Here is a 72,089-nt window from a genome sequence, read left to right as displayed (position 1 = left end):
AAAAAAAAAAAATATATATATATATATATATATATATATATATATATATATTTATTCCACTTCCTTTTTCTTTCACCCCATATTAAGTCCATAAAAAATAATACAACGTGCACCATTGAATATTCTAAAGGAATCATCACCACAGTGCTTTTTTCACCTTCCAAACAGGCTGCTTACCTCAGATTTTGACCTATTGAAAATCAGGTCAATATATGCCTTGCCCTTTAACCCCTTCAATACTTCCCCCCTTCCTGCCCAGGACAATTTTCAGCTTTCAGCACAGTCACACTTTGAATGACAATTTTTTATCATTTTATTCCCACAAATAGAGCTTTCTTTTGGTGGTATTTGATCACCACTGTTTTTCTATTTTTTGCTAAACAAATTAAAAAAGCTTGACATTTTTGGAAAAAAAAGGTTTTCTTTGTTTCTGTTATAAAATGTAGTTTTCTCCTTCACTGATGGGTACTGATGAGGCAGCACTGATGAGCACTGATAAGGTGGCACTGATGGGCACTGATGAGCACTGATAGGTGGCACTGATAGGCAGCACTGATGGGCACTGATAGGCAGCACTGATGGGTGGCTCTGATGGGCACTAATAGATGGCATTGATAGCAGCACTGATGAGGAGGTACTGATGTCATTACTGATGGGCACTGATTGGCAACTGTGAAGGTCACTGACAGGCATTACTGATGGGCACTGATTGACACTTTGATGGGCACTGATTGGCACTTTGGTGGGCACTGACTGGAATCTAATTGGCACCAATTAGCAGTTGTGGTGGGCACCTCTGATGGGGGCTGCACTGATAATCAATGCGCTGATTATCAGCGCACACCCCCCCTGACAGGAGAGCCACCAATCGACTCTCCCTGTCAACGTGAAATGAGGAAAGCCAATTACTGGCACTTCCTGGTTACCGCTGTGATCAGCTGTGATTGGTCACAGCAGATCACATGGTTAAGAGCCTGCGTCATAGGCTCTTTACCAGGATCGGAGATGAGGTGTGTCAGAGCCACATTGCGGATATCAATCCATAATGGAAGAGCTTTGTCTCCATGCAAACTTTCATCTGTGTCTTTCTCCACATATGGACACCTTTTCTTCAAAAGTAGCTCAGAGGAAGAAAAAGTATCTCATTTTGCAATATATCAGCTTACCAGATCAATTTATTAAAACAAAGGGTTAACATCTCATTGTCAAAATTAGTGCACTTCATCCAGCTTTCTGAAGTAGTTGGATGACGAAATGCGCCAAGGGCGTGGCCAGATGATGTCATTGCTGACAGGAACCAGAAGTTGGTATCTGAAGCCAAATGCTTGTTTAACCACTTGCCTGCTGCCCCCCCCCCCCCCTTCCTGCCCTGGCCAATTTTCAGCTTTCTGCGCTGTCACACTTTGAATGACAATTTCCCAGGCTCTGAATCTCTGGTGAACTCCATGCCCAAGAGGGTTTAGACAATGCTGGAAAATAATGGTGGCCACACAAAATATTGACACTTTTGGCCCAATTTGGACATTTTCACTTGGGGGGTGTACTCACTTTTGTTGCCAGCGGTTTAGACATTAATGGCTGTGTGTTGAGTTATTTTGAGTTATACAAGCTGTACACTCACTATTTTGTGTTGTCACATAACAATATAATAAAATATTTACAAAAATGTGAGGGGTGTACTCACTTTTGTGAGATACTGTATATGTATTTTTCACTATATTTTTTGTTTTACTATTCATTATCATTTGCATATAAGTGTATGTTACACTGCATTTTGGACTTGACACTTTATATTTTGAGATGAAAGATATTCAGATAATATTTTTTTAGTCACACTAATTAATAATTCATGCATTTGAAAGCGATTTATAGGCCATTTATATGGTTTAGTTTTGATGATTGCGCAGAGTTTTATTTATTTTTATTGCCCTTTTTGGTATGGGAACACATGACAACAGCTGTAGCAATCATTTATATTATTTATTGAATTTTAGTTCACAATTTGGTAGCTCTAGAGACACTATATCGTAAAATAACTATATATATTGCATCAAACAAACATAATAGATCCAATAGGCTTGCTTTCTAGAAGGTGGAGGAGTTGTATATATTCAAAAATATGTTCCCAGGACCCAACATGTGTCACAGTCCAATGCTTCATCAGGAGACACTTGTATACTGAAAGATAGACATATATTAATGTACAATACTATAATACAAACCAAAAGACATTAACAATACCAGCCATGGTAGGGTGCGGTTGTGTACTCACATATTCACATATTAACAGGCATGGAAACAGCACTGCATCAAAGTTGGGGAACCCCAAGGCCCCCTCTGGGGACCAACTAGCCTAGTACCAAAGAATATATCTTATTATTATTGTAAAATAATCCAAGACTATACTGTAAATATCTGATATTATAAGTATTAATAGTTGAGGGTGATTTTATCCTGAGTACACGACCTCTACTTACCTGCACCAGTTAAGCCCCATACACACTATCAGTTTTTCTGCTGAGTTTTTGCTTCAGATTTACCAAAACCATATAATATGAGGTCAAACCTTAGGAGTTTCAATTTGTATGCAATCTGGCAGGCCCTTGCACTACATGGTTTTGGTAAATCTGAAGGAAAAAAATCAGCAGAAAACCTAGTGTGTATGGGGCTTTAACATCCCTTTTTGCTTCTTTTCCTTTGTGTTGACTTTTATAATTTTGGTATGTGGTGCTAATTTTATCAGGCTGTATTTCCAGTTTATAGATACATATGTCTAGTGAACCAAGCATCTACTGAGGGTTTCATTACTAAAAAATAAGTGATTACATATTTTCATGTCAGCCACATTTACTGCTTCTTCAAGACCTTGTGACCAAAGCTGAGGACTTGACTTGAGGATGTAAATAGCTTATTCTTCAAACCCATGAAACTACTTCTGTGGTTATAGATTTAGCACCAGCACAATGAAATAAAAGCCTTGGCTATTGTTGATACAGCTTTAAGCCCCTTTAAGAACATTTGAAAATTGGAAACAGAGATAATTTCCGTTCAAAAACCTGACAGTCAGCCATCAAAAACAGTTGCTTTTCATTAGTTATAAACACATGAACGTTTTTTTTAAGATCCAAACAGGAAATGCCAAAACAAAGTAAAAAACACAAAGATTGGTTTAGTTAGTATTCTCTTTTAGACGAGTCCATGGTTGGGCATGCAAATATATCCTTGAGGTATCATCATGGTATACATATTTTAACCTTAACCTCAACATGTTTTTTTTTTTCCTAATTGTTCTGACAACTATACCATTTCTTTAGAGACTAAAGTGGAGAAATATGTTTAATAATTCTAGCATTAAATAAATATACTAATAATGATTATTTAGATAATCTATTTAACTAGCTATCTCTGTCATGTTTTAATGTCATTGTACGTTTAGTTTTGCACATTGCAGATTAAGCTGTTTCCTTTTAACTTTTTTTTTTTTTTTTCAAATCTACTAAAATCAAAGTGACAATATCCCATTGACTCATTGACAAAAAAAAAATAAAAATCTGTTTTTCCTGAAAAAGAAGAAGCATTATACTTACTTCTGTGGTGGCCTGCATATAAGTTTTCTGTTGGATGTGTGTGTTCCCTGCTGAGTTCTGTGGGTCCATCCACTGACCACTAAGTTATCATTGAGAAGTAGGGATCAGAGGATGAAGGCGCATAAGACAGGCATTCTGTACTCCCGAAAGTGTTGAATGCTGAAGATTCTGGCAATGGAGCAAATATCAAAGGCATGGGCCACCAGAGAGGTAAGTCTAATAACTTTACTTTTGCTTGTATTTTTTATTTTTTTTGGAAACAACATATTATACTTACCAAGACTGATTCATAAAGTCTGTTGGAGCTGATATGTATGAAGTTCCCATAGCAAGAAAAAACTGAACTCCAAGCAGATTGCTGTTAGGTAATGAAGATAGGACAACAAACATAATCACCTACAGCTTGACTTTCAGTAGATTTGAGACTTTTTAACTTTTCAAAGTTAAATAGGTTTTTCAGCATATGCTAAAATTTGACCCAAGCTGGTGCCATCTGCCTAGTGTAGCATGGAGATGGCCCCATATTATAGCTCCTTATATTTGCCAAGATTACATAATAATGGAATCACCTTTTAGGGAGTAGGTACACTGACCAAGCGGTAATAGTTAATACAGCTGTAATTTTTAAGCCATAACTCTAAAGCCCCATACACACTATCAGTTTTTTCTGCTGAGTTTTTCCTTCAGGTTTACCAAAACCATGTAGTGCAAGGGCCTGCCTGGTTGCATACAAATTGAAACTCCTAAGGTTTGACCTCATATTATATGGTTTTGGTAAATCTGAAGGAAAAACTCAGCAGAAAAACTGATAGTGTGTATGGAGCATAAGCCATACCTAAATCTTACTAGACAGCGTCATCTTTAATATATACATCATACAGTATAATTACACCATAGTCATGTTACTAAATCTAATAAGTGAATTGAAGCATTCTCAAGAAAAAAAAAAAAAAACCCTTTTCAATTATCAGATATTTACTATTAAAAAGGGAATCCTTTCCATTGACTCAATAGATGAATAGACTTGGGATTAGACATTGAGGAACATATAGTGATTTGAAATGTATCTACGTTAATAAAGGTGGATGTAAATGACTCTTTTGTTTAGCATAGTGTGTCTAGTGTTATTGCACTGTGTTTATATTATTGACTAGATCCGTTTTCTGTTTTTGTTTCACTGTAATGAATAAACCTCATCTCCGAACTGTCAAAAGCGAATGCTAAACACGTTAAGGATAAAAACCCTAAACATGAAAGACTATTTATCTTTTGATTTTATGTTGATGGTCTGTTGGTAGCTGATGTCATTCCCGAATCTCTTTTTCATTTCTGAAATATTAACATTTATGAAACTTTATACCACATACACGAGATGAAACACACCAGCCTCCCAGCTCCAGAAATATCTTTGCAGAAATAAAGCAGATACAGTTGTCACTGATTTTTCGTGGCACCTAATCCAAGTAGTGAGTCAGTCGCTATCAGAACATATACCCTTGTGTCCCTCTGCAAAGAATTCCCACAAAATCATCTCAAGTTTATTTAATGTTAACACAAGGAGCAAAGCTGATACAAAATGCACTATCCCTATAGCAACCAATCAGAATTTATCTTTCACTGATCTGACTCCAGCAAATTGAAGTTTTTATTGGTTGCTGATGTTGGTTACTAGGGGGTCACAGGGAGATGTAGAAGCAGATTTTTGGACACGTGTATAACAAATGTAAAATTCCCCCAATACCAAAAATAATTATTTTTTATTATTATTTAGAAAAAGGAGAGGTAGAATGAAAATGAATGATACAAGAAACACAGATACGTTCCAGCTGTAAGCTTTCATAAACCTGACATGGATGGCTCAATGTGTGTAAGTGCCAGTTACTTACCAATCACACCTTCTCAGTGCAGCTCTATATACAATCCCAGCATCTACAGGGTTGATTAAACTGCCAATTAAAGATGACCAAAGATGCTAAACTTGGAAGAAGCCAGGGAGGAGATGTCAGCACCAATGGAGAGTAGGTGGATATTGTTCTGCTTTAACTGGTTGTTGAACTGTAACATTGTAATTGGATACTATCTTTGTAAATATAAAGCTCTTGGGATTCCATTGTTTTGTGTTTTCTTTGCCTTCTGTGCTACAAATTTGCAACATCGAACCACAATAGAGATTCTGTATTTTAGTTTTTCTCTTGTGTGAAGCCCATATATGGCACTACTCACTGAGTAGTGTTGCATCTCTTTTGGACTTTTTTTTATGTGGAATCATTCTGGGTACTGTCAGAAGTGGTACGCCTACAAGTGCAATTTAATTATAAATACTTTCTTTTTATACAGTTATGAAATGTAATATATACGTTTTTTTTTAAGATTCAGGCTTTAGGCCTAGAGCAAAGAGTTTTCTGAAAGTGCATTTTGTCTGCGGTGATATGCTTCTTAATGGATTTAAAATAGCAAGTTACTGAAGAATGAATCCTCATTTTGGATGTGCTGATGGTCTTTGTTCTTTTCAATACTTTCCATCCTTTAAATTTGACAAATTAGGTCCGACATGGATGATTCAGTAAGCACCAATCTACAACTTTACCCACTCACTGTATCTTCTCCTGGCTCATTTCCAGGAAGAATGACTGACTATTCAAGTAAACTATGAATTGAGCCATGGCGATGACAAGAAGTGACAAAACACATTTAGGAACAAATTTCAGTACGTTTATTCAACAAGTACAGGGCAATGGGGTCAATTCACTAAAGATTACAGTCACGTGACTTATTTGCATGAGTTATCACATGTGGTAAAAAAATAATTAAGTTTACAAAAATAAAAGCATAAGAACCATTATGCAGTATTTAACAAGAAATTAAAAACGTGCCAGTAAATATCGCAAAAAAACATGTGGTAAGCTGTTAAGTCAAATTCACAAATGGAATAGCGAAGTAAAGTAAAACAAGATATAATTTTTATCACCAGGGTTTTGCTAGTGGTATCACATATGGTATTGCTCAGATGCAGCACGGGGGTCTCTCCTCCAATAGCTGGTTTTTAAGGAGCAGGCCGGGAAGCCAGCCACCGTGTCCTTAACTTGACTCAACTTGACAATGACAGCTGATTGTAAAAATAAAAAAAAACATTAAGGCAATTAAAAATACTAAAAAAAAACAAAGAATAAAAAAGAGGTATAAATACCACAGCGCAAACAAGCCTAAGTGGATATAGTGAAGTGCAAGTGCTGTGCATAAAATACAAGTGCAAAAAACAATCAAATTGTGCAAATACCCAAAATTATATCAAGCATGTAGCCAGTGCAAATTCAGAATATTGTACAAAAAAAAACATATATGAAATTCCAGTTGAAAAGTTAATTTCACAAGTGCTGCTGTGATGAAAAAATATTAGGTGCTGCAAACAGGATCCACCCTCTACTATGGAACATTGTAAGCTTGACTTTTATTGAATAAACAAGACGTACTTTGCTATGCGGGCTCTTTCTCCTTATATCCAAGCCTGAAACACCCCTGGAAGCATTACACCCTGGAGTTGGCGGCTCATCACCCTGCTCACCATACTAAGCTTGTTTGACCCGCAACACAGTACTGCTTGAGGGTCCATTGGATCTGGTGAGTTCAACCATAAGGGGGGGTGGATCCTGTTTACACCTGTTTGCAGCACCTTATGTTTTTTCAGCACAGTATTTATACCTCTTTTTTAATTTTCTGATCAATGTCATGTACAGATGCAGCAAGTCCAAACATTAATTATCACATATAGCGCGGGTGATTTATTTTACACAAAAAAAGCAGCATGGGGGTCCCCCAATACATGCCAGACCCTTATTCGTGTATGCAGCCTGGCAGGACAGAAAAGGGGGGGTGAAAACCCCACCTCCTGAACCATACCAGGCCACATATCCTCCTCAACATAGGGGGGTGCTTTGGGTAGGGGCTTGTGGGTCCGTGATAGGGGCTTATTGGAATCTGGAATAGCCTTTAACAAGGGGGCCCGCAGATCCCAGCCACCCTATGTGTACATAGTACCCCTACTCATGCTCAAAAAAAGTGTAAAAAGTAAATGAAAACACAATAAAAACACAAGTTTTTGAGAAATCCCTTATTAAAAAATCAAAAATAGCAAAAAATTCCCCCCTAGTGTAGATCCATCATCAATCACGATGCCCGTCACCACCGCCTACACAAAAAAAAAACCCTCCGGTCCCGACAAAGGCTCTTTGGCTCTAAAGGGTGTGGGCACTTTTTAATGTCACCAGGTGACCCCGCCCCTTTGTGACGTCAGTGACCAGAGGCATGCTGGGTTGTATTACTGTTATTTTACTGCATGAGCTATTTACTAGCAAACTTAGTGAATTGAACATTTGTACAATTGTCTCTGCTTGTGTTATTTTACCATTTTTTTTCAGTCGATATTTGCCTTAGTGAATTGACCCCAATAATTAAGTTCATAGGGACCCTTAACTTTCTTTTCTATTCTGGGTAAATGGGCTTACTACAATTTATTTATGGAGTTATGTTGTTCCTTCCCCCATCAACTTGTTAATGAAAACTTGAAATAAAATCTTTCTCATTTCATTATGTACCTTGTTTAAACCCAGCAACATAATCACAAATCCAATTCATGTATGGCCGGGGAGGAAAGGGCTTGATTATTATTGTTCAGGATTTATACAGCACCAACAGTTTACACAGTGCTTCACAATATAAAGGGAGATATTACTATTACAACACAGTTCAATACATAATGATATAGAGGGCCCCGCTCATGGAGCTCAGCTTACCATACAAATAAATCACCACTGCCCCCACCTATAACTGGCCTTCACAGAAAGGAGCACATTGAAGTGGGATGCATGTCAAACAAAACCATGCAGGGTGCACATTTGCTGCTGGGGCTCTTCCTGAAAGTGGGGGGTATTTTTATAAGTAGGGGCACATCCGACTCTGCACTCATCATCTGAATGTCATCTGAATGTCTCATCTGAAAATGTCTTCTCTGAACATCCACAGGTATGTCTTGCTGCTACAATTCCACCCAAAACTGAAACACTGCTATCTGCTTTACTTATGTTTGTGTATAATGCTGGTATGTCTTGCTGCTACAATTCCACCCAAAACAGAAACATTTCAATCTGCGTTGCTTATGTTTGTGTATAATGCTGGTATGTTATTTTTGTTTAACCATCTGTAGACCAGTCCGCATTGCAATGCTTTATTTTCTCCCTTGTCTCACTCCAAAATGATGGCCTGTTATCTTTAGTGCCCACTTGTGAGTGTGTTTCTGAAGTGAGAATTTTGCTCTGTTTAGCCAGCTATCCTTTATTAATTACTGATTATATAATTGTAATGCACCCACCCCCATCCCTATCAGTTTAAATCTAAGATTCTTTGAGGGGAAGGCACATACGCAGGGGGCACATTTGCAGCCGGGGCTCTTTCTCAAAGTGGGGGTATTTCTATAAGTGGGAGCACTTCCAACTCTGAACTTCAGGGAATGCACAAAGCGAACATACACAGGAAAATACTTTGAAAAACACCACACAGACTGCAGGTGACCTTGTTTACCCATTCATCTCTCCTTTCCCTTAAAAAGTGCTCTCTACCACTCCTTCTGACAGTTAAGTCTTCTCTCCTTAAACTCTTTCTCCTTTACCCCTCTTTTCCATCACACGGCTTATATATAACTCCCTCACTTCTGTCCTCTCCTTATTACTGTACTCACCAACTCCTGCTAATTCTAAATCCACACATTAATAAAATCTCCAGGACGATGGGGCATGTCCCTTCATATAAATCACACTCCCACATTACCTCCCTCACCTTTCTGCTCCTCCTTACCTCTGGAGATATATCCCCAAACCCTGGGCCTCCATCATTTAACTGTTCCCAACTCACTCATCACCCTCTGACAGCAGCCACAATCCACACAACTTAGTTCCCATTCCTCTATTCCCAAGATTAGATTCCCTTTCTCTTGTGTCCTCTGGAATGCCCCCCTCTGTCTGTAACAAACTCACCTCTCTCCATGACCTCTTTATCGCTAACTCATTTAATCTACTTGCTATTACTGAAGCGTGGCTTCATGAATGAACTGCATCTTCTGCTGCCCTATCTCATGGTGGTCTTCTCTGAACTCACTCTCCTAGACCCAGTGGATGCAAGTGAGTGGGAATCCTTTTATCCCCGCATAGCAGCTTTCAGGTACTTCACCCACCTCCCTCTCTGTCACTCTCCTCATTTGAGACACACTGTATTTGTCTTTTCTTTCTCCAGTTTCTCTAAGGTTAGCTGTAATCTACTGGTCCCCTGGACCGGTATCAACCTTCCTTGATGATTTCTCTGCCTGGCTACCCTACTACCTCTCTTCTGAAATCCCCACAAGCATTCTCTGTGATTCCAACATCCCTTTTAATACTAACACTCCTGTTACTTTCAAACTTCTCAGTCTAACCTGAAGCAATGGATACATACTTCTACCCACTCTGACTGCAACACCCTTGACTAGGGATGAGCTTCGAGTTATAGTCGAACTCATGTTCAACTCGAACATTGCCTGTTCGCCTATACGGCGAACAGTGAACAATTTGGGGTGTTCGCAGCAAATTCCAAAAGCCGGTACAAGTCTATGGGAGAAATCTAAAGTGCTAATTTTAAAGGCTAATATGCAAGTTATTGTCCTAAAAAGTGTTTGGGGACCTGGGTCCTGCCCCAGGGGACATGGATCAATGCAAAAAAAAGTTTTAAAAACGGCCGGTTTTTTCGGGAGCAGTGATTTTAATAATGGTTAAAGTGAAACAATAAAAGTGTAATATTCCTTTAAATTTCGTACCTGGGGGTGTCTATAGTATGCCTGTGAAGGGGCGCATGTTTCGCGTGCTTAGAACTGTCCCTACACAAAGTGTCATTTTTGCAGGAAAAAAAGTCTTTTAAAATCACTCGCGGCTATAATGAATTGTCGGCTCCCATAATACAGAGAACACTCATTGAAAGTCATTGATAAAAAAAAAAAGCGTGGGGGGGGGGGCCCTTCAGGTCTGGTATGGATATTAAGGGGAACCCAGCGTCAAATAAAAAAAAAAAGCACCATGTCCCCATGTTGATGGGGACAAGGGCCTCATCCCCACAACCCTGGCCGGTGGTTGTGGGGCTCTCTGTGCGGGGGGCTTATCAGAATCTGGAAGCCCCCTTTAACAAGGGGACCCCAAGATCCTGCAGGTTTCCGTTACATCAGAGGGGGCGGGGTCACCCATACGTCATTGGGGAAACCGTGGCTTCCCTCACTAGCGTCAGAGGGGGCGTGGTCAGGTGACGGGTGGCCCCGCCCTCCTAATATAAGAAACGTCAGGCGCTGGGATTCCGCAGTGTCTCCGACAGTGGAGACAGAAGATGGATGGATGGATGGACTGCGCTGGACTGAAAATCACCCGTCGCTGGATCAGATCAGCCATCGCTGGACCCCGGAGAGATGATCATCCATCGCTGTATAGCAAGCGTGGATTACCACCGTTGGAATCTTTTTTTTATTTTTAATAAAGGAATTTTTCAAAAAGTGCGTTTGGTCTTATTTAGCTATTTTTTACACTTTCCTTTTGAAATGGTAGGGGTACTTTTGTACTCCCTTACCATTTCAAACAGGGGGGCCAGGATCTGGGGGACCCCACGTCAATTTTTTTTTAATTTGACGCTGGGTTCCCCTTAATATCCATACCAGACCTGAAGGGCCTGGTAATTGAGTAGAAACAGAACGAAACTCTGGATAGCCGCACTCCGAATTGTGTAAAAATTAGATGCCTTTATTTCTTCAAAATGCAAGTGCAAAACTCAGTTGAACAAAACATCACAGCAAAAAGGGAACAAAAAAGGATTTTTGAATAAAATTGCTAACGCGTTTCACGCTACAAACAGCGGTTACTCATAGCTTGACAGGGGGTTCCCCTTAATATCCATACCAGACCTGAAGGGCCTGGTAATTGAATTTGGGGAAACCCCCACGCTTTTTTTTTTTATCAATGACTTTCAATGAGTGTTCTCTGTATTACGGGAGCCGACAATTCATTATAGCCATGAGTGATTTTAAAAGACTTTTTTTCCTGCAGAAATGACACTTTGTGCAGGCACAGTTCTAAGCACGGGAAACATGCGCCCCTTAACAGGCATACTATAGACACCCCCCAGGTACGAAATTTAAAGGAATATTACACTTCTCCCGATAAAACTGGCATTTTTAAAACTTTTTTTTGCATTGATCTATGTCCCCTGGGGCAGGACCCAGGTCCCCAAACACTTTTTAGGACAGTAACTTGCATATCAGCCTTTAAAATAAGCACTTTAGATTTTGAACGTTCGAGTCCCATAGACTTTAATAGGGTTCTAAAGTTCACACAAAGTTTAGGTCTGTTCGCAGGTTCTGGTGTGAACCAAACAAGGGGGTGTTCGGCTCATCCTTACCCTTGACCTTGTATTCTACCACCTATGCACTCCATGCAACCTCTCCAACTATCCGTTTACTCTCTCTCTGATCACTACCTTATTAGTTTCACTCTCCCTCTCCTCCACCTCTTCTCTCTCCAACCGCCTGTTACCTGTAGAAACCTTCGCCATCTCAACCCTTCTCTTCTCTACTTTGCTACTGACCACCTCACCCCTGACTGCCCCAACCTAGTCACTTCTGTCTACAATGCTCTACAACGCTTTGCTAAACTGTTATCCTCCCTGGACACACTGGTCCCCCTCACTACACAAAGAATCAGGCTCAGACCTCTACAACCTTGGCAAACATATGACACCAGGAGTCTGAAAAAATGTCTGTGGCATAAGATGGAGTCTCGGAAAGATTTCAACCAATATAAACCTGCCCTACAAAAATACAATTCCTGCCTCCTCACTGCCAAGCAGACCTGCTTGATCATTCTCATTAACAAGGTATCATCCTATCCCTGTCAACACTTCTCTACCTTCAACTCTCTACTTCATCCTCCACTGCCTCCACCCACTAACTCACTCATTGCCCAGGAGATCGCTAATTGCTTTAAACATAAGATTGACACAATTCGTGAGGTGATCTCCTCTGCACAGATACCTTCTCCACATAACACTCCATGCCCAGTGGTACAATCATGGCTTTCCTTACTCAACCCTACCACTATAGACAAAGTTGCTAAACTTCTTGCTAACATCCTGCTAACCACCTGTTCCCTGGATCCTGTTCCTTCGCAAATGCTACGGACACCCTCTGGCTCTATTCTACACTCTAACTCACATCAATCTCTCCCTCTCTTCTGGCATCTTTCCCAATTCTCTAAAAAATGCTCTAGTCACCACTATACTTAAAAAGTCCTCACTGGACCTCATCAATCTTAACAACCTATGCCCCATCTCCCTGTTACCCTTTTTATCCAAACTCCTTGAACATCTGGTCTACGACCGACTGAATGGTCACCTCGCCAAGAATAACCTTCTTGATCCCCTTCAGTCTGGATTTTGCCCTCAACACTACATAGAAACTGCCCTCCAAACAATCAATCTACTAATGGCCAAAACCAATGGACATTATTCTGTACTCCTACTCCTGGACCTCTCTGCTGCCTTCGATACGGTTGACCACCCCCTCCTCCTCAAAAAACTACATGCCTTTCGTTTCCATGACTGTACTCTTTGCTGGCTCTCTTTTAACCACACCTTTAGCATTACTTATAATTTTACTTCCTCCTCTCCTCTTCCTTACCCTGTTGGGATCCCCCTGGGGCAGCCTCCCATGGCTTCCAATGCTAACTCTACACAGACGACACCTAAATTTATCTCTCCATCCCTCATCTCACTCCTTTAGTCTCCTCACAGATCACAAATTTGCTAACAGACATATCAGCCTGGATGTCATACCACTTCCTCAAACTCAATCTATCAAAATTTTAAAAGATTAGGACATTTTGAGTGGACTTTACCGCTACCAGAAAAGGAACAGCAAAGTATTACAAAATCCTTTTATTACATATGCATTACAAAAAATGAATTCAAAAAATTATTGGCGCACAATAAAAACAAGAAAATTGAAGCTCTCATTGGTACAACCACATAGTATATATTGGATCCCTGTTACGACTGAGTCAAAGAGGTCAACATTTCAATTTATGCTTCCTCAGGACCTTATTTCCTTGACTGTAAGAGGGGATCCTGTATAAGAAAAGAGAGGAGGGAAACATATTTCAATTGAATTAAAAAAGAAGCATAGCACTTAAATAGTATAATCCCCATATAATATGGAGATCAATGTATTGGGCGTGCTAATCACAAATCAAAGAAAGCCCTCCTATGTGTAATATGCCAGGTGCTATCCAGAATCAGTTATGTCAGCAGTATCATCTCTAGATCAATCGGACAATAGACCAAAATGCCCCATTGTAAAAATGACAAGAGGAAAATAAGCTTCCAAAAAATGCACAAGGTGCTGACTTCCAACCATAGCCATAATATTATCATACTTACTGGGCAAAGAAACTTCCAAAGTAAATACACTGGGATACAAGTCAGCCACCAGTTTACAATATAGTTTAGTCTGGCTACTTTGTCAAAATAGCTCCTAAAAAAGCATGAGATACATGGCATGGTCATTGCAAATGGTAAAAACCCTTCAGCCTAACATTCACAGTAAGTAGAATATAATAAGACAGAACCATAAATACCTTGATGGCATTTATGTTTGAGTCAATTCAAATACAACATGGTAATCACCCAACACATAATTGGATATTGAAAAACAGTCTATGTTAGGAGCGGCAACAGATTGCAAACTTGCCAGCAGGTCAGTATTAGAGGTCAATATCAGTTACCATGCATTGTATAGCCACTGAGGTTCTCCACATCCAATAGCGACAGCTTCAGCCAGACAGTCTAAAGAATGTAAATATAGATGCAGATAGGCTTCAGTGAGAACCCCTCATCGGCGCTGATAGATACCACGGACAAATCACACAGACTCATCTAACTGCTTTCCCTGAACACCGACACCAGCGTCAATTGCTGCCAGCATTTAATAGGGGGAGATAGTGGCACCAAAACCGGCCAATTAATTAATTTAGATCTAATTTAGATTAATTTAGATCAATGGTGAAAGGGAGGTGATGAAAAAGGCGTCACCCTGCGTGATGTGTCCAGGAAACCCATACAGCACCAGTGAATCCTATCTGCATCTATATTTACATTCTTTAGACTGTCTGGCTTAAGCTGTCGCTATTGGATGTGGAGAACATCAGTGGCTATACAATGCATGGTCTATGGGGATTATACTATTTAAGTGCTATGCTGCATTTCTCTTTCAATTGAAATATGTTGTTTCCTTCCTCTCTTTTCTTATATAGAATTCCCTGACTCAGTAGTAACAGGGATCCAATATGATATATTCTATGTGGTAGTATCAATGAGAGCTTAAATTTTCTTGTTTTTATCTTGTGCTAATAATTTTTAGAATTAATTTTTTGTAATGCATATTTAATAAAAGGATTTTGTAGTACTCTGTAATGCTGTTCCTTTTCTGGTACTGGTAAAGTCCGCTCAAAATGGCATAATCTTTTAAAACAATCTATATATGGATGTGGTACCCCATTAGCCATTTATCTCTTTAAATTCAATCTATCAATAACCAAAATCATTATATTCCCTCCCCCACGTGCCCCTTCCCCTGAACTCTCTGCCAAGCTTGATGGCACAACTATCAACCCGTCCCTGCATGCCAAGGTTCTAGGTGTAATCATGGACTCTGATCTATCCTTTAGGCCCCACATCCAATCACTGTCCAAATCTTGCAGCCTCAACCTCCTCAACATCTCCAAAATACGTCCCTTTCTAACCAATGACACCAGCAAGCACCTAATTCACTTCCGCAACTCCCTCCTTGTTGGCTTACCTTTACATAGAATATGCCCCCTTCAGTCCATCATGAAAGCTGCTGCCAGGCTAATCCACCTTACCAACCGGTCCTCCTGTTACTCCTATCTGTCATTCCCACCACTGGCTCCCACTCACCCAACAAATTAAATTAAAAATACTAACAAGAACTTACAAAGCAATCCACAATTCAGCCCACAGCTACCTCATTAATCTAGTCTCAAAAGTCCAACCTAATTGTTCTCTTCATTCCTCCCAAGACCTCCTGCTCTCTAACTCCCTCATCACCATCTCCCATGCTCACCTCCAGGACTTTTACAGACCTTCTCCCATCCTATGAAACTCCCTAACCCAATCTGTCCGATTATCTCCTACACTGTTTGCTTTTATACCATCCCTAAAAACCCTCCTCTTCAGAGAAGTCTATCCTGCCTCCACCTCCCCAACTGTACTTTGATTTTCTCCATCATTTCACCCCCCACAGTTGATATCTTTTGTATCCCTCCCTTCTAGATTGTAAGCTCTAATGAGCAGGGCCCTCTGATTCCTTCTGTATTGAATTGCATTGTAACTGTACTGTCCGCCCTCATGTTGTAAAGTGTTGCGCAAACTGTAGGTGCTATATAAATCTTGTATTATAATAATAATAATAATAATAGTAGTAGAAAATTCCCAGCTCAAATTACCAACCAGCCTGCAAACAACTGAATTTTCCTGTATAACAGTTTGTGTTTAAAACAGGGGTTTAGTGAGTTGAGCTGGGAATTTTCTATGGTTTGTGATGGAAACTACAATCTAAAGAAAGGGGAGTTGGTACAAATGGTAATAGCTGTAAAGGATGATCTAATGGATTTCGCTGAAGTACTGTACAGTTCTTAGGTGGAGGAAGGTAGGCTTCCCTGAATAAATTTGTTTAGTGTTTAGTGAGTTGAGCTGGGAATTTTCTATGGTTTGTGATGGAAACTACAATCTAAAGAAAGGGGAGTTGGTACAAATGGTAATAGCTGTAAAGGATGATCTAATGGATTTCGCTGAAGTACTGTACAGTTCTTAGGTGGAGGAAGGTAGGCTTCCCTGAATAAATTTGTTTTCAGGGATGATGCTGGACTTCCTTTAGCCAGGCAAGAAGGTAGGTTATATGACTTGCTGCAGCTTCTAATGCACATAGTGACAAGTTCACACGGTGCAGTGAAATCAGAGTAATTTCAGTTAAGAAAGGAGCCTGTGCAACTACGCAAGATTGAAGGGAAAGCTTTATGGAATTGTAGCTTGCAATATTCTAAAGGGCTGAAGAAATCTGCAAGATATCTCACTAATTCGAAATAAGCAATTTTACTTATTTTTAGCTGATTGCTTTGCCAATAAAAGAACTGATGGATAATTATGTATTCTACAAAAGGATGTACTTTTTAAAAATAGTCATTATTAAAAAAAAGAGAGACATTTCCTAATCTTCAGGCTGCACTTGGTTTATACTAAAAATGCCCATTAGTTTGGAAAGGCCTTCTGTCCTACTCATTGGAGTCCTAGATATAATGGAGTTTTTGGGACTAGTTTATTAAAGCAGAGCTTATGCTGCATGTGAGGCTGTCTATGAGTGGAAAAATAAAGCTCATGTGCTAGAGCATCTGTGCACACAAGCATGGGCAATCATGGCCAAGCTTAATGGTTCATCCCTGGGATATGGCTTAACATATGTAATCAGTTAAAGTGGAACTTTAGTCAGAAAATGAAGTCCTGCTAGATAACTTCAGCATTTTTAGGCACTGCTGAGTTTGTAGAGGACGATCTGCTGTCAGCCTTAAAGATGAATTAAACCCTCCTATCCTTTACAGTCAAGGAAGCTGCTTCTGTTTGATCTGCAACTGCCATGGCGTTGCACATATGATCAGTGATCCATTACACCAGCCATTTGATGGTTTGATAGATTGGTTGAGTATACAAGCAAATGTGACATTTAGCAATCCCGGCATTCCAGGAATGTAACTGTTTTTTTTTAAAACTGTTAATTCGATAGGTTTAGTTCCGCTTCATGATTTACTGCTGTTCAGGGATTCTGGGCTTCAGCAAAATGACTGCCTCCAGCAAAAAGAAACAAGAGAATTTCTGGAGGTAATTTACAGCACATTCTAATTTTGGTAATATAATTATTAATGTGGAATGTATGTTCCTTGCTTAAGAACTTTATTTTTTATCAAGCTGTTATGTGTAAAGTTCCGCTTTAACAAAACTGTCAATATTTCCCCACATATATCATTTAGTTAACCTTGATTAAATTGTTCCACATGGAATAAAAAATCAATAAACAAAAATCAAGTAGGTGACTAAATTTAAAATAATAGCAACGTGAACAGGTGCATGTACAATAAAATTCAGTAAATTTTAAATTATTCTTGCTTAATTGATTTGATTGCTGGCTTTTCATGTTTAATTGAGGTGGTTTCTGGCTTCTCAGGATTCATTTCAGTGAAGCACAAGAACACTCTTCCACCATTCACCCAAACCAACAGTAAACACAGATTCATCCAGAAAGCTGGGACATGAAGTACTGTATGACTTTACTAGGTAAATGGTTAAGTAGATTATATCAATGGTTAATTAAACAGAGACACTTATATATCTATTTATTTATTTGTAACTCTTTTAAATGTAATGCACGTTGGTCTGCGAGTATATGTGGGTCTGCGGGTGCACGTTGGTCTGTGGGTGCACATTGGTCTGTGAGTGCATGTGGGTCTGAGAGTACCTGTGTATTGTCTTGTTGAGTACCTGTTTATGAAGCCACGTGACGTGGTGTAACGCACAGGGAGTGGCTGAAATCAGACGCATACCGGAAGTGACATAAGAGGGCGCTGAACAACGCCATTTTCTGTTCTCTGCTTTATTTTCATATTTTTTGTGTAAGAGTTCACCTATTTGACACCTAATAAACAGTTTTTAGCCCTTAACTACACTATTGGAGGCATTCTCTTTCTCTCTTCTCCCCTTACCTATTTTGTGGTATTACCGGAGTGGATTAGGACGGCTTAGTGGGAGAACAATAGAGTTGGAGTGGTACCTATGGCCTCATCAGCAGTGTGCAAATAAGAAAAGGTTCCAATAGAAGGTCGTGGAGAGCCCAAATTACTGATTTTCTTCATAATATTAAGGTGAGACTTCTGTGAGACTAGAATTTGAAGAGACAGTCCGTGGAGTTATTTATGGACATTATTACATCATTCCTTTGCCCACCTTACAATTTATGTATCGGATGCACCATTTTTGAACATTTTGTGTACTCTTTTTCTTCTATAGGACAATATTGGTCCTTCTTTTTGCTGTTGTTACACCACCACCTGGTTCAGGATTTTTATTATATTTGGACATTTATTGCACATATTTAGGATTTTATTTTTGCAAAACATTTTTGCAATCACTCCTAGTGGAGACAACATTTTTGTGCACTTTATTTCTGCACTTACTTTCTGCACTTTATTTTTACTTCAAGTGGCAATACTATTTTTTGTGCACTTTATTTTTGCACTTTATTAATTCTTCAGTGGAAAAGTTACAGTGTTTTATAGTGTTTTTTTATTTTCTCCTTGCACAAGATCACTTTATATGTATTTATAGTACCTGCGTATTGTCTTGAGTACCTGTGTACCTTGCAAAAAGAGATAAACAAATGAATGGGGTGGGCAACTACATGTTAATTAGGTTTAATGTAGAAAAAATTTAAATAATGCATTTGGGTGGCAAAAATATGAATGCAATCTATACACTGGGGGGAGAACCTCTGGGGGAATCTAGGATGGAGGTCCTAGTAGATGGCATGCAATGCCAAGCTGCTGCTGACAAAGCAAACAGAATATTGGCATGCATTAAAAAGGGATCAACTCCAGAGGTAAAACAATAATCCTCCCGCTCTACAAGACTCTAGTCTAGCTGTACATGGAGTATGCTGTCCAGTTTTGGGCACCAGTCCTCAGGAAGGATGTACTGGAAATGGAGCAAGTACAAAGAAGGACAACAAAGCTAATAAAGGGTCCCGAGGATGTTAGTTATGAGCAAAGGTTGCGAGCACTGTACTTATTCTCTCTGGAGAAGAGACACTTGAGAGGGGATATGATTTCAATTTACAAATACCATACTGGTGACCCCCACAATAGGGATAAAACTTTTTTGCAGAAAGGAGTTTAACAAAACACGTGGCCACTCATTAAAATTAGAAGAAAAGAGTTTTAACCTTAAACTACGTAGAGGGTTCTTTGCTGTAAGTGCAGCAAGGATGTGGAATTCCCTTCCACAGGTGGTGGTACCAGCGGGGAGCATCGAAAATTTCAAAAAACTATTAGATAAGCACCTGAACGACCACAACATACATTGATATACAATGTAATACTGACATATAATCACACACATAGGTTAAACTTGATGGACTTGTGTCATTTTTCAACCTCACCTACTAAGTAACTATATGTAACTATGTAATGCTCTAATTATAAAATAGTCCCCCCAAACATTTCTGCTCTCTAAAATAAGGGAGAGGTGTTTTGTATTGCAGCATAGAAAACCATGGCTGATAACACTGCTCAGAAGTTTAGTGGAGCAGAGGCAAACTTGTCAGGTCAAACACAAAGTTAGGAGCTTAATGGATTTCTTGTAGGACTAACAAGTATTTTTCTGTTCTTGCAGAATTTTTTTTAATGACTCTGTCGAATCGCAACAAAAATGTAAACAATGGCTACACACAATAGACTGAATAGTTACCAATTTACCTCTAATGCAACCAATTAACCCCCCTGGCGGTATTCCCGAGTCTGGCTCTGGGTGAAAATTTTGTACCATTAGAGGTAACCCCGAGCTAGACTCAGGACCACATCGCTGGATCCAGGAAGATGTTACTTACCTTGTCTCCTGGATCCAGCGATGTCCCCCCCCCCCCCCCTGCGCTGTACAAGCGAGCCGCCTTCCGCTCGATGTATCAGATCGCCAAGCTCCGTTCCCTGCGAGTGATGCGACGCACGAGGACGGAGAACGGCACCAAATTCAAAAAAGAAAACACACACATTACATACAGGATAATGTAATCTTATAGATTACATTGCTGTATGTAATTATTTCACATCACCTTTGTCCCTAGTGGTCTGTCCAGTGCACTGCATGCAGTTTTATAATATAAAAAAACTGTTCTTTCTGCCTGGAAACTGGAGATTGTCCATAGCAACCAAAACTGTCCCTTTACATCAAAAATGGTTTTAGACCAGCTAGAAAACAGTGATAATAAATTAGAATCACTCGCAGAATTGAGCGATAGCGATTTGTGGGGAGATCCGTCATCAAATACTGAAAAGTAATGACAGTGACAATTCTGCAGCTGAGCAAATTTCAGTGTTTTTGATTTCATTACATTATTGAATATTCTTTATTATTGTTATATTATTATTTGGTATAATTATTTATAGTTATTTATTGTATTATAATTTATGATTTCATTTTTCAAACTTTATCATACCCTGGATGTCTGCTAGACTCTGGTTTGGACAGATTTAAGTGAGTTATTCCTAAGAATTACAGGACTACAATATAACGCCAAATTTTCATGCAAAATAATTGTACCGCTTTCAGCACCTAAATTCTGAAATAATCATACCGCCAGGGAGGTTAAATCATAAAGTGCTTAGTGTTGAACATGAAAAAAAAAAAACAGAGGAAACTTAGAGGAAATGTACTTACAATAACGGATGATAACGTGGATAAATTAATCTCACAGTCAAACAATTACACATTCTAGACAAACTTTATATATTTTTATTTGAACTCTCTCAAGGTATATATTCTGTCTGCTGATAACTCATTTTTATTCCAGCATTCATGTTTAGTGTCTGGCTGCAACAAATGATAAATTCTTACACTGCAGTTATATATATATTTTTTTGTAAACATAACAAAAACATCAAGAAACAGAAATATATATCACAACAGTTAAACAAATATGGGAAAACAGTTGCAGGGCAGAGCTTTACACAAAGGAAAATATATATTTGCTTATGTGGATGATTTAAAATGACATTTGTACTTTAAAATAATCTTACTTCCCTATGTATTCCATTTGTGACATAATGCAGTTTATTCAATAAACTCCCATAACACAAAATGGAAAGTGACCTTCCCCTAGCTGAGCTCCCATTGAACTTCCGCTGGCTAAAACATTTCTCAAAAGAATAAGCTCTGCTCAAACTCTCTGGCTGCACTTTTTAAATCAATAGACTCTGCTTATTATTTCTGCCCAGTCCCAGGGCAAGAGAAGTGGGCTGTGATTGCACAGATCTATCAGTTCACAGCCGTGACGTAACATATTTTACTTTCAGCGTCCTCTGTTTGTTTTTGTTAGACCTAAGCAATTTTTAATTTGCTATATGCTTCCCCTTCAATCCTCACCCTTTATTACATAATTGTAATTTCAAAGTGCCTATCTAATTCAAGTCATGTTTGTATGTCGCTGGACTTCAAAGGCAGCGAATGTCTTTTGGAGCATTATTCTCAGGTGATGTCATAATTTGTCTGCAATATTTCAAATAAACGCATTATGGGAACGATGCTAAACACAACTGAAAGCATATAAATGAGCTGATTGGCAGTGCAGGTCGCTCACGCAGCCATAGTAGTGTTCGCTGGTTTAATGCACGTCCATGCTCCCATGCAGTGTAAATTATAAGATAATGGGGTGCAGGCAGTGGTTAGCTATGTTTATCTAATCCATTTCTATACGCCAGTTCCCATTGCTTTTCTTTCCTTGTGTTGTCTGTGGTGGTTCTGTGATCCTCCTGACCTCAGCCATGTGTTTTCACTTTTTCTTCTGATCTCAATTCCATGACCAGCGGGAATAAAATACAAATTGAATAGTAACTATTCACAGGCCACTCTTTTCAAATGCTTGTTAAGCTCCCTTTGTCTTGTCTGATGGTAGAGAGATAAATCGTGTTGTAGTTTGTGTGTTACTCTTTAGAGAAGCTTTTTCATGCCCCAAATGACTCCATCACTCCTTAATGTCTAAAAAGGCAATGTGATTACCAGTTTAGGATGAGTGTGCATGTATATGTGTATGTATATATATATATATATATATATATATATATATATATATATATATATATATTTGTATATATATATATATATATATATATATATATATATATATATATATATATATATATATATATATATATATATTACACATACACAAATGGGCATCAAATGGACATCAGTTATTTATATACAGATAAATACATACAAATAAAATAGGAAATTAAGTACAAAAATTATAATTTATATATTAATATACAGTACTGTGCAAATGTGAATAAATACTGTAAAGTAAAAATGCTTTCAAGAGTATATATTTTAATTGTTTATTTTTATCAATTTATAAAATGCAAAGTGAGTGAACAGCTGCCCTTTGGCTTCAAACCAGCATCAATTCTTACACTTGCATACTTGGTGCACTTGCACAAAGTCAGGGATTTTGTTGGATTAAAGTCAGGTGTATGATAAATTAATTTTTCCAAACAGGTGCTAATGATCATTAATTTCATTTGTGGGTTGAAATACAGTCATTACCTGAAACAGAAACAGCTGTGTAGGATTTTTAAAACTGGGTGAGAAACAGCCAAACTCTGCTACTAATGTGAGGTTGTGGAAGACAATGTCATGTCATACAGCCTGGCAAGACTGAGCACAGCAACAAGACACAAGATAGTTATACTGTGTCAGCAAGGTCTCTACCAGTAAAAGATTCCAATGGGATTTCAAGATGTTCTGTTCAAACTCTTTTGAAGAAGCACAAATAAAGTGGCAACACTGAGGACCATAGACGGAGCAGTTGCTGAGGAAACTTAATGCAGCAGATGAAAGACACGTCATGGTTACTTCCCTTTGACATTGGAAGATGTCCGGTAGTGCCATTACCACAGAACTGGCAGAAACCAGTGGGACCCAGGTAAACCCATTAACTGTCAGGGAAGTCTGGTCAGTAGTGGTCTTCATTAAGAATTACAGAAAAAAAAGCCATATCTCTGACGTGGAAACAAGGCTAAGTGACTTAAATAAGCATGAAATCATAGGAACTGGGGGTTCAGAAAAATGGCTGCAGGTACTCTGGGCTGATGAGTTAAAATGTGAGATAATTGGCTGTAGCAGGAAACAGTTTGTTTGCTGAAGGACTGAAGAGTTATACGATAATGAGTGTCTGCAGGCAACAGTGAAGCATGGTGGAGGTTCCTTGCAAGTCTGGGGCTACAGTTCTGCAAATGGAGTTGAAGATTTGGTCAGGATCAATAGTGCTCTCAATGCTGAGAAATACAGGCAGATACTTATCCATTATGCCATAGTACAAGGTGTGATTGGCCCTGAATTCATTCTGCAGCTGGACAATGACCCCAAACATACAGCCAATGTCATTAAGAACTATTTTCAATGTAAAGAACAACAAGGAGTCCGGGAAGTAATAGTTTGGCCCTCACAGAGGTTAGTTCTCCAAGATTTTTGGAACAACCTACCTGCCAAGTTCCTTCAAAACTGTGTGCAAGTGTACCTAGAAGAATTGATGCTGTTTTGAAGGCAAAGGGTGGTCACAGCAAATATTGATTTGATTTGGATCTTTCTCTTGTTCATTTACTTTATCTTGTTAATTGAGCAAAATAATCTATTAACACTTCTTTTTCTGAAAGCATTTTTTCACACCTGCCTAAAACATTTGCACAGTAGTTTATATATAAAAGAGGTAAAAAATATATATGTATTATATATTGATTTACTTTTCCATAATCTGTTTATTTAATTATCTGTTTAGTTTCCTCTCTCATCATTTTTTGTAAGGAATTTCAAATTTTTCACATCAAAAAGGCAATAATAATAACAATAATAATGACATTTCCTGAACCAAACCTAGAACTAAAACTATATATATATATATATATATATATATATATATATATATATATGTATATATATATATATATATATATATATATATATATATGTAAATTGTATAATACAGAATATATTTACACAGATAGATGGACAAACAGTATACTGTACATTATACAGTATGTATAATGTTTTTCGAAAATAATATTTTTTTTATTAAGTAATTACAAAGAGGTCAATACCAAATGACTGATTTAATAATGGGAAGGAAGTGAGACAGCATTTGGAAAGCTTCAGGTAAAATTACTTTCTTGGAAAACTAAAAAGAGGTAAAACATCAAAGGTTAAACTTAATCAACATATTTTTCTTTTGCAATTCTTTTCATCATTGGCAGCTAATTAGAAATCACATGGACATGCTTCTTTATATCAAAATACTAACATTTAATGGTAATAGGAAATATGCCACCCTGTACCTGGGGGCTGTAGGTTATCATACCACAATTTTCAGCTTCTTGAAAGCTGGAAGAACATTGTAGGATACCCTTGCTGGCAGAAAGTGACCAAAAGTGACTTTTTGGCAACCATGTGGAATTTGCTCTTTGGACTGTAGATAGAAAATTAGTGGAAAAATAAGTGTTAGCTGTCTTTAAGCCAGGCCCCCACCACCTCTGTTTAACTCATCCATCCTATTTGCATGTCACAAGAGGCCAGTGCTGTTTATTCAGCTTCTCTGGAAAATGAAAAGCAATTTTGAGAAGTTAAAACAATCTTTTATTATTTTTTGAATTGTTTACCTAAGACTCTCCTTTCTGTTCCAATTGTCTTGAGATATAAAAAAGCGAAAGAAGATGATTTTGGAAAGCAAGAATTAACAGAATACATAATTAAATTGTAACTGCACTTTCATGAAAAATTATACTTTGGTACTTGACAGCATTTGGAAAAAATGCCAATATATTGGGTTACCTTTTTGAAAAGTACTGTGCAACAGTATTGCCTACCACCTCCTGGCTCCTAGTACTTCCTGCTATGCTATAAAAAAAAATCTACTGCTGGAAGAGGGTTTATTTGGACAGTGTAGGTCTTCAGTCTTAAAGCTAGATTTATATTTAGAACAGGTAATCTATCATGCTGCCATTTTTTAAGACTAGGTCTACATAGCCGAGGTTCTCATTATCAAACCATAGGACATCAAATATGGTTTAATTCATAATCAATGCTCTGAAACTCTTGAAAAATATATTCCTGGATGATCTACACTTGGGATCCTTCACATATATATCAATCACCCATGTGGTGTTGCAGTCTCATTACTATATTATTATTGTTATACAGGATTTATATAACGCTGACAGTTTCACAGCGCTTTACAACTTGAGGGTAGACAGTACAACTACAATAAACTTTAAAACAGCAGGAACCAGAGAGCCCTGCTCATTAGAGCTTACAATCTAAGAGGGAGGGTCAAGAGATACAAGAGGTAATAACTGTGGGGGGATATGCTAATGGAGAAAATAAATGTACAGTTGTTAGGTGAGAGCCAGATAGGCTTCTCTGAAGAGATGTGTTTTCAGGGATCGTCTGAAAGTGAACAAAGTAGGAGATAGTCAAACAGACTGGGGTAGAGCATTCCAGAGGTTGGGAGAGGCTTGGGAGAAGTCTTGGAGGCGAGCATGCGATGAGGTGACAAGGGATCTAGAGAGCAGGAGGTCCTGGAAGGAGCAAAGAGAACAAATTAGTTGGTATTTTTAGACCAGGTTAGTGATGTAGATGGGGGCAAAGTTATGCATGGCTTTATAAGTTATGGTTAGTATCTTGAATTTAATGTGTTGGTTGAGTGGCAGCCAATGGAGGGGTTGGCAAAGAGGAGTAGCAGACACTGAGCAGTTTGTAAGGTGGATGAGTCTGGTAGCAGAATTCATGATGAACCGAAGGGGGGATAGCCTATTTATAGTTAAGCCAATGAAGAGGAAGTTGCAGTAATCGAGACAAGAGGTGACCAGTGAGTGGATTAGAAGCTTTGTGGTGTCGTTGGTTAGGAAGGGGTGTATCTTGAAGATGTTGCAGGGGTTAAGGCGGCAAGCTTTGGACAGCGACTGAATGTGTAGCCGAAAGGTTAGTTCAGAGTCCAGGATTACACCTAGGACCTTGGTATGAGGGGAAGGATTGATAGTTGAGATGTTGATTTTGACAGAGAAAGCAGGGGAAGAGGAACGTGACAGGGGAAATTTCATGAGCTCAGTTTTGGGTAGGTTGAGTTGAGGAAGTGATGTGACATCCAGGCTGGTATGTCTGTTAGTAAGTTGGTGATGGAAACTGATGGGGTGAGCTGAGGGGTGGTACTTTTATATAGGTCTGTAACTTAAAGAGTAACTCCACTTTCGTGGAAAAAAAAATAGAAAGTAAAGAAATAATAATATAGCGCATACAATTGCGACACAAGTCATATTGTAATTGAATGTTATTAAAAATGACCTTACCATTTCAATCTGCAGTTCTGTAATTTTCTGAAAATGCAATGCAATATGGCTACATGGAGGTGTTCTGTACATGAATGTGTACAGAATGCTAGCAAAAGCATAATTTTCTGCTTGGCTAGCCAATTTTTCCAGAAGTCTACACTAAGATACAAGTTGGATTTCTGGCACCCCCTGCCTGAAAATTTCGTTTTTATGAAATACATTCAATAGGAAATCACCATTAAATGCAGGTCTAGCAGCTTCCCTTATTAGTGCCCTGCAGGTGCATAGATGGTTGATAATTATGGAATCACTCCCATTAGACTCAATCAGCACAGGGGCACAGAGGAACAAACAGTGATTTCTTCAGAATAACAAAAGGTAGAAATTTGCAACAAAGGTTGTTATAATCCTTGCAATGTACATAGATCAACCAGAGGGGGATGTTGTTTTCTCAATAAAAGTGAAGTTATGCTTTAAAGTGAAGTCACTACTGCCAATGTGTAAGCCTCTGTTTTCCATAACATGTTATATATACCATTTTCAAGAATCCAATATTGTTTTCAATCTACATGTTAGGTTACCATTGACTAAAGACTATGGTGCTATGGTGGTGAGTAGGGATGAGTGGAGTGACTTTGGCAAAACTACAGATTACCTGGTTTCATGCACTGAACTGCTTAGATGAACTGAAAAATACTATTTTCCTATTCATTTAGAGGGTGTGGGTTCTGTGGGGGTGAAGTTGTGTGTTTTGTATCTTTTATTTTCAGTTTTGATCATTATTCGTGTTCTATTGCTTTATTTTTTTTTCTATGACAAAAAAATTAAAAATAAAATGATAAAACAGATGGACTTTTTAGCAAAAATGAAGGTCCTGTTGAAAGTTAAAAGAAGCCTGACACTACTAGGGTCCTGATGCATTTTTCCAAGATAGCTGGATTGTACAGAAATCTCTTGATTTTCACTGAAATTTCAAATAAATGGAAACTGATCATTTTGCACATGCCCAGTGTTAAGCAGACAAACAGGCAACCAATCTGTATTATCACAGTGTGCCGTGTGCAGACATGCAAATTTACAAATGCCTTATGTTGGGGAATTATCAGCCAAGAACGTCCAAACCCAATGGGGGTGTTGGCTCTGGTATGAAGGATCATTGTTTGGGCCAAGCATCATTGGTAAGCAGGGTTTGGTGACAATCATTGGGAAATAGGTGTTACCTTGAGCTTGTTTATCTAAAATGCATGTACCTGCAAATCACCTCCCATCCTTATCCGCACATAGCCATCTTCTCCACCTGCTTTATATTAGCTATTTTTTTTTTCAGGCAGGATTCCCCTCTCATTCCTCATGGAGAAATCTTATAAACGTTTCTTCGTTTATTCAGCCTGGTTTTCATTGCTCCAGTTTTGCATGGTTTGTCTTTGTTTAGTTTATTAACCCACAGGGTTACTTAAACTAAATATTTGGGTGGAATACTTTAGGATTGGATTTCAACATTTTCTAACAGAATTATTGAGTTTTTTGAAGACACACAGAGCGTCCTGTGTCTGCTTTATTAGGTAATTTTACAGACTGAAAGAGATAGGAAAATCAGAAACATGCATAAGAGATTCGCATGGGTTTAAAGGTTGCTAATGTAGCATTTAACATACAATTAAGATTCTAACAGCTTAAACACCATCTTAGGCTTTATTTAGCACATTTTAAATATATATAGCATTGTTCCAGCAATTAACTGTTGTCAGGCCCTTTATTTTTATTTTTTATTTGCAACATGTGGCCAAAAGCATAGAAATTACCACTGTCTACCAATGGTACCACTATAGATATGTGTTAGTGCTGGTCTATGCCCCTACCTACTTCAAACAACCTTCTAGCACAGATGAATGCAACTGGTAAAGCAATCTAAATGAATGAGATTGGCACTTCAAGTGTGGTTGGACAGATGCTGCATGGCACAGCCATGGTAATGTAGAAATACACAAACCACCTGCATGTGTGTATTGATACATTAAGCTAAAAGCAACCTATCTGTTCCCAGCATTAATCTGTGCTGCAAGTTCATGGCTTTTGCTCAAAAATATATAAAATATATTTAACAAAGTTTTAAGCAAACAAAAAATATTTAATAGATTATAAAATTGAAGTATCCTCCTCTAGTTAGGCTGCTAGGTTAAATGTAGTTTTTGGCTTCAATGTATTGAATGGAGCAGTGGTTGATTGTTTATATCTCAGGGTTTCCTGAGTTTGATTTTTCCCACCTGCCTCTGGAAGATTTTTCCATAAAATAGGGCAAGGAGATTCAAATGCGCTATGTGTGAATGTTTATCATGCTCTAGTCAATCCTTGGAAGGAGGCATCCAAAAGGTGGCTCGGGAGGTGATAAATGTCTCTGAGGCCTGAGCAGAGTGTTATTTCTTCTCCAGGGAATATCCAATCCTTCTACGTTTGTGGTTCCCAGGAGAGAGACAAGAGACCCTTTGAGAAAGTCACTTGATATGTGACGCAACGCGTCAGGGAGGAGTATAGGTGTCGATCGTCACTTCCGGACGCGGCCGAAACCGGAAACACCATTGTTTACATATGCAAATTTCTACATTGTAATGTAAGTGTGGATATTTTATTAATAAAGTGGATTAACTATACTACACATTGGCAGCCCCCTTATTCTCTTATATATAACCCGGATTGTGGATATTGGAGGAAATAAGCTGGTGTCCCGGAGGTTGTATTTGTAAGAGGGGGAAGATTACTTACCAACCACCCCTCAAGCGTGATCCGGTCCTTAGGGACCTTGATTAGAGGTGAGAGGCTGGGGGAAACAAGGGGTGCACTTGAAGCACTGAAGGTTGGAGGAATGGTGTAACCTGCACTTATTGCTCACATTGCATGATTACCATCATCTGTTGGACGGATTGCACATTTTTTGAGTGGACTGTTCGCATTTTGCACTTTGCACTGGATATTTGTTTTTGACCTACTGGATTTTTTAAGATGTTTATCTTTCTGGCATGATTATGTTATGCGATTTACACCATTTGCACTATTGCACGGATTTATTGATTGATGCAATTTGCCATATTGATATTTTTATGCACTTTATTATTGGTATTTTGTCATATTGATACTTTTATGCACTTTACCGATTTGCACTATTTTTATTTTTTTGCACATTTTTTATGCACTGTATGAATTTGTATTTATGTATTTTTTATTAATATATTTATATTGTTTTGGAGAGTACACATTTAGTAGCATTTTAGGTAGCGCCACATAAAACACCCCCCGTATCTGTATTTTGAGTGTAGAGAACACTTTTGTATGTGAGCAGCTTTCTATAATCTTATCTAGTTCTTCTGGCGAGGTTGTGCGCAACAGTATTTATCTATTTTACATATCACAGAGTTTGTCCTCCCATTATTGCCATTGATCATTTTGGAGTATCCTGTGACCCTAAAACCCTCTCCTTTTAAAGTTCTTCAGCAAGAAATACAAAAATTACATCCCCTACACGGAACCTGAATTGTCGATGTGCATGGGACTTGTATGACTGGCAGCCTCTGCACTACATTGTGAGACCTAAGTATATTTTCAGCAGACCCTTCAGGGTCAAAATATAAAATATAAAGAATATGAACAAAAGATTGCAAGCACAAGTCTCTGTTGCAGTACATAAGTAAGAAGTAATAATTACTGAGCGTGGGAATCCATGTAGTTGTTTCAAAATTAACAAAAGTGTACCTGTTTGTTTAAGAGGATAAATACAGAAGTATGTATCGTTGAGGTATCACCGACTGCAGAAGTGTGCAATGTTGCAATGTCAGTAATTTTAAAAGTATGTGTCCATGCCAAGCTGTGGGTGGGTCATGGTTCCAGGTGCCATCAGTTCTCTGCATTGTACAGGAAGTGTCGTCAGATTACTCCACTACACACATGTCCTGTGGACATATAAAAGTGCTCTCCTCCACTATTGCTGCGGTAACATTTGTGACTTTCACCTACTACAGAGAGGCCGGGAATCACAAGACCTGTTGTGCTCTCTAATAGCTCAGGAGGTGAGAGGGAGTATGGAGGTAGCTGTTCCTGTCACTTCCTCTGTTTTTTCTTTTTTTTTAACATGATAGGATAGGTTTACGACCAGAAGCTTTTTTAGTGTTAAAACATCTGTCAAGTTATTGTTGTCAGATTCACCCTTTCTATTTGTTCTATTATCTTGGAATTTAAAATAAATGGACATCCGAAAATTTTGAATGGCCACCAGAATGAAAATCAACTGGGGATAGCTGCTCTGCTGATAACTGTTTAATAGTCACTTGCAATTGTGTCCCATCTCCCAGTGGGAGACAAAAAATGGTTCTAACCATCCCTTTACTTTATCTGAAATGAATAAAAATGCTTTGGCTTGAGATATATTTTAATTATTCTTTTTGAACAGATATGAATTTGCTATCTGAAAAATGCTATTCTACCATACCCTATTATACCCTACTAAGAAAGTCTAAAATATGCTTTTCGTGGCAAGTAACGAGAACTGAACCAGAACTTGTTGCTATTAAAAATATTTTAGTTACCAGAATATTTGCATACTGATCTGACGTAACTGTGGAAAATCATGCATTTCAGGTGTTTAGGCACTTATTGTAGGTATTCATGAGTTGCATGACTCCTCAGATTGAACAAAACTGATTTTTATTTATTCACATAAGTCAAACCATTTGAAGTCCACCAATTCATCTAGTTTGCAAATCAATTTGCTTATCACTGGCACAATATTTGTATTCTGTCAAAGTGTGTGTAAAGACACCTAATGAGTTTCTGTGACACTCCGTAGCCACTTGCCAAATGTGTCAAAATAATTAGGAAAAGACAATGCCCACCTAATGGCTATGGGAACTATAAATTATGGGCTTTGAAATATTTCAGAAATGAAGACCCCTCAAATTTGATAAAGCATAACTGCAGGTTATATATTCATTTATGATTTACTGCTCCCACTCCTGTGAACAAAGACAAATGTTAGTGAAGCATTAATCACCCTCTCCATGCTTTAAGGTTGCACTCAGTGTCCCCATCCAACTCTTTTGATCCTCTTTCTGTGAGCTGTTGTCAATGGGAGGTGTATCTTCATGCAGCCTGAGCTCAAAATGGAATGCTGCTCAGATGGTGGAAGAGAGAACTGCCCAGTGCACTGAACAGGATGAAGGGGAACCCTGGTTTGCCATTTGATTGAATTAAAGACAACTGAAATGTTGTTTACATTTTTTAACACTTATTGTAGGGGGAAAGGATCGCGGGCATTTACGGGGACAGTAATAATGATTTGAGCACAATCATGCAACAGCCTTCACTTGTATGGCATACAAAAGTGTTCAGTAGACAGTTTTGGAAGGTTGTAGAGACAGGAGATCTGACCAGTTTTAACATTTTACCAGCAGAATTATAAAACAATCTCCAATAGAAACACATATCGCTCAACTCAAGAAACACAGAAAATCTATGAAAAGTAAATGCAGTGCACAGAATACTTTAAACCACTAACAATGATCAATGTTGTTGTCCATTATAACTTATTTATCTTATTTTACATATCTTCGGGGGTTAATAAGAGTGTTTATCCAATTTAATGTAACCTGGGCATCGCAGGCTTACTGCAGCTTATCTCTCTCTCCCTGCCAGTGATTGACAGGCTGCAGGGAAAGGGAGGGAAAGGAAAACTCTGAACTGAACCTGTCCTCTGAAACAGGAGATTGGCTGGAATTAGGTTAAGCTCCATTCACTGGATGGGAGAGGACAGAGCCCAGGAAAGGGGGATGCAAGGAGGAGCAGGGACTGCGCTCGTACACACATAGGAGAGAAGTGCAGTCTGCCACAGTGGAGAGAGATGTCTAAGGGGAAATTCTGCCAAAGAAAGTTTGGCCTGTGCCTTATCTGCCACCATCAAACTAGGACCTCCCTGCCTATTTTTTATCCACCTCCATCTGCCAGAAGGAACAGCCATCCAGGGACAGATTGTATCCAGAAGGAAATTTGTTGGATGCCAAAGTGGTGAATGGCCTTTATGTTAATTTGTCACCAACTTTTGTGTTAATATTTACCTACACCTATTTAGTGGTGCTACATACAACTGCTGGCAGAGCTTTACTTTAAATGGGGGCACACCATCCCTTCATCATCACTTGCTTGGTAGCTTTGCAAAGATACTTTTACCCTATGGATTAAACATTTCCTTAATTTGAATGCCAAGTGCTCAACCATAAATGTTAAAGGACCCCCCCTGCTGGAAGACCTTGTAATAGATTTAGCCTCTGACCAGTGGTTAGCTATTGTCTGTTTGACTGTAGTTAGGCCCCAAATGATAACTGCACACCTCCGGCTACCTGCCTTGAATATTTGTCATATGGATTGCTGTGCAGTGTTGTTCTTCACTGGCACAGTGTGTTTCTGGTAAGGCTTTCCATTGGCAGTAAAGAGAATGAACACAGACACCATTCAGTTCATTGTATTATTATATGCATTAAATTGCCTTTACTGCTGTTCAGTTGGTTTAACCAATATGTCTCAATAGGACTTGCTTACATTTATTCCAATGAAGTCTGTTCATCTGTTATTGGGTTGTCAGTGTACCATATGTTCAAATGCAGGGTAGGTCATTCTAGACAATTACTTTAGGAGTAGTACTACACATGGAGGATCATCCTGGATCTCTGACCCATTTTACAGAATGATGACAGCGACAGGATGTACAAGCTAACTCAGCAAGATGAACCCAAACACCACTGCCAGGTGGTGTGAAGAACAGAGCGGACAATTGAAGTTAACTGAGGTCATCATGGACATTCTCCATGATGGGTAAACAGGCAGCTGCGGCTCTAGCAACTGATCACTGAGCGACATGCAAAAACACCATGATAGTGCTCACCCATGGACTCCTAGAATTGAACAAAGACTTCTCAGAGTGTTTCTGTGGCACAAATCTACAGATGGTATGTACCCATCAGTTAAGCTAATCCAACTAGCTAATTAAATCCCTGAGGCCTCATATGTCTCTGCATTGGAACCCCCAGGGTATCTCCCATCTCCTTTTTTCATGGATGGGGGAAAGTTAGTGGAAAGCTTTATGCAAAATTTCCTCTTTGCCCATTAATTAAGGGTATAGAAACCTGTGGTTTTATTAAGGGAAGATACCTGTCCTATCTGGAGAAAAGGACTTTAAAACTTGGATAGATTAGGTTGCACAGCTGTGGAAGAATTGGAGGTCTTCAATACAATTAAGAAATAGGGACTAGCAAAAATTTTGACCTGCTTGTGGAGTTTAAAAAGAGACAAGCCGAGCTGCACTACTCTATTATGCCGCGTACACACGAGCGGACTTTTCAACATCCAAAGTCCGACTGACTGATTCCGTCAGACTATTCGATCGTGTGTGGGCTGCAACGGACTTTTGATTCGCCAAAGTCTGACGGACTTTAGAATATGGAACATGCTTCAAATTTTTCCGCCGGAACTCCGCCGGACCCGGTCCCTTCGAAAAATTCGCTCGTGTGTATGCTATTCCGACGGACTAAAACCGACACTAGGGCAGCTATTGGCTACTGGCTATGAACTTCCTTATTCGAGTCCAGTCGTACGTCATCACGTTCAAATCCGTCGGAGTTTAGTGTGATTGTGTGTGGCCAAGTCCGCTCATTCGAAAAGTCCGTCAGAACTCTGTCGGAACTCCGGCAGAACTCCGGCAGAACTCCTTCAGAAGTCTGTCGGACATAAGTCCTCTCGTGTGTACGGGGCTTTAGACTTCTAGAGCTCTATGGACAGTTGGATAGCTACGCTGAGCTGATATACAGTATCTGTTTTGAAAATACTTCCCAGGAGGAGGGAAAATACTGACTGCTTATTTCCCAGGAGGAGGGAAAATACTGACTGCTTATCTGGAGAAGATTTTAAAGGGGCACAGCTTTTAGACCCCATAATGTTGAACATTCAGACAAGACATCAAAGGGATCCACTGATTATTCTAAACTTATAAAATTAATCCAAGGGGAAGAGACCATGCAAAAGGCAAGACTCAGAAATCAGTGGCTCACAATAATCCCATACAGTGCTGTAATGGTGCCGTCATGTGTTCAGTGCCAACGAATTCAGATTTAGGAAAACCAAATGTATATCACCACATTTACTGATCCAGTCAGTTTAGGTTCATTTTGAGATGCATAAGACTTCAGGCTCAAACAGGAGTGCAGCAGGCTCAAGTGGGATGTAACAATGCCCCACTGATATTCAGAAAACAGTGGTGAAAGCGATAGAAACATTTGCAGGGATGCAGCAATCACTAAGGTCCAGAGATTAACAGCCTCCAGACGGCTTTTATTGCTCTGGCCTCACAAAGGAAAGCATCAGGAGAAGCTAAGTCAGAAAATGCTGAGTAATTTGCCAACACAAAATGTTACAGCTGTTGAACATTTGACATATCAGCCATTGTGTGTTGCCAACCTTTGGGACCTATGGGACCTAAAAAAAATTCTGATTGTGGGACAGAGACAGACCTGGTGAGATGAAATGAATCTTTACTCCCATAGTTTCTTACCATGATCTACCCCTACAAGGTGTGCAGCCCATGGTGCAGCCAGTGTATAAATGCCTAGTTCAAGAACAGAATGCTCCATCAGGAGGGATAGAAAGATTATGACTGCTGGAAAAGGCAGAGAGAGTATTACATCCGGGGAAGGTGACCTGCCTTAAGCTTCAGTAAAATTACCCTGCAAACAACTGGGACCTTACAACATATTAGGGACAGACCTGGAAGAAGAGGGAGACAAAGATCATACTGAATTCAGCAGCTGGGTAGAGACACAGACTGGGTGATTTAAGTGCACCCCTCTTAGCATGTTGGAAACACTTACAACTGAAAAGAAACAACTTTGGAGTAGACAGATATTAGCAGTAATTCACGTCTACAACAGCACAAAATATGATGTGACAGGCTATTCATCCTTTATGTTTAAATGAAACTTGACTACTTGTAGATTTCACCTTTGGTATCTCTGTTAATGGAACATCAGCTGCTTCCCCACAAAAGTTATCTAAACCAACTTTGAAAGAACTTGGAGAGCACAGCCACCCAAGGGCAGCAGAACAAGAGATGATATGATCTTAAGGCTTAAAATTCATGACTTAAAATTGAGTGCTGATAAACCTGGGTGCTCACAGGAAGGACAAATCAATGGTGCAGCTCACAGCCGTACAGTATCTTTGCTCAAATACCATGCCTTCCTATCAGATTCACCCAGGGACAAACACAATGCCTTTGAAGACTTGCCATTGCAACCACCTGTTGCCACAGAGCGAAGCAGTATGGGTCCCACCAAGACTGAGCCACTCTGGATGGTTGAGAGTTGGTAAATACCTTAGTCTCCAGTTGAAAGAGAGCTGAAAGAGGTGCCCTTTGAACCTGAGAAAGAAATGGAGGCTTAGGGTCTCAGTTCCAGACTCAATGATGCCACAACAATAGTGAGTGGCACCTCCTGTCTCCTGATACTATGATGAGAAATCCCTTTGCCCTCAACCTATGATAGGGACAGTTTCTTAACCCCAAGGAAATGTGACATGCAATGGTGGGAAGTTCCATTGCCTGTACCTTATGCTAGTTTAAGTTACCTTGTTCCATGCAAATTGTGATTTCCGTTTAGGTAATCTGTAACTGAAATATTCTGTTTCCTTGGGGACTTTCAGTGAGGGGAAATGTGTAGCCCCTGGGAATCACAGCCTTACCACAGCTTATCTCTCCTTTCCTGGTGAAGATTGACAGGCCATAAGGAGAGTATTGCCTGTATTTGTGGAGAACTTTTCAAAATATTTTCATTAAAATGCTGATAGAATAGAGGTGAATAGTGATAATGCACCGTTGTGATGTACTCCCTCATATAGAACAAGAGATTACCCAACACTGAGAATTAATTATCATCTGTTGTAGTTCTTTGGAAAGCACAACTGTATGGTCACATTTAAAATGAACCTATGACTATGTGGTGCAAAGCAACAGGTTCCCCTAAATGCCATCCTCTTTTGCTCCCTGCCCCTCAATTTGCCCATGGGAAACTGAGGAACAGAAGCTGATCTGGTCGTAGCACTTTGCCCTCAACCCAGAGCTGCATTGTGGAAATAGAGAGAAGTAGATGCTCTACCTACCAAAAAGTAATGTATAATTCTCATCACATTAGGCAGCAGAACAGAGTCTTAGGGGAGGAAATAGAAGATGGATATACAATATGCAAATATTGATCATGAATGCTGCTGCCAGACCCATCCACCTTACCAACTGCTCAGTGTCTCCCACCCCTCTCTGCCAATCTCTCCACTGGCTTCCCATTGCCTACTGAATACAATTCAAAACACTACCAATAACATACAAAGCCAATCTTGTCTCCAATTAGCACCCAAACTGTCCTCTCCACTCTTACCAAAACCTCCTGCTCTCTAGATCGCTTGTCTCCTCCTCTCATACTTGTTTCCAGGACTTCTTCAGAGTCTCTCCCATCCTCTGGAGCACTCTACACCAATCAGTCTGGCTATCGCATAATCTGTCCACTTTTAGGCAATCCCTGAATACTTATCTCTTCAGGAAAGCCTAACCTGCCTTTAGCTAATAACTGAATCTCATATTTCTCCTATCAGTTCTTCCATCACTATTATTACAGATAGGCTTTTAGACTTTCAAGAACAGTTAGAACTTTGCCTAATCAGTCCAACATTGGGCTTTAGCAAGGGGACTGACAGCAGCTGCCCTATCTAGGGGACTGCACCTGATACCTCTTTGCAGCATTCTCTTATTAAAGTGACAGATTCTAATAAACTGAACCCAATGTCTTTAGGCATGGTTGGTAATTGCCCTACCTTTAACAGCCATAGCTGTTTGACCATAGTGGATAATGGCCAATCTATTAAAGATTCAGTTACCAAAATCCAAGAACAAGATTCAGCAGTTTGGCTTCAAGCTATATGGATCATTACATTTATTTTTAGTTTTAGAACAAATTAGTATTGCATCAGCCCAGAGAAAGATCTTAGATCCTAAATATTACAGAACAGTCTTTTGCATTAACACTCAGATGCAACCAATTTGTCATCGTTATAACTCAACATAAATAAAATTACACCAGATTATGATTGATTTGTGATAGTATTAGCAAAAAAAATGTCAGATGAAGTAATTAGAGAATATCTATTTGACAGATGTTCAAGTTCCTTAAAGACTTTCCAAAAAAGCTTTAAATGAAAAATTCAAAGATTAAATATATAGATTGTTATTTAAAATGGGTGATTTAGAAAAGTGAACCAGGGAACTTTCTGATCACTCAGTATGAAAGCAGTAACATGTTTTAGGTTAGGCCCATGTGGATCCAATTAGCTTAACTTAGTTTAAATCTGCAAAAGTCATGTAGACTGTTATAAAGAACTCAATATGTTATCAAGGCTAAATGCTGCAAGTACAACATAAATGACATGTAGGTAGTGGGCATGGGAAGTGTGGGTGGTCTAGCTCTTTCTTTCCAGCCTTAGACTAAGATTTTTGTTAAAGGCTCTCAAAAGAACAAACAAAAGGTAGAAAGTAATGAGCCCATTTATAGTGTGATATCCAAAATTCAGCTGAGTATAAGAAGATCACTGGGGTAACTTGGATTGATTGCATTAGGCCACACAGGACAAATCTGTAATTATATACCATTCATTGCACTTCAGCCACTAGATTCATAGATACTGGTGCTTTCTATATAATTATATTACATTCTGTTTGTTTTATTACAGCACTTCCAGGATGTTTTGTATTTTTTCTCTGACATTAGCCTTTGATCTAGGTAGTTTGTAGTGGTGTTATATGACAAGGAAAGTTGAAGTTTTTGTTAGTTCACATTGAGGCAGAACTGACATTTCCAGGCTTTGTTTAATATCAGTTCAACTTTAGAATATTATAAATGCACCAACAAGGCAATTAAAGTTTAAAAGGGATGAGAATAAGTGAGATTAGTCCACATCCAGTCATTTAGTCATTGGGTGTCCTCTCACTGATGACTAAGTCAAATCTCTGATTTCTTACAAAGAGCAAAGGGATGTAAAAGTAAACCTAAAGTCCCTAAATTAAAAAAATTTTTTTTTTGATATTTTAAAATCTGCAAAATACATATAAAATACTTGCCATTAGGATCCTTGTTTAGGCACTAATTGAGTAACTATACTCTGTCCCTGTTACCTAATTGAGTTTCTGCATCCACTGACTGTCGTCATTATCAGACCCCTGGGAAATGTTATGCATTATGCTGTTACGCTAGAGAAGAGGTAACTAAATGAAAGGATGAAATAGAGTGAAAAACAATATTTTATTTGAAAAAATCTTAGACCCCTTTCACACTGGGGCAGTTTTCACTCCCCAGTGTCCCCTTTCACTCTAGTGTGAAAGCCAGAGGGCTTTCACACTGGCTCGGTTCTATAGCAGGATGTTGAAAAAATGGGGCAGCGCGGCTATACCGCCGGCAAAGCAGCGCTTTGCAGGCGGTTTTAACCCTGGGGTTAAAACCGCTCCGCTAGTGGGCACAGACCGCCGCTAAAACGACGGTAAAGCGCCGCTAAAAATAGCGGTGCTTTACCGCCGACACTCGCACCGCCCCAGTGTGAAAGGGGCCTTATTGTATTTAAAACAATAATGTCTTCTATTTAAAGTGAAATAGGAATGTATATATTAACTGAAATTATGGCAATTGAGGGGTTAATATATGTTGCTTTTCATGCACACTAGTCACTGCACAGTAATGCGGTGGCGCGTTGTGCACAAAGGCAACTACAACTGTTCAGCAACAAGTGCCTGCTACACATCCCAGTCTTAAGGAGGCCCTAACATATATATAGATTATGAAAGAAAATCAAAAGTTTCAAAGGAGTGGCACAGGGGGAGATTTACTAAAACTGGTGCACACAGAATCTGGTGAAGCTCTACCATAGTAACCAATCAGCTTCTAACTTCAGCTTGTTCAATTAAGCTTTGACAATAAAACCTGGAAGCTGACTGGTTACTTTACACAGCTGCACCCAATTCTGTGTGCACCAGTTTTAGTAAATCTCCAACAATGAGCTTATCGAGCAAGCACACTTAAAGTGTTACTAAACCTAGGACCCTGCATTTACTATATCTGGTCTCCCACAGTACACAGAACATGGAAATGCAATTTTTTAGTAAAAATCAGTGCCTGGTTAAAGCTTGTAGGAGGAGTTTTCATTCCACTCTGACTGTCACATGAGGCTACAGGACCCCTATCCCTCTGTTTGGAAAGTGCCAATTGGCCCTGTGCTGCTCACATGCACCCTACCAAGAAAGAAAAAATTCTCTAGCAATACACGCCAAACTGTGCATGTGCAGAGTGCCTCCAAGGCTCTGTTCTATCAGCAGATGGATGGGGGCAGTAAAAGAAGGGGAGGATCAGAGAAGAAAGGGTCAAACAGCCTTTTAACACAATGCGCAGGATTAACCCCTTAGGTTCCACAGTGAGTATAACATGCATGCTTTACTACACATACAACAGCTGGTTCAACTAAAAATATGGTCGACATTTGACCTGTGTGTATGTTGGTCTGGAAAACCATCAGCTGATCGACTCCCGATCAGCACTCTCAGCTAATGGCAGAGAGCTCCGATTCGAGTGTTCAGGCAGGGGGGAACCCCCCTATCAGAACACTACAGCTAAGCGGGGGAGATTGCTGTACATTATTGGTTTTGGAGGGACTTTCCAGCTATAAATTCACTAAATCTTCTTTGAACCCAAGGTGGCTCAACCTCAATCCTTATCCCTACATAGCACAGTTTAAAAATAATTTTAATGAGTGTTTAGTAAATATGCATGTGCACTAAATTTAAGGTTGAAACTATTTCTTAATTTAGAATGTACAGTGTTCAAAAACAAAAATGTAAATGCAAATAGTTTTAGCTTCCTTTTCGCATGTTAACCCGGCTAAACTTACCGTATATACTCGAGTATAGGCCGACCCGAATATAAGCCGAGGCCCCCAATTTACCCCCAAAAAAACTGGCAAACTTATTGACTCGTGTATAAGCCGAGGGTGAGACATGCCTGTCCATCCCTGTGTGTGTGTCCGTCCATCCCTGTGTGTCCGTCCATCCCTGTGTGTCCGTCCATCCCTGTGTGTCTGTCCATCCATCCCTGTGTGTGTGTGTGTCCATCCATCCATCCATCCCTGTGTGTGTGTGTGTCCATCCATCCATCCATCCCTGTGTGTGTCCATCCATCCATCCATCCCTGTGTGTGTGTGTCTCCATCCATCCATCCATCCATCCCTGTGTGTGTGTGTCTCCATCCATCCCTGTGTGTGTGTGTATCCATCCATCCCTGTGTGTGTGTGTCTCCATCCATCCATCCCTGTGTGTGTGTGTCCATGTGTGTGTGTGTGTGTGTGTGTGTGTGTGTGTGTGTGTGTGTGTGTCCAGCCTACCTGTGTCCCGAGCCTGTGTCCCGAGCCTCCGTCCCGTGCCTTGCCTCCTTGCCTCCGTCCCGTGCCGTGCCTTGCCTCCTTGCCTCCGTCCCGTGTCGTGCCTTGCCTCCGTCCCGTCCCGTGCCGTGCCTTGCCTTGCCTCCGTCCCGTGCCTTGCCAGGATCGCCGCTCTTCGTCGGCGCCTCGGCGGCCATTCTACCCTTCAAACGCCGCGCCTCCGCCTCCGCCTTCGCCTGTGATAGGCGGAACACTGAATTTCCCAGCAGCCTGTGTTCCGCCTATCACGGACATCGTCTCATCCTCGTCCGTAGTACGAGGATGAGACGATGTCCGTGATAGGCGGAACACAGGCTGCTGGGAAATTCAGTGTTCCGCCTATCACAGGCGAAGGCGGAGGCGGAGGCGCGGCGTTTGAAGGGTAGAATGTCCGCTGTCTGTCTGCTCGACACGCTGATCGAGCAGGCAGACAGCGATGACTCGAGTATAAGCCGAGGGGGGCACTTTCAGCCTCAAAAAAGAGGCTGAAAATCTCGGCTTATACTCGAGTATATACGGTAACTGCTTTTCTCAAAAATCATATTGTTTACAGATCTAGATAGCTGAAGCTAATATTGTATATCCGGCATGAAAAATTAAAGCAGCTGATTGATTACGGCATGTCTTCCAAATGTTCACTTTCCACCTATAAGTGGAAGAACTTTTTCCATTTTCACCAAACTTCAAGCAACCTAGATCTTCACATTTATTGTGAATAATGTCTATACTTCATGTAGTTTTAACCACTTATGTTTTCACAGCAGGAAGAAAAACGACTGACTGTTTAATCTGTGACTGTTGATTATTTGATTTTATTGTTGATATTTTGATTTTTATCATTGAAAAAAATTATTTATGTTGATAATTTAAAATTATTTCATACTGGGAAACTACAGCTATTATTATTATCCATCTTTATTTATAAAGCACCAAAGCACAGAGATATATAACAGCCAAATAGTTTGAATGATAAGTTCTAGACAAAATCCAATCCCTCTGACTGCTGTAGCATGCTTGCTGCTGTGCCTCCGTGGCATAGGACAGGAAGGGCAGAGGTGCCACTCTGTTGGGCTGTGACAACTTGCCTTCACTATGCTGTGTGAGAGGTAAGATGGTCATATAAATGGTACCAGTGAAACAACTTACAGCACAATGCCCAGTAACGTCAGGGTGCTGCAGTGGACTGGAAGGATGGTTACATCTGATATTGATGTATATAGAGATTTCCAGTAGCACTCCTTTCTTACTGTCTTTAATTCTGACATCTTAAGGCAAAGTGACAGGGGAATAACTGGGTCTCTGGAAACAGACCAGAGCAAAATTATTTTCTACTGATTATGCGCCTAATTCCTCTTGCATAGGGGCCACCCATCTGCACCCAGGAAGGACAGTTGAAGCACCCGGCCCTGCTGCAGGCACCCTATCTACAGCAGACTTCATCTGGATAGGGCTGAATGCTGTACCATGTTCAAGGGGAATAAGTTGTTCCAGAGCTAAATAGTTTATATTTAGAAGCAATTCCTGTAAACAGTGGCAAAAGAAAAGCATTGTTTTAAGTGCTTCACAAAAATGCTTTGTTTTTTATTAGAATTACCAGATTTAGCATGTTCTGGGTGAAAAGTAGAATACTGTAAAGAGTGGGTGGTTGTGTCTCTGACAACCAGAGCACACAAAGTCTGTGTTAGCCAGAAGCTGAAATTAATGGTTTCAGGAATGGTTATGTGTACACTGGGAATGGAATAATAGAGGAATTTATTGAAATGGAGCATGTTCTGACTTCTTGTATGGTGGTCTCCAGAGATCGTACTAATGAGCATGAGTGAAATATAAAGTAATGGAACTGAGAACAAATTCAGGGTAAAAACTTCTAAGAATGCTGATGATTAAGTTGGTAATATTTATCCATGAATGATGCAGATTATTTATAAGCAGGTTTTTTGCAATAGTGGAGAACACCATTCCAAGACATTTTAAATTTGCAAACAATTACAAAAAAATACATTTAAAAAAATAAATACATGAAAAATATACAGTATGTAAGAACAGTCAACTTGGCTAAGGGGGATTTCTTTCTCTTGGGACCTGCCCTCCATGCTACCTATTGTGATACCTATTATAACAGAGTTATTTATACTTTCTGTCACTTGGGTCAGATTTGGGTCAGAAACCCCAGAGGGGGGAAGTACAAAAGGAGAAGTTGGGACACATGAGATAGTTGCTGCTGAACCCAGACCAATAGTAGTGATCACCTTGATGTGTTTTTAGATGAACCTGTTAATTGAAACACAGTTTATATATAACTCCTTTAATTTTAGTTATCCCTGTCCCTTCTAGTCTGGGATTCTAGAGCTAATCTTAGCTCTCGACTCAAAAACTAGTATAGTCTAGAGCTCATTAGGTGGTTAGATGTCCAGCTGCATGGCAGATTGGAAGTTACTAGGGTCTAATGCTGGCAATACATAATGCAACTTTCTTTCCTCCAACCAAAGAAAATTGCTTGATTCTCCCATCAACACAATCAGTTTTGATGAGGGAATCCCTTCCTCTGTGCTATTGTATTCTGAGAGTGGGAGGTTTCCCCAAAGTCAGAATATAATGATCTATAAGCCAGCGGCAGCGATCACGCAAAAAAAAAAAACCTGATGGTACATCGACTTTAGTACAACCAGCCTGCCCATATTAGATTAATTAGTCTACGGTCAGCTTAAGATGCACAGTCGATAGGTTGGCTCTGAGATCTAGTGTCACACCACTGTTTCTGCTAATGACAAGCTGCATTCCAGGCTGGGTGGACAATGGCTTTAGGTTTTCGCTGTCATTGCTGATCTGGTCTTCAGATCTTTGGCATCAAGATAGACACCACATTGTGATCATCCTCGGGCCCTCGCAACTGAACCTTGCTGCAACATTCATCTTTTGGTGTCTTTATGAAAAACTATATAAATCCAAAACTAGTTTAGAGGCACTGACTAGTCTTGCAGAGGAGGAAGATCAAAAACAGCAGTGTTTTTATTGTCAACATTCCTATGAAGAAGACTTCTTGGTCGTGAGAAAGATGGATTGAGCTTCATTGAATAGTTGACAATAAAAACACTGCCTTTTGAACTTCCTCCTCTGCAAGACCTGTGAGTACCTCTGAACCAGTTTTGGATTTATATGGATTTCTTTGTAGATGAGCACCTGGACGTTTACTTCAAGCATAGAGTGCCATGGCTACCCTTAGAACTGTTATATATACCCAGGTATATGTGCAGAATTCCACCAGGACACCTGTTTGGCCCTTTGTTGATATCACATGTTTGTACAATGGATGTATGTACTATTTCTAATTGTTTACTATATAAACCTTGTATTATTTGCATATGAGTGTGCATCTATATACTTATGGTTAGTATTATATGCTGGTTGCAGCAGTTCCTCTGCTTTCAATCACTTTGAATAGATTACTGGTTAATTTCCCATCGAAGGAATCCCCTCTGCTTACACTGGCCCTGTCTTGGATGGAGACACTGCCAGCTTTATTATCAAACCCACTCTTCCTCCCACTCAGGTTCTGGTTCTCCTAATTGCCTTCAGATTTAGCACACTGAGATGTCTGGGAGGGCCATTTCTTATAACCCCACCCCCCAAAAAAGAGGGCTATATCTTCCTCTTTGAAATACTTGGAAACCTTCTCAGTCTGGACATCACGTACGCTGGCAAATGTCACACCCTCCTCCTTGATCCCTTCTGTTATGACAGTTGAAACACCTCCAATCACCCTTTGACATCACTGGTTTAGATGGTGTTACAGCAAGGATGTAGGTAAAATTATGTATCAGCTTTGAAAGATAAAAAACACCCTATTATCTTTCCTAGCCCCCTCTATCCCTAAATACTTACCCGCTCCTGTCACCAACCCAGCACTGTCTCTGGCTCCAGCACTGCTTTCCTCACTTACTGCATTCACAAGAGAAACTGAGGGCAGTGAAGCGATGGGCCATAGGCTCCTGTGAGGAGGGTATGGCTTACCGGCACTACGTGTGTCTATTGACACAACTGCCCAGTTTGGAAGTACACCCACACACACAGGTGATACCTTAGAACCTGGCTTGCAAAGGGGGCACCTGGAGAAGTGAGAAGGTGACAGCTCTGGTGGGGACTGCCAAAAGAGCAGAATATGGTGCTTGCAAGAGCAAGTAAGTATGACCTCTTTTTTTTATTAAAAAATAAAATAAAATTCATTTTAGAAATTTGGAATTCAAAGTACTGCTCAACCAGTAAATCACAGTGGTTATCTTGGAGAACCATTGTATATTGTAGTTAGGGATGAGCTTCGTGTTCGAGTCGAACGTACGTTCGACTCGAACATTGGCTGTTCGTCCGTTCGGCGAAATTCGAACATTTTGGTCCGTTCGTGTCAAATTCGCGTGGCGCTCACGGCCCACAATGCACTGCGATGGCGCAGTGCATTGCTGGCTCATGATTGGCCAAGCATGCACTGTGACCCCGCATGCTTGGCCAATCACAGCGCCAGCAGCGAGGAGAGCCATGATTGGCCACAGGCAGGATGCCTGTGGCCAATCATAGCTCAGGCTGTGTAGTGCACGCCCCACACTATATAAGGCCGCCATCGCGGCGGCCTCGTGTAGTGTGTTGGCGTCTGAAGCAGTGGGTGTTCTGTGTACCTTCAACACAGTACACACCGATCGTTTTCAGCCGATTTTCTATCTTGCTGTTGTGTAGTGGTTATTGTCTGCGTGCCCTGACCGCAGTATACACCGCTATATTCACCTCACCTATATAGCTAGTGATCTATCTTTTATAATAGAGCTTGCAGTCAGTAGTGTTAGGAGATAGTGCGTGCTGTCTGCGTGTTCTGTACCCAGTACATACCGCTATATCCACCTACATAGCTGTTCTCTATTTGAGCCCACTTGCCATCTGCAGGAGTTATTGGAAGTTGTGTGTGCCTCCAGCACAGCACAGTATACATCTGTATATACCCCTTTATCTCTGGTGTTCTATAATAAATGCATCTGCAGGAGTTAGTGGGTGTTGTGTGCCTCCAGCACAATATACACTACCCAACTGCTGTTTTACCCAACTCCCTTCAGGCCATTACCATGTCTGGAAGGCCAGCAAGGAGAGGCAGACAGGCGCGAGCCGATAAAAGAGGGCAAGCAGGCTCTGTGTCTAGAGACAACAGTGCTGGTCGTGGACGCGGTGCATTGTCATCAGCACGTGGCCATGGGACATGCTTGTCCTTCTTTTCGGCAGCTGGACATGTTGAACCGCAACATGCCAACGACTTGGTAGAGTGGATGACCAAGCCCTCTTCATCCTCCTCATCCTCTCTCACCCAGTCTCAGGGTACTAGCAAAGCAGCTGCCAACGCATCGTCTTCCCTCCTCTCAATGTCATCATCAGTGACTCCTTCCCTAGACCCACCACGTCCTCCTGAGGAGTCTCCTGAACTCTTTGAGCACAGTGTTGGGTACATGCTCCAGGAGGATGCCCAGTGTTTTGTGGGCTCTGATGATGACACTCAGCTAGAGGAAGGCAGTAGCGTGAGCGCAGACAGAGGGGATGCTCAAGAAGGACAGCAATCTGGCAGTCATGTTCCACAAGCTGCAGCATACTGCCAGGTTTGCTACAGCGATGAAGAGGGAGGGGATGATGAGGGCACTGACTCCACGTGGGTGCCTGGAAGGAGGGAGGAGGAGGAGGAGGAGGAGGCACATGTCCAACGAGGCAGGATGCCCTCCGGGGGCCAGCTTAGGGGCAGCACACCGACTGAATCACACCGCAGAGCTCCGCCTGTGCAGAGCGCTGCCTCTGCGCGTTATTCTAGAAGTTCTTTGGTGTGGGCCTTTTTTGAGACGAGTGCATCAGATCGCACCGCTGCTATTTGCACCATATGTCTCAAGCGTATCTCACGTGGCCAAAACATCAGCCGCTTGGGCACCACATGCTTGACCAGACATATGTTGACCTGCCATGCAGCTCGTTGGCAAGCGTACCTCAAAGACCCACACCAAAGAACAAAGCGGACCTCTCCTTGCTCCTCATCAGCTGGCATCTCCAACCCCACTAGACCTTCAGTCCTCTCTGAAACCTGCTCTGAGAGGAATGAAGGTGTAGAATTAGGTGTGTCACAGCCAAGTGCTTCCGGGAACTCTGCTAGCGGTACCGCCTTATATGTGACATGCCCACCAGATGGAACTCAACATTGGCCATGCTGCAGTGGCTGCACACGCAGCAGAGGGCCATCAATGAGTACCTGTGCGACTACGGCACCAGGACAGGGTCAGGGGAGCTTGGTTTTTTCTCACCACGCCAGTGGGGCATGATCAGGGATGCATGCACTGTCCTGTCACCGTTTGAGGAGGCCACAAGGATGGTGAGCAGTGACAGTGCATGCATCAGTGACACTGTACCTCTTGTCCACCTCTTGGAGCATACGCTGCGTGGAATAATGGACAGGGCACTTGAGGCAGAACAGAGGCAGGAAGAGGAGGACATCCTTGCCTCTCAAGGCCCCCTTTATCCAGACAGTGTTCCTGCTGTGCCACCCATCACACAGGAAGAGGATGAGGAGGAGGAAGAGGAGGAGGAGGATGATTGTGTCAGCATGGAGGTGGAGGCTGGCACTCAGCATCAGCATCAGCAGCAGCAGTCCTGTAGGGATGATTTACAGTCCCAAGAAACACGTGGACTTGTACGTGGCTGGGAGGAGGTAGCTGCGGATCATGTTGTCCTTAGTGACCCAGAGGACTCCGGACCGAATACCTCAGCTAACCTACGCTGCATGGCCTCCCTGATCCTGCAAAGCCTGCGGAAGGATCCTCGTATTCTTCGGATCAAGGAGAGGGACCATTACTGGCTGGCTACTCTCCTTGATCCACGGTACAAGGGTAAGGTTGCCGACCTTATCTTGCCATCGCAGAGGGAGCAGAGGATGAGACATCTCCGGGAGGCCTTGCAGAAAGGTCTGTGCATCGCGTTCCCAGAGACTGGGAGGTTACAAACTCCTGGTCCTGGACAACGTGTTGCTGAGGCATCGGTCAGAAGGAGCGGTGGAGAAGGTGGCCGTCTGACTGATGCTTTCAGACAATTTTTTAGTCCGCAGCCCCAAGGTATGATCTGTTCCAGCACCCATCGCCAGCGTCTGATTTACATGGTGCAGGAATACCTAGGGGCAAGGTCAGACTTGGACACCTTTCCCACTGAAAATCCTCTGGCTTACTGGGTCTTGAGGATGGATCACTGACCAGAGCTTGCACAGTATGCAATTGAGCTACTGGCCTGTCCTGCATCCAGCGTTCTTTCGGAACGCACCTTCAGTGCTGCTGGTGGCTTTGTTACCGATCACAGGGTGCGCCTGTCCACCGAATCAGTTGATCGACTGACCTTCATCAAGATGAATCAGTCTTGGATCACCCAGAGCTACCAAGCACCTGAAGCTGATGTAACCGAATAATGTTTTTTGAAATACCACATCCCTTCAAGACTGCCTATGCTGATGCTGAGTGACTGTCCTGTTATGTTGATTGTCTATCCTCTTCCTCCTCCGCTGATATGTTGGAAGAACATTTCTGGTTCTGGTTGATGCCATCAGCCCAATTTTTTTGCCCCTGTTTAACAGGGGCGTTTAAGTACAATTTTTGATGCAATGCTTTGCAGCAGGGCTAATTCCTGCAATCAAACAAGAGTATATGGGAGAGGTTGCAGTGTGGTGGCACCAGCACCAGTGCCTAAGGCCCAATTTTTCTGCCCCTGTTTAACAGGGGCGTTTAAGTACAATTTTTGATGCAATGCTTTGCAGCAGGGCTAATTCCTGCAATAAAACTAGAGTATATGGCAGACGTTGCAGTGTGGTGGCACCAGCACCAGTGCCTAAGGCCCAATTTTTCTGCCCCTGTTTAACAGGGGCGTTTAAGTACAATTTTTGATGCAATGCTTTACAGCAGGGCTAATTCCTGCAATAAAACTAGAGTATATGGCAGAGGTTGCAGTGTGGTGGCACCAGCAGCAGTGCCTAAGGCCCAATTTTTCTGCCCCTGTTTAACAGGGGCGTTTAAGTACAATTTTTGATGCAATGCTTTGCAGCAGGGCTAATTCCTGCAATAAAACTAGAGTATATGGCAGAGGTTGCAGTGTGGTGGCACCAGCACCAGTGCCTAAGGCCCAATTTTTCTGCCCCTGTTTAACAGGGGTGTTTAAGTACAATTTTTGATGCAATGCTTTGCAGCAGGGCTAATTCCTGCAATAAAACTAGAGTATATGGCAGAGGTTGCAGTGTGGTGGCACCAGCACCAGTGCCTAAGGCCCAATTTTTCTGCCCCTGTTTAACAGGGACGTTTAAGTACAATTTTTGATGCAATGCTTTGCAGCAGGGCTAATTCCTGCAATAAAACTAGAGTATATGGCAGAGGTTGCAGTGTGGTGGCACCAGCAGCAGTGCCTAAGGCCAAATTTTTCTGCCCCTGTTTAACAGGGACATGTAATTACAATTCTTGATATAATATTTCACAGGAGGGCCCCTTCCTGTGCCCACCCAGAGTAAAGGTGAGGACTTATAGTGTTGTGGCACCAGCACCACAACCACCAAAGGTCAATTTTTCTACCACTGTTCAACAATGGCATGTAATTACAATTCTTGATATAATCGTTCACAGCAGGGCGCTCCAGCGCCCACCAAGAGTCACTTTGAGGGCTTACAATGTTGTGGCAAAACCAACACCTTGTTCCGCCATTTCTGCAGAGCATATAGGGCAGGCCCCTACTTTCAAACATCCAATTTACAAACATCTCCTACTTGCAAACGGAAGGAGACAACAGCAAGTGAGATGAAAAAAGATGGACGACAAAACAAATTATACAGGGGTGATAACCCTTCCCTATGTTTTCCAAAAAGCTTTAAAATAGTTTTTTTGACTGGAGCTACACTTTAAAAATGTACCAGTTGAAAATTACAAACAGATTCAACTTAACACAACAAACCTACACAGTCCCTGTCTTGTTTGCACCACCTGTATACTGCTGTTCTGAGTATATAGGGCCTGGGGGCCACACGCATTTCCTTTTTTTAATATGGGTACGGGGTTCCCCTTAATATGCGTACAAGACCCAAATAGGCTGGTAATGGGCAGGGAGGGCTACCCATGCCATTTTTCTCAATGATTTTCAACCATATTGCAGGAACCAGATATAACATTAAAACCGCAAGCAGTTTTAAATGGTGTTATTTCCGTTAAATGTCATTTTGTGCAGGGACTGTTCTAAACACAGGAAACACGTGGCACTTCACAGGCATACTACAGACACCCCACAGGCACCATATTTAAAGGAATATTTCACTTTTTTTCCCACTTTAATCGTCATTAAAATCAGTGCTCCCGCCAAAACGGACGTTTTTAAAACTTTTTTTTGCATTGACCCATGTCCCCTGAGGCAGGAGCCAGGTCCCCAAACCCTTTTTAGGACAGTATCTTGCATATTAGCCGTAAAAAATTAGCACTTTTCATTTCGAACGTTCGAGTCCCATAGACTTCAATGGGGTTCTAACGTTCGTTCGAATTTGGGGTCCGTTCGAAAGTTCTGGTGCGAACCGAACTGGGGGGTGTTCGGCTCATCCCTAATTGTAGTAGTATCTTAACGCAAGTAGGTGGCACACAACATACATCTGCAATAAAAAAAATCTGGGAATTGTGTGAACTGGATCCAGTCTATGCTTTTAATTTACATTAACTCATCCTAACTATACTGGAGGATTTCCAGTTTCATGGAAACCCCCTTAAATCACCATGTTTTTAGTTTTGTATGTGATACAATCACATTGTGCATTTAGTTAGAAAACTGCAGCAACATAAATGCATCTACAGCACCTGAGGGTGGTCTCCTGTAGTCTACAACTCTCCTCATTTGTCTAGGCTTTACCATTACTTAATACTGTATTTAATGCCTGTGAGGGATCAGTTCTGTAATTGAAAGCGACTTTCATGTAAACTCCTCTGTGATCTCTGTTACTGTGTAACCTGAAGGATAAAAGGGGAAAAACTTGCTGGAATACTTTTTCCAAGGTTAAATATAGCAGCAAAGTAAAGTGTGACCGAAGAGTGAGCTGCACATTTCCAAACCTTCCTAGGATTTTCCTATATTTATGTGGTCAATTCAAACACATTAAATGTTACGTTTCCTCCAATTCATGACCTACACCATAATTAAATATATACTGTATATGTACAGTGTTTTATATTTATTTATTCATGTAATATGAATGTGTTGGTGATGAGAACAAGAGAGCTGACATACTGTTTTTGGACTGTGTTATAAAAACACATATGTTATTTGCTAATGTAAACGGTTATATATATATATATATATATATATATATATATATATATATATATATATAGAAAGGAGCTCTGTTTTTTTTTCTTTTAAAGGGAACCTATTGTGGTTTTGTATTTATTTTCTTTTTTGAATTATTTTACTCCAAGCTAAAAAAAAATGGCAACTGTAAAAAATATTGTACTGTATAGCGTTTACTCTCCTTTTAGCCGGGATTTTTCTAATTTCTATTTACTTCCTGCTGAAATAGATCTGTTGTTTACTGAGCTCAACAATACAAATTGCAATTCACACATACAACTGAATGAGTCCGAAAAGTGACTTATGCCTGATCTCCCCCTTTCCCTTCATGAAAGTTTTAGACAGAGACATATAAGCAGGTACATTTTACCCTCCCCCTCTGTAGGTGGCACTCTGCTGATGACCTTTGCAGCCTTCATAGGTGTTACCAGGGTAGCAGTGTTTCGATTAGACACTGCAACACTGGGTAACTTTGGCAGCCATCTTTGGCGTGGGCAGTGCTAGTAACTAGCAGTGCTCACTCTGGTTGGTACACAGTTGTGAAGTTGTTAGAATAGGGACAGGACCCAAGATGTACTGTTCAAACTCTTTTGAAGAAGCATAAAGAAGCAGGCAGTGTTGAAGACCATGGAGGCAGTGGTCGGCCAAGGAAACTTAATGCCGCAGATGAAAGACACATCATGCTTACTTCCCTTCAACATTTTAAGATGTCCAGCATTGCCATCAGCACAAAACTGGTGGAAACCAATAGGATCCAAGTACATCCATCTATTGTCCAGAATCTACTGACCAGAAGTGGTCTTCCTGAAGAAATAGCAGCCATATATATGACTTGTAAAAAAGGCAAAGTGACTGAACTATGCATGAAATCATAGAAACTTTGATGCAGAAAAATGGCAGCAGATGCTTAGAACTGATGAGTCAGAATTCTGAATATTTGCCTGTAGCAGGAGGCAGTTTATTCGCCAAAGACCTGGAGAGCGGTTCAATAATGAGTGACTGCAGAGAACAGAGAAGCATGGTGGAAATTCCTTGCAAGTTTGGGGCTGCATTTCCACAAATGAAGTTGGAAGATTTGATCAGGATCAATGGTGTCCTCAATGCTAAGAAATACAGGCAGACACTTATCCATCATGCCTTACCATTAGGGAGGTGTGTGATTGGCCCTAAATTTATTCTGCATTAGGACAATGACCCCAAACATATAACCTATGTCATTAGGAACTGTCTTTAATGTAAAGAAGAGCAAGATGTCCTTGAAATTATGGTTTGGCCCCCACAGAGTCCTGATCTCAACATTGTTGAGTCTGTCTGGTATTACATGAAGATGCAGAAGGATTTGAGGCAGCCTACATCCACATAAGATCTGTGGTTATGTCTCCAAGATGTTTGGAACAACCTACCTACAGAGCATCTTCGAAAACTGTGTGCAAGTGTACATAGAAAAGTTGATGCAAAAGGTGATCACACCAAATATTGATTTAATTTGGGCTTCTCTTCTGTTCTTCTCTTCTGTTCATTTACTTTTTTGTTACTCATTTTGTTAATTGACAACTAAGTAAGGTGAAAAAAAACACCATCTCCAGAATGCGACGCCAGCTGGGCCACAGGCCCAACTTGTGAAAAAAGACAGGTGTATAGCCATTGGTCAGGTTCCAGAGCATACTTAATGACAGTGATGTCCATTAGACACATTATTTTATCACATACGTACATTATTATTACATAATATAGTCTATTATCATTGTAGTAATATGGTATACTAACTGGAGCTGAACTTCAGTTAGAAAAAAATGCTATGAGAGCCACAGCCTTACCTAACAAATTATTCCTTATGCCCATAGCATGGCAACTGGTTTCTCCTTCTGATAGCTCAGATAAGGGAGAGTTGCGTTGTGGGGCTTCTCTGTATCCTCCTCCCAATGTCCAGTCACAATTGAAATCTCAGTTGTGCTGAAATTATGTCACAAGGATTAAAAAGTAAGATTTCAATTAAATTAGCATTTATTAAATGAACTAAAACATTTTATGGAGTTTTGATCGTTGATTGGGAGAGGGAGCTGTTGAAGAAAGTTGGCTTGACCCTGGAGTTCAACTTTAAACTTATTCTTTTAGTTTATCCTTTAATAATTAATGACTATAATATTAGGCGTTTCAGGGCCTATACACCTTGGCACCCGAATGGCCTGGCAATGTACCAAAATGTCCAAAAAAATGATATATGCAGCATGTTTTGCAGAGTAATACACAGAATGCAGGCTAATATGTTATCATGAATTGTAATACACTATATTACATGTGCTTTCCCTTAGGGTGTTGAGTGCCAATAAAAATGAACTGCACCACAACAATCTGACACATGTAATGTGTGTTAATGCAGTAGTGTGAATTGGCTCTTATAGAAAACATCTGAAAAGACCCTGTCCAAGCAAAGTATGGAGTGTTCAATTTGCAGCCAGTCAATCCTCTATACAAATACACACACAGGTTTTATTCAAAGTCCAGTGGATCCACAGGTATTTTTGGGGCTGTTTGATGATATTGGAATGCAGGGCACATCGGGAAGACTGAACTTAGAGTTATAGTGCTGGATAAGGCACGCATGTTTTAAGAACAATTAATGAAAATGAATACTTTTTGTTTTTAATATATATCTATTGTTTTGCAGCAGTTATACTGCAACTTTTAAATATAAGATCTTCAGTGAAGTTGTGGCATAAAAAGTAGAAAAATGTGTAAAAATAATACTTATGCGCTACTCTGTGTAGATTACAAAGGTTCCAATAAATAAATAAATAAAGTGCAATAATGGATATATAGCTGCTGGACTACTATAGTGTCACCAGCACCAAGAGAGAGTAAATATATACGATGGAGCAGCGCTAAATAAATACACTCTAAATAATGAATAATCTGTGCTATATCACAATAACTAATCAATAAAGATGCAATGAAAATATCATAACAGTAAAAATATAAAAGCGTGCCAAACTTCAGGGAGACGTTATGCAACTGTGAAAATAAACATCAAAGGTGCAATGATGAATCAATATTTCATCAAAAAAAGTCCAGTGCAAAAAAAGTGTTGTTAAATAGTCTCTTTAGATGTGCAAAATGTGCAAAAAATGAGGATAAGATGAAGTGGCCCAGTGCAAAGAGATTCAAAGTGATGTGATCACACTTGTAGCCCCCTTCTTTTTTCTCTTTTCAATCCAAAAACAGTGTGCCCAGCCTCTCACCTCGATGGAAGACCCCAATGGGTCTAGTCAAGCATCTATACAATCCTTTGCACTGGACTGTTTTTTTATGAAATATTGATTCATCATTGCAACTTTGATGTTTATTTCCACAGTTGCATAATGTCTCACTGAAATTTTAACATTTTTATATTTTTACTGTTATGATATTTTTATTGCATCTTTATTGATTATGTATTGTGATATTGCACAGATTATTCATTATTTAGAGTGTATTTATATAACACTGCTCCATTGTATACATTTATAAAAAGGCTCTTAAACTATGGGTGAAAATATTTTTACTCATAGTAGCTTGTAGTCTTTTTTTCTAAAGATTTACAGGGCAGAATTTTGAATGGCAATCCTAGATAGACTGAGAGACAACAGATTGCAGAGTATTGCATAATAAAATATATAACAACATGAATTATTATAATTTAATTCATGACAAGCTAATTACCAAGAAGGTCAAAGGAATATCGCTGTATGCTTTATGAGAACCACCTGTGCAGCATAATCCTTTGTGAATGTTCCTCCATGTGACCTGCCCTAACCATCGTGAGGTGATTATGTGGTGATTGAAGGATGGGAAGGGTCAAGTCACCAAACACAAATGGGTGAAAGCAGTTGAAGACAGAGGCCTTTTGACAGGTGTTTTAGCAACCTGGTAAAACAAATACATCCCATTGAATACTTGGCTAGTAAAGATCTGTAGGTAGATTGAGAATAGGGTGATAACCCCTAGTGCAACATACAGTATCTCACAAAAGTCCATAGACGGTCGACAATAATGCAGGGATCATAGCTGAGGTCAGCGTGTTTTCTGCAACATAGAACTGTGACTGTGATGACATAGCCCCAGGGAGTAGGTAAAGCCCTGTACTCATAGTCATTTGAATGTCTTTAGATCTTGTTCAACCTGGAAGAAGACCAGAGCTGGAACATAAAGTGGTGAGTCAGTGTTGGAACAGCATCGGGGAGGCAGAAATTATTGCATTCACTGTTTATTTTTTATTTTAGCAACAAATGTAATTGCGCTTTTACAATCTATTCATATTTAGTGGTTGCATTATTGTGCAGTCCAAAAATCTAAACTTTAAGGCCCCTTTCACACACGCGGACTGTATGTGTGTATTTCATCCATTCATTTCGGATGACATACATGCATCCCTATGGGATAGCGGGTGTCAGCGGATGAACATCCGCTGACACCCAATATCATCCATCTCCGCTATGGTCCGATTCTGCAGACAGAGGAAAATCATATTTTTCTATCAATCTGCAGAGCGGATCGGATGAACACGAGGAGAGCGGAGATCTGACAGGGCAGTCCCTGCATAGTGTGCAGGGACTGCCCTGTCATCCGCCGGCTCAGCGGGGATCAACAGAGCGATCCCCGCTGAGCAAGCGGATGTTCACGGGGCGGATCATTACGGATCCGTCCTGTGTGAAAGGGGCCTTACAGAGTTACTATAATAGTTGGAGTAAATTCTATTTATATATTTAAAAGTTTTGTATCTGTTTTTTTTTTTTACAAAAATATTTTTATAATGCAGTGTGTACCTGTGGCACTTGCCAGTGTGCAGTATGTATTTTATAAATAAGGAACACGGCAGAAGCTGTTTACTTTCACTTTTCTCTCTCTGATTAAGCGTGAAGCATCCTGTGGTCTGAACAATAGCTTGAGCTACTGAGCTCTTTTCAAGAATCTGGAAAACCTGAAAAGAAGCCAGGGCTCAACCTGCTGCCTGAACAAATATATATATATAATATATTTATAAATTATGTTAAATTATATTAATGATATATTTAATCCAAATCCAAACATTTTGTTTCATTATTTTAATAAAAGTATTTTCAGAAATGCTATATATATAGTAGTTTGAAGTTTATAGTCCACAAAAAGTATATATATACTGTACATTTAATTATTATTATTTATTATTATTATTATATTGTATTTTATAGTCCATAATAAAATAAGAACACATATAAAAAACAGTGTATATAACTTTATAAAGCAAAGGCTACACAAACAAGTTTTGGTTATGGGTTGGTCAGTTGAAGTAAATTCTAGGCTACTGTACATCATACTGTACATGCCAGTCTGTCTAAGGTCTACAAGATTCCATTAGTGAGATTTCACTTCACTGCTTCTGAATTCATGTTACTCTGCCAGTCATCACAGGGGGTTATTTTTTTGCTGCTAGATTCTACACTTATTTATCTATCTGACATTATTGAATATCCAGTAAAGGGAGCAGGACACCTTCACTTGGTTTTGTACTGTGCGGTAGTAGAACCTGGGAACTCCAGCGGAATATCTGACGACTGGAGAAATAATACAAATTATTGGATGACTCTACACAACACTGGCCATTAAAAGCCAATAGTTTTGGTTGGCCCTTAATGACCAGCAATAGAGAAGTGGCTACTGCAGTAACAAGACCAGTCACTAGATACAGCTCACTCTTAATAAGGATAGGGCTGTACTCTAGCAGTACATACAGACCTCTGTATCCAAAGGTGATCAATTTTACTTTCTGATTTGCTGCCCTAGAAATCTAGATGACATAGCCTGGAGATTCAATAGCCCATTATTCTCTCACAGCCTAAATATTTTGCTTAACTAAGATGCCTTTACCCTCCTTTCCAACCATTGGCAGTTCAAATTGCACAGAAATTATCTAGCTCTGCACCTATAACCACACAGAGCATAAGTAAACTCCCTATGAAATCCCAGCTAGTCAGGCGATAATAAAATAAGGTCAAATTGTTTCATTACAAACGTTTGGAATACCATTTGCCCAGAGAAAGAATAACTTGCCTCACTGAAAGCATTCTAACCCATATATTTTCTCTTAAAACACATACATTATCCACATGCTATATTACCACACGTATTCTCCATTCTAAAAATAAATACAGCATGCATGTGTTTATTTAATATTACATTGCTGGTTTTAACGTTTTCCTGTATTTAAAATTCACAAAGGACTCTCGCTAACCCCAATGATGTAAAGCTGATATTTGAAAAAGAAAAGTAAGCCAAATAATAAAGTACATTCTTTAGAATAAAAATGGGTCCCAGGGATTTACTTAAGATCCGTATGTCATGCATGTCATGTTATGTTTAATATTTACAACATTTTAATATGTTGCAGGCTTTTACCTACTGTATCAGGACAGGATTTATAGCAGAAGTACCAGTAGGGTCAATTATTTTCATGCTGTTCTCCTGTATTCCTGGCTGCCTCCTGCTTGTTTTATGTTGGACCTGTTCCACTTTATTATCGCGGTCAAGTATGCGGCAGAGTTCATGGATTTTAGCTTGCACTTTCTAAACTTGTTAAAGTAGACCAGTAAATGAATAAGTATCGGCAGAGCAGGCCAGATCTACCTCTATTTAAGCTTAGCTGTGTGTGCTGGAAGCCAAACTTCAGCTATGATCTGACAGCTTATGTTTGTGTATAACTTGTGGTTAGCTGATAAAAATGTGTGTTCGATTACAAGTGAGCCCACAGAGTAACTGAGAAGAAGCTGAGCCTTCGTGTTCCCTTCTATATCTTTTTTAAAAAGAGACTAGTTACTTAAAGTGACTCTGCCATGTAATAAAATATATGCAGACTTAATGTGCATACAGTACCTGTAGCAGCATCCAAAAATTTGCCGTTACTACTGAATCCATTCTGACAGGCCACTTTAATAACCACAGGACATGGTTCCAGTAATCCATGTCCTTAGCCTGCTTGTCTTCATCAAACTGTGTGAGGGCTTTATTGTGCATCATCTTTAGAAGAGACTTCCTTCTTATGGTCTGAGCACTGACAGGCTGACCACCCCACCCCTTTAACCTCTGCAGCAATGCGGGCAGCACTCATACATCTATTTCCCAAAGACAACCTCTGGATATGACGCTGAGCATGTGCACTCAACTTCTTTGGTTGATCATGGAGAGGCCTGTTCTGCGCGGAACCTGTCCTGTTAAACTGCTGTATGATCTTGGCCACCGTGCTGCAGCTCAGTTTTAGGGTCTTGGCGATCCTCTTATAGTTAGTCCAAGCCATCTTTATGTAGAGCAACAATTCTTTTTTTCTGATCCTCAGAGAGTTCTTTGCCATGAGGTGCCATGTTAAACTTCCAGTGACCAGTATGAGAGAGTGAGAGTGATAATACCACATTTAACACACCTGCTCCTCATTCACACCTGAGACCTTGTAACACTATTGAGTCACATGACATCGGGGAGGGAAAATGGCTAATTGGGCCCAATTTGGACATTTTCACTTACGGGTGTATTCACTTTTGTTGCCAGCAGTTGAGGGGACAGCAAATTTACACTGTTATACAAGCTGTACACTCACTACTTTACATTGTAGCAAAGTGTGATTTCTTCAGTGTTGTCACATGAAAAGATATAATAAAATATTTACAAAAATGTGAGGGGTGTACTCACTTTTGTGAAATACTGCATGTTTCTGATGCTTGAGAAATAAGTCTCTTAAAGGACTACAATCACAAACAATATTGTATTCTGTTAACCTCCATGGCGGTATGATTAGTTCTGATTTTAGGTGCTGAAAGTGGTACAATTATTTTGCATGTAAATTTGGCGTTTTATATTGTAGGCCTGCAATTCTTAGGAATAACTCTTTTAAATCTGTTCAAACCAGAGTCTAGCAGACATCCCGGGTATGATACAATTTATAATATAATAAATAATGATAATAAATAATAATAACAATTATTCAATAATGTAATCAAATCCAAAAACACAGAAATTTGCTCATTTGCAGAATTGTCGCTGTCATTAGATTTAGCGTTTGATGATGAATTTCCCCACAAATCACTATCGCTCAATTCTGCAAGTGATTATAATTTATTATCGCTGTTTTCTAGTTGGTCTAAAATCACTTTTGACATAAAGGGACAGTTTTTGGTTGCTATAGACAATCTCCAAATTCCAGGCAGAAAAAACAGTATTTATAATATAAAAGTGCATGCAGGGCACTGGACAGACCACTAGGGACAAAAGGGGTGTGTAATTTTTTCATACAGTACTGTAATCTGTAAGATCTTCCACATTTGGTCATTTTACAACCAAAAACGGAAATGTATTTTATTGGGATTTTATGTTATAGACCAACACAGAGTGGCACATAATTGTGAAGTGGAAGGAAAATTATAAATGGTTTGCAATTATTTTTATAAATAAATATCTGAAAAGTGAGACGTGCATTTGTATCCAGCCCCCCTCAGTCAATACTTTGCAGAACAACCTTACTCTGCAAGTCTTGTTGAGGATGTCTCTACCAGCTTTGCACATCTAGAGAGTGAAATTTTTGCCCATTCTTCTTTTCAAAATAGCTCAAGCTCTGTCACATTGGATGGAGAGTGTCTGTGAACAGCAATTTTCAAGTCTTGCCACAGATCAATTGGATTAAGGTCTGGACTTTGATTTGGTCATTCTAACACATGAATATGCTTTGATCTAAACCAGGGGTAATGAATTAAAATTCAAGGAGGTCTGATCGCCAAAATTTTCTTTGGGTCCGAATCTCAAGTCTGTGCTATGCCCCAGAAAGATTGTAGTCACTGTATATCTATCAAAAACATAAGAAATGTACAATTTCCCTAGCATTTCAACAATATTTATTGTCAAGTTTCAGTTACAACATTAAACATGTGGACAGTTGGAATTAGGATAGCTTTACATTTGCTCTTGTCTTTTTATGGAAAACAAACAACTATTTTTAACAAAAACAATATGGAAACAAATCAATAACTCTTTAATAAAACAATTTTTTACCACCCAAAAACCTTTCCTGTCTAGTGAGAAAAATGGGCTTTTAATTGTCCTGCCAGTAGTTTTAATCTTGGCTTAAATTGAGTTACTGCCATTCTCATGCACATATGTAGGTGCTCATTGGTGAGCCTGGAACGATACTTTGTTTTAATAATGTTCATAGTAGAGAAAGCTGACTCACGGCTGTACGTAGATCCAAACATGGTCAAGGTGTATAGTGCTACCTTGATTAGACAAGGGAAATCAGTCTCAGGCACAGTCTGTAGCCAGAAGTTAGCCGGATCAGTTCCTCCAAAGTGCTCTCTTAGTGCGACATTTGTTTGCAGATCAATCATTTCTGTCGGTAGAGATCCCTCATGTGCCCACTGAAGGTCTGCATCACCTCCTTTGAAAACACTCTGACATCTTTAATGAGGAATGGATTGTGAATGAACAGGAGGATCTGATGTCCAAGACTGAAGCTATCAAACCTTTTACTAAAGTTTACAATGAGTTTAATTATGAAGTCAACAAAAGGATAAACATCTCTCTTTCCTTGAATCTGTTCTTTCACCTTTGTGAAATGCAGGCACTCTCCTTGCAGATCTTTCTTGAACAAATCCAGTTTTCCAGGGGTCAAGTCCTGGGGAACAAAGTGTGGGAACTCCCACCCACACCAAAAAAAAATAAAAATGATACGCTCATATGCACGAACGCTTCAAAAGTGGTATTTTTCATCCAATTTTCGTATTGTGTGTATGTACCTTAACTGTTAGTACATACAAAAAAAACTATCTTCAATAAACATAAATAGGGTAATGCTCTGAATAATCAGCATTCATTTAATTGTGCTTCCATGCAAATGTGAACATCATGTTCTGATCTTCATTGGGGAATTTTATTTTGTATATAGAGTGTTTATGTGGTGAGTTTACACTTTTCAGTGAACAGAGTTTGGATAACACAGGGTTAAACGGTCATAAATGAACTGCACATTATCTGGACAGAACACTTGGGGAGGTAGTGATGTGTTCCTGCTTAGGAGATGTGTGTTAGCTTGGGGGGCTGCAAACTCTGCAGGGCTCCAACACATTCTCACTGCTATTCCAATCCTTCACATATTTCCACATAAACTTCCCTCATGGCATTAAACTTTGCCAGGTATTGTGCTCAGCTTACCACCCCAAACTGATGTTCCTCCCTCAGCTCACCTCTCTCCCCCTGCATGTCCTGTGAGCAGAATAGCTGATCTAACCATCAGCTAGACCTGGACCTGATCTACCCATCAGCTAGCTGTGATGACAGGTAGATCGAAGCAGAAGCTGTCATGGGGCCCCCTACTGGCAAAGCCTGAATGGTCAGGTGTGCGGCACTTACTATTGTGAGCTGTGTCGGCGGCTGCTTGTGTAGCACCTGCCACACAGCTCACATACTTCAAAGTCTTGCAGGACACGGCTGCTAACGGGAACTGAATTCCTGTTGTGGAAAAAGTAGGACTTGAGCCCTGCAGTTTTCTCTGGAAGGAGCAGACAGCGGTCATCAAATCACAGATGGAATTGTTCTTGCCTTGGAGCTTTAAATTGAGTTCATTAAGGCGTGATGTTATGTCCACTAGGAAATCGATATTATCCATTGTGCTCTCATCTTGTAAAAACAGTGAAAACTGTCTTGCTTTCTGACTTTTGACTTGCACTAAGAAAGCTGCTACTTCAGTTTGAATGGACCAAAAGCGTTCCAATACATTGCCTTTACTTTGCCATCTTGCATTGTTGTGAAGTAAAAGTTAATTTGCATTTGCCTCAACTTCTTTAAGAAACTCTCTTAGTAAACGATATCGAGGGGATGAGGATACCCTGAGGAGGTTGATGAGTTTCATCACTGTGTCCATGATTTCTGCAAACTTGTCTGATAGAATGGCACACAGGACAGTCTGGTGAATAATGCAGTGGTAAGAAATAAGGTCATGGTTGTCCTCTTTCAGTCATGCCACAACTCCTTTCTCCTTTGCTACCATGGCAGGGGCACCTTCTGTGGTAACCGGGACCACTTTTTACAGATCTATCTTCCTCTTTCTCAGAATCTCCTTAATGGCCTCATATATGTCTTGTCCTCTTGCGTGTGTCTCAAGTGGTGTTACGCCTAACAGATCCTCACAAAGTTCTTTTGTTTCTTTGTGAAAAAAATCTTACATACACCAAAAGCTGGGCATTATCAGTTATATCTGTTGATTCATCAATGGCTAAAGAAATGCATTCTGCACTCTGAATCGCTGCATCAAGTTGTCCCAATACATCCTCTGTTCATATTTCAGTCTTTTTTGTTGCTGTTGACGCTGACAGTGGGATAGTTACATAGTTAGTAAGGTTGAATAAAGACACTAGTCCATCCTGAGTGAGTGTTTACAATTGTCCCTATCCCTGTACATTGCACACTCACATCGGTCCCTACCCTCAAGAAGCCCACAATCCAAGGTCCCCATTCATATACTAAGGCCTATTTTGGACAGAAGCCAATTAACCTACCTGCATATCTTTGGAGTGTGGGAGGAAACCAGAGTACCCAGAGGAAACCCACGCAGGCACAGGGAGAACATGCAAACTCCAGGCAGGTAGTGTCGTGGTTGGGATTTGAACCAGCGACCCTTTTTACTGCTAGGGGAAAGTGCTAACCACTACAACACTGTGCCGCACTTGATCTGGTTGATCTGGTTGATTTTTCCACACAGCTAATCTTTTTGTTTACCCGCAAGTAAAGTTTTAGCAACAGCATTCAAACACTCCTTTACAAATGTACCATCGGTAAATGGTCTTTTATGTTGTCCCAAAATCCATGCTACTTTAAGTGAACATTCATTTGCACGCTGCTGGGCTGTAAATGAATGTGAGAGGACTTTGGTGGATCTGTCATACTGGGCTTTCAGTTCCGTTATTTTACCTGCCCTCACCTCGGAATGCTGTGGATATGTTTGCGCAAACGAACTGTGTTTTGTTTCGTAGTGGTGCTTCACATTTTTATTAACGCCACGGTTTCGCAACAAATGAGACAAACTGGTTTTAAACTTCCCATAGGAAGAATGAACTTATATTGGTCTGTCCAATCATCTTTGAAGACTCGGTTTTCAGTGTCTACCTTCCTTTTCTTGGCACAAGCTATGCTCGCTGTTGCTTTTGCTACGGTTTCCTCCACACACTTTGGTAATATTCCATAAATGTAAATGTCCCCATTAGTTTTCCCCCTTACATCAGTTGCCCCTATTAGAGTAATTCATTACATTGGGTGCCCCATCAGACTGCCCCCAAAAATCAGTTGCCAAAGGCAGAGTACTCTCTTACATCAGGTATTCTTGTCAGAGTGCCCACTTACATCAGGTTTCTGCAATGGAAAGCCCCCTTACAGCTGGTGTCTCCCATCAGTGTGCCCCCTTATATAATTTGTTGCATTTCAGAGTGCCCCATTATATAAAGGTGCCCCCTTACATAGGGTGTCCACATCAGCGTGCCCCCTTACATTAGGTGTCACTATTATGCCCCGTACACACGAGAGGACTTATGTCCGACAGACTTCCAAAGGAGTTCCGCCGGAGTTCCGCCGGAGTTCCGCCGGAGTTCTGACAGACTTTTCGGCCGAACGGACTTGGCCACACACGATCACACTAAACTCCGACGGATTCGAACGTGATGACGTACGACCTGACTCGAATAAGGAAGTTCATAGCCAGTAGCCAATAGCTGCCCTAGTGTCGGTTTTAGTCCGTCGGAGTAGCATACACACGAGCGGAGTTTTCGAAGGGGACCGGGTCCGGCGGAGTTCCTTCGGGAAAATTTGAAGCATGCTTCATTTCTAAAGTCCGTCAGACTTTGGCGAATCAAAAGTCCGTTGCAGCCCACACACGATCGGACTCGGTCCTTCGGACTTTGGATGTTGAAAAGTCCGCTCGTGTGTACGGGGCATAAGTGTGCCTCCTTACATCAGGTGTCCCCACCAGATCAGGTGTGCCCATCAGAGTGCACTTTAAATTAGGTGTGTTTTTCAGTGCCCCTTTACATCAAATGTCCCCATCACAGTGCTCTTACATCAGGTGTCCTATCACAGTGCCCCTTTACATCAGGTGCCCCATCACAGTGCGCCTTTAAATCGGGTTTCCCTATCACAGTGCCCCTTTACATCAGGTGTCCCCATCACAGTGCCCCTTTACATCGGGTGTCTTCATCACAGTGCCCCTTTACATCAGTTGTCCCCATCACAGTGACCCTTTACATCAGGTGTCCCCATCACAGTGCCCCTTTACATCAGATGTCCCCATCACAGTGCCCCTTTACATCAGGTACCCCATCACAGTGCACCTTTAAATCGGGTGTCCCCCTCACAGTGCCCCTTTACATCAGGTGTCCCCATCACAGTGTCCCTTTACATCAGGTGTCCCCATCACAGTGCCCCTTGACATCAGGTACCCCATCACAGGGCACCTTTAAATTGGGTGTCCGCATCACAGTGCCCCTTTACATCAGGTGTCCCCATCACAGTGCCCCTTTACATCAGGCATTCCTGTCAGAGTGTCCCCTTATATCAGATGTCCCCATCAGAGTCCCCCTTAACATAAAATGTGCACATCAGGGTGCCCCTTAACGTAAAATAAGGGTCACGCTGATGGGCACATTTTATATTAAGGGGCACTCTGATGGACATAACAAAACATGCCCTTAACTTAAAATCAGAGTGCCCCTTTAATATAAAATGTACCGATCAGTGTTACTCTTAAAATTTGCCCATCAGAGTGTCCTTTAACATAAAATTTGCCCATCAGCGTGCCCCTTAACATAAAATAAGGATCACGCTGATGGGCACCTATTATGTTAGGAGACACGCTGATGGACAAATTTTATTTTAAGATGCATGCTGATGGGTATATTTTTAATGTGCACATCGATGGGCATATTTTGTAGGGCACATTTTGTTGTGCCCATCAGCATGCCCCTTGACAAAATATGCCCTTCGAGGTGCACATTAAAAATATACCCATCATCGTGCCACTTAAAATAAAATGTGTCCGTCGGAGTACCCCTTAACATAAAAGGTGCCCATCAGCATGACCGCTATTTTATGTTAAGGGGCACGCTGATGGGCAAATTTTATGTTAACCACTTTCAGACCGGACCATTTTGCTGGTAAATGACCAGAGGTCTTTTTACACTTTGGCACTGCGCTGCTTTAACTGGTAATTGCGCGGTCATGCAATGTTGTACCCAAACAAAATTTGCGTCCTTTTCTTCCCACAAATAGAGCTTTCTTTTGATGGTATTTGATTGCCTCTGCGATTTTTATTTTTTGCGATATAAACGTAAAAAGACCGCAAATTTTGAAAAAAAATGATATTTTCTACTTTTTGTTATTAGAAAAATCCAATAAACTCAATTTTAGTCATACATTTAGGCCAAAATGTATTCAGCCACATGTCTTTGGTAAAAAAAAAGTCAATAATTGTATATTTATTGGTTTACGCAAAAGTTGTCACATCTACAAACTAAGGTACGTTTTCTGGAATTTACGCAGCTTTTAGTTTACGACTGCCTATCTCATTTCTTGAGGTGCTAAAATGGCAGGGCAGTACAAAACCCCCCCAAATGACCCCATTTTGGAAATTAGACCCCCTAAGGAAATTGATAAGAGGCATGTTGAGCCCATTGAATATTTTATTTTTTTGCCTCAAGCGATTGAATAATGACAAAAAAAAATATATTTTTTTTTTTTTACACAAAGTTGTCACTAAATGATATATTGCTCACACATGCTATGGGCGTATGTGAAATGACACCCCAAAATAAATTCTGCTGCTTCTCCTGAGTATGGGGATACCACATATGTGGGACTTTTTGGGAGCCTAGCCGCGTACGGGGCCCCGAAAACCAAGCACCGCCTTCAGGCTTTCTAAGGGCGTAAATTTTTGAGTTCACTTCTCACTACCTATTACAGTTTTGAAGGCCATAAAATGCCAAGATGGCACAAAACCCCCACAAATGACCCCATTTTAGAAAGTAGACACCCCAAGCTATTTGCTGAGAGGCATGTTGAGTTCATGGAATATTTTATATTTTGCCACAAGTTGCGGGAAAATTACAAACTTTTTTTTTTTTTTTTTTTTTTAACAAAGTTGTCACTAAATGATATATTGCTCATGCATGCCATGGGCATATGTGAAATGACACCCCAAAATAAATTCTGCTGCTTCTCCTGAGTACGGGGATACCACATATGTGGGACTTTTTGGGAGCCTAGCCGCGTACGGGGCCCCGAAAACCAAGCACCGCCTTCAGGCTTTCTAAGGGCGTAAATTTTTGAGTTCACTTCTCACTACCTATTACAGTTTTGAAGGCCATAAAATGCCAAGATGGCACAAAACCCCCACAAATGACCCCATTTTAGAAAGTAGACACCCCAAGCTATTTGCTGAGAGGCATGTTGAGTCCATGGAATATTTTATATTTTGCCACAAGTTGCGGGAAAATTACAAACTTTTTTTTTTTTTTTTTCACAAAGTTGTCACTAAATGATATATTGCTCACGCATGCCATGGGCATATGTGAAATGACACCCCAAAATAAATTCTGCTGCTTCTCCTGAGTACGGGGATACCACATATGTGGGACTTTTTGGGAGCCTAGCCGCGTACGGGGCCCCGAAAACCAAGCACCGCCTTCAGGCTTTCTAAGGGCGTTACAGTTTTGAAGGCCATAAAATGCCAAGATGGCACAAACCCCCCCCCCAAATGACCCCATTTTGGAAAGTAGACACCCCTAAATTTAGGGGTACACTAGTGAGACTAGGTAATAAATGGCGGGTGCCCTGAAACTATAAAAAAATAACTAACCAACCAGCGTCACCTGTAACAGTTATATGGTGATCACTGGTGAAAGGGTTAACTAGGGGGCAATTAGGGGGCTTTATGCGGTAGTATATGGGGGTCCCTGGCGCTATAAAAAGCTGCAGCGAACCTAAATACCTACCTGCCTAACTAGCGTCACCTGTGACACTAATACAGCGATCAGAAAAACGATCGCTTATTAGGCTGGGTTCACACTGGAGCGATGCGGGAACGCCACGAATGCGCGGCGGGTTCCCGCATCGCATGCCTCCCGGCGGCAGTTCACACTGCCCTATGCGAACTGCTGGGAGTGTCAGTGAAATGTTACTGACACCCCCAGATCAGTTCGCATATCGCAGTGCGATCTGCAAACTCGGATCGCATGGTGTGAACACCCATGCGATCCGATTCTGCTGCGGGCCAAAAAAAGGGTCCCGTGCGAATTTGCGGCGGGTGCGGCGGGTGCGGCGAATGGCTGAACTCGAATCGCACAGAGATCGGATGTGATTTGCACTGCAGTGCGGTGCGAATCACATCCGTTCTCATAAACCGCTGCAATGTGAACCCAGCCTTAGTGACACTGGCGACGGGAGGTGATCACGGGGTTAAACCTTTATTGGGGGGGTTAGGGGGGTACCTTAGAACTAAAGGGGGCTAACCCTAACTGCCCTAACAGTTATTAGTCACAAATGACACCCGCCGGGTGATCAGGGGGTTAAACCTTTATTAGGTAATAAATGGCGGGTGCCCTGAAACTATAAAAAAATAACTAACCAACCAGCGTCACCTGTAACAGTTATATGGTGATCACTGGTGAAAGGGTTAACTAGGGGGCAATCAGGGGGCTTTATGCGGTAGTATATGGGGGTCCCTGGCGCTATAAAAAGCTGCGGCGAACCTAAATACCTACCTGCCTAACTAGCGTCACCTGTGACACTAATACGGCGATCAGAAAAATGATCGCTTATTAGGCTGGGTTCACACTGGAGCGATGCGGAAACGCCGCGAATCCGCGGCGGGTTCCCGCATCGCATGCCTCCCGGCGGCAGTTCACACTGCCCTATGCGAACTGCTGGGAGTGTCAGTGAAATGTTACTGACACCCCCAGATCAGTTCGCATATCGCAGTGCGATCTGCAAACTCGGATCGCATGGTGTGAACACCCATGCGATCCGATTCTGCTGCGGGGCAAAAAAAGGGTCCCGTGCGAATTTGCGGCGGGTGCGGCGGGTGTGGCGGGTGCGGCGGGTGCGGCGAATGGCTGAACTCGAATCGCACAGAGATCGGATGTGATTTGCACTGCAGTGCGGTGCGAATCACATTCGTTCTCATAAACCGCTGCAATGTGAACCCAGCCTTAGTGACACTGGCGACGGGGGGTGATCACGGGGTTAAACCTTTATTGGGGGGGTTAGGGGGGTACATTAGAACTAAAGGGGGCTAACTCTAACTGCCCTAACAGTTATTACAGTTACAAATGACACCAATGCAAAAAAAAAAAAAAAAATGACATTGGTGTCACTGTGACTGGGGGGCAGGGGTAATTGGGGGGGTGATCGGGGGGTAAAGGGGGGGTGTGAGTGTGCCTGGCATGTTCTACTGTGTGTGTAGAGTGTTGGTGCAACTCACCGATCCGCTCTCCTCCGTGTCGGAACGAAAAATACCGACACGGAGGAGAGAATACATCACTTCCTCTCCTGTGTTTACATTACAGGAGAGGAAGTGATGTCACCGGGGATTTCTATTCGTCGGGAGCGATCGCGAGGGGGTGGCCATGAATGAATGGCCGCCCCCTCGTCCCGGATCGCTCCCGGACGAAAACCGACCGCCGCAGGCACCGGGCGGGGGCCCGATCGGGCCCCCGACCCGCGGGAGGCAAGGGACGTACATGTATGTCCTTATGCCTGCCCGTGCCATTCTACCGACGTACATCGGCGTGCGGCGGTCGGCAACTGGTTAAAGGGCACTCTGATGGGCACATTTTATTTTAAGGGGCACGCTGATGGGTATATTTTTAATGTGCACACCGATTGGCATATTTTGTTAAGGGGCACCTTAACAAAACATGCCCATCAGTGTGCACATAAAAAATATACCCGTCAGCGTGCTCCTTACAAAAAAAGGCCAGCATTGTGCATATTAAAAATATACCTATCCGTGTGGCCCTTAAAATATGGCCAACAGTGTGCACAATAAAAACATTCTCATAAATGATCACTAGTTAATGTGCTCACATACCTTGAATGCAGAAGGGAGGGCACAACTGAAATGTTGAACTGACGGATGGAAGCTGCTAGATATACCTCGCAAGGAGAGCCAGGACCCAGGAATTGGGAACTGCGGGCAGCAGGGGGGCAGGTGTGCACGTGGCGTGGCGTGAGTGTTCCTTCAGCTCCGAGAGACGCGACCAGGAGCAGGGGGCGGGCGCATGCACCCAGTGTCACTGGTTGCTGGGGAAATCCACAGTCCCAGCAAACCAGTGATTGCTGTCATTTACTACACTGGCGGCATGGCGGTCCAGGCAGAAGCGCCGCTCACTCGGACTCGGACCACTGGCAGTCATTTAATGGCAGCTGATCTAAACCATTCCATTGTAGCTCTGGCTGTATGTTCAGGGTTGTTGTCCTGCCGGAAGGTGAACCTCCCCCCCAGTCTCAAGTCTTTGGAAGACTCTTTCAGGTTTTCTTCTAAGATTGCCCTGTACTTGGCTCCATCTATCTATCCGTCAACTCTGACCAGCTTTCCTGTCCCCTGCAACAGAAAACAGGAACACTTGGCAAACATGAGACAATGAACTGATCAACATGGAGTTCGCAGAGATGTGCAGGAAGCTCACCTCCCTTGCTCGGCAAGTCTCCAGCCTGGGCCAGACCGTTGCTGAGTTGCAGAAAGAAGTCCGCTTGTTTAAAGGCACAGTACGCCCAACCCTGGAACCTGCATGTCCAAAATCGTTTGTTGTGATGCCTGAGAAGTTTGATGGGAATCGTGCATTCTTGAACTTTAGGATGGATTGCGAGCTGTTGTTTGCTCTTAAGCCTAGGACTTATGCCTCTGACTTTATAAAGTTTCACGCATCCATCAATCTACTCACTGGGCTAAACAAGATATGGGCTTTTATAGCTATTACAGGAGAAGAGTCCAGTCTTAGACAGCTGGAAAGCTTTCATGTTTGCTCTGGACTCTTATATTACAGTTTCTAAGAAAACCAGTGTTCCCAAGTCTGCTCCTAGTTCACGTGGCCTATGGGTACCCAGGGACAGGAATACCCTGTACAGATGTGACTCCAAGCCATCCCAGTCTGTGCCAAGTTATGAAGCTCTCACACCTCAAAGCCTAGACGCATCTGAGGTTTTACCCGCTCCTACCCTGGATGATGTGGAACCCATGGAGATTGGGTCCATCTGGTCCAAGCTGTCTAAGGGAGAGAGAGAGAGAGAGGAAGAGAGGCTGTGGATTCTGTTTCTATTGTGGAGTAAGAGGGCACCTTTTCTCTCTGCCCAACTCGTCCTCCTCGGCCAAAGTTTCAGCAAGTGGGTACTACTAGGATCCTTGCTGCCACTCCTGATTCTTTGCCTTCTATCCAACTTGAAGTTCCTGTGCCCCAGTCTGATGTCCCAGTGCCTGCTACCCAGTCTGATGTTCTGGTACCTGCTACCCAGTCTGATGTCCCTGTGCCCATGTTCCAGCTTGAAGTTCCTGTGACGGTGTCCCCGCTTGAAGTTCCTGTGATGGTGTCCCCACTTGAAGTTCCTGTACCGGTGTCCCCACTTGAAGTTCCTGTGCTTGTGTCCCTGCTTGAAGTTCCTGTGCCTCCTGACTGTATGTATGCCTTGAATGGCACCATAGTGCGTAAACAGGACCTGAAGATTTTTAAAAGAGCCTTGCAAGCGACAAAACTCTCCCCAGCTGGAACTTCTAAAACAAAGAAAGCCCAAAGGAAATAAGGCTGTTCCATGCTCTGAGTGCATTCCTAAGGGGAGGGAACTGTCACAGTCCCTACCGTGCTTTGCAGACGGACGGGCGTGGTCACATCACAAGAAACCATCTCCTGCATTCCTGTTTAAAGACTGGCTTTGCTGACATCCCTTATCCTGCATGCTGTTCCTTTACTTGGATCCCTGACTTCTCACCAGGCTGATTCCCCAATCTGGTTACTGAACTCTGGCTTGGCTGATTACCCGATCTGGCTACTGAACTATGGCTTGACTGACTACTCGATCCGGTTACTGGACTCTGGCTACGCTTTCACTATGCTTACTCTATTTACCGTTTTATTTTTATTAATAAACAAGTGTGATTTTACTGTACTTCTGTCTCGGTCTGGTTCATGGTTTCTGACACCTGTCTGGTGTGTTCCCTGGCCTTCATGATGTTGTTTGTTCACTAAGGTTCTCTAACAAACCTCTGGGGTCAAATGGTTCCACTGGATTTTAGTTAGGGGTATCAGAGAAAAGGGGACTGAATACAAATGCA

Source organism: Lithobates pipiens, unplaced genomic scaffold (genome assembly GCF_037356315.1).
Source record: "Lithobates pipiens isolate NorthernLeopardFrog02 unplaced genomic scaffold, aLitPip1_a1.2 Scaffold_3, whole genome shotgun sequence".
In the NCBI taxonomy this organism is placed as follows: domain Eukaryota; kingdom Metazoa; phylum Chordata; class Amphibia; order Anura; family Ranidae; genus Lithobates; species Lithobates pipiens.
This window is presented reverse-complemented; position numbering follows the sequence as displayed.